Source organism: Babylonia areolata, chromosome 30 (assembly GCF_041734735.1).
Source record: "Babylonia areolata isolate BAREFJ2019XMU chromosome 30, ASM4173473v1, whole genome shotgun sequence".
In the NCBI taxonomy this organism is placed as follows: domain Eukaryota; kingdom Metazoa; phylum Mollusca; class Gastropoda; order Neogastropoda; family Buccinidae; genus Babylonia; species Babylonia areolata.
In genome coordinates, this window is record NC_134905.1 from 11,291,375 (window position 1) to 11,352,322 (window position 60,948).

Consider the following 60,948-nt stretch of genomic DNA (forward strand, 5'->3'; position numbering starts at 1 on the left):
CCATAAGGGTGTCTAGCCACCCGCCTCACCAGTCCCGGAAGGGAGCGGTGGGAGTGCCGGTTTAGTCCCGACCCTGAACAGGTTATACTGGATTACAGGTTACCAGTTTTATCCAGTTTTATACCAGTAGCAGATCTAATGACCTGACCTGACCTAATAACAACTATAACAAATGTCCAATGTGACTACGCAGCAAACCTTCTGCAATAACAAATAACATTGGAATTGTTAATAACACATTCAAAAGAACATTTGGTGAAGTCTGGCAAAAAACATTTTAGATTCTGACATTTGAATATTACATGATTGCTAGAAATATGTTCTCCACATATGCATCTGACATCTTTGCTGAACTTAGTTATAAAAGCGTTCAGTTTTATCCTGTTTGATAATGTATGAATCTACCTTAATCTTATTGAATTACTGTATGTATTTGACTGATTGATAGTTCCCGGTTGTTGAACATTAATTACACTAAGGTTTAAAGCTTTGCCGTTTTCCTGGTATAATTCTCTGACTTTGTTCCACGATGTTTTTTCTAGTATTCGATAACCCTCTTGTACAGACAGAGGCACATAAAGTTCTATGGTTCCCTGTTCGTTTTTTGCACCTTTTCTTGCAGCCCTGTCAGCCCATTCATTGTACAGAATACCGAGATGTGAAGGAACCCAGCAAAACGTAATGTCTGTTCCTTTCAAGCTTAAAAGATGTAAAATGTGGCTGATTTCTATTATGATTTTAGATTTGTTCTTACAATTTGATGAGTTTAAAGCACATAATACAGATTTGGAATTAACGCAAAACAAGACTTGTAGAAGGCAAATTGGAAGATCAAGAATATGATTTAGAGCCATAAGAACAGCAATAAGTTCAGCAGTGAATATTGAACGATTTTTACCAATATAATAAGATCTTTCCGTTTTCAGTTCTGGTATAACGAAAGCTGAACCTGCTTGGCCATCTGTGTAGATCTGCAAATGATCACAGTATCTATTTTGAAGGTGTACTCGGACTTCCGTTGCCATGATATTCGGATTTTCATTCTTTTTAATGTCAGTATGATTAACATCAAAATGTGCTTTATTCATCTCCCAGATGGGGTATGGACTTATGGTCTTCTGTGTGTCTACGTCATCTGAATTAATTTCAGACTTTTCGAACAGGTTTGACACAAACGTGCCAATGGATGTTAAATAAGATAGGTTTTCAGCTCTTTTGGGGAAGTTGTTTTCAGATGTAATTTTTACTTCCTCTGATGTATAATTTTCAGTTGTTCAGCTTCTCAATACATATTTAGCACATGCGAGGTTTCGGTATTCATCTAAAGGTAGTACTCCTATTTCTTTGTATGTTCCGAGGGTCTATGCATGGAAAGGTACACCAAGGGCAAGTCTATATGCTTTACAGTCTATGCTTTGAAGTTTCTTTAGCAAATATTTTGGAGCATTGAAAAAGACTTCTTGTCCATAGGATAGTTTGGATTGAATAAGTGATGATGATAAATGTTTCAAAATCGTTTATCTTATCCCCAGTACTGCTTACTCACAATTTTGAGTAAATTTAAAGATTTTCTTGCTTTTTGACTCACTTGTGTAAACAAAGTGAGTCTATGTTTTAACCCGGTGTTCGGTTGTCTGTGTGTGTGTGTGTGTGTCTGTGTGTCCGTGGTAAACTTTAACATTGACATTTTCTCTGCAACTACTTTGTCAGTTGACACCAAATTTGGCATAAAAATAGGAAAAATTCAGTTCTTTCCGGTCATCTTGTTTAAAACAATATTGCGCTTCTGGGATGGGCACAAAAAAAAAAGAATGAAGCCTAATTATATGCAAACTGCATTTACTGTTATATTTATATTTTTTGTATTCTCTAAACTTGGCACTTTGATCTGATATTCTGACCCAACAGGAACTTCTTTTGCTGAGCATGGAAGTTTTGTTTATTTTGCAAACGTTTTGGTTGAGATAGAAAAAAAAGGGAAATTACTCTGTAATGCTAGTGGAGTTAATTTGCTTTAAACTGATCTTTCTCATCTTAAACATTACATTTTGAAACAAGAGAGGCAAGGCCTTCAAGACTCACTTGTGATGCACTTTTTAAAAATCCAAGCTTTTTATGTATTGAGTATAATTTCAAAATGTAATGTTTAAGATGAGAAAGATCAGTTTAAAGCAAACTAAGTTCCCCAGCAGAGTAATTTCCCTTGTTTTACTGCCTACACCAAAACGTTTGCAATAAATAAAACTTCCATGCTTAGCAAAAGAAGTTCCTGTTTGAACAAAAAATGATAATAATGACAGATCTTTTGTTGGGTCGAATATCAGATCAAAGTGCCAAGTTTAGAGAATACAAAAAATATAAATATAACAGTAAATGCATTATACTCAATACATAAAAAGCTTGGATTTTTTAAAAAGTGTATCAAAAGTGAGTCTTGAAGGCCTTGCCTTTCTTGTGTTATTATATATTCAATATGTCTATTCCAAGTAAGTTTTGAAGTAAGTATCAATCCTAAAAACTTAACAGTATCTTTATACTGAATTGTCTCATTTTCAATCTTAAATGTTGGTAACTCTTCTGGGTTTGTACCATTGTTAAAAAGCATAATGTGTGTTTTTTCTGATGATAATGTAACACCAGTATCAGCAGTATATCTATTTATCTATTTCTTTTTGGTATATTTTCTTGATATAGTTTAAAGCCCTTTTGGATGTATTCCGTTTCATTGTTAAATTCATCCACATGCATATATCATCTGCGTATTGCACTAGGATCACATCTTTTGATAAGTGTTTATGTAAGTCATTCAACAAGATATTAAATAGAACAGGGGCAATACCAGAACCTTGGGGCAATCCCATGTGAAGAGTTTTAGGATTTGAGTACGTATTCCCGACCCGTACCTGTATACTTCTTTCACTCAGGAAATCTTTGATATAATCACAGAGATGTCCTGAAAAGCCAACAGATTTCAGTTTAAAAAGTAACTTTGCATGCCAAACTTGATCATAGGCTTTCTTCACATCAAAAAAAGTTGCAAGAACGTTTTTCCTTCTAGCGAATTGTTGTTTTACATGTGTTGTAAGTTTTACCAAATTATCAATTGCAGATCTACCTCTCAGAAATCCCGCTTGGTTAACTGGGATAATCTTATTTTTATGATAATAGTACATCAGCCTTCTCAAAATTATTCTTTCCATTAGTTTACCAGTATGTGATGTTAGTGCAATTGGCCTGTAGCTGCTCTTATCTGTTTTGCATTTTCCTTGTTTATGAACTGGAATCACAATAGACTGTTTCCATTGTGCTGGCATTAAACCATCAATCCAGCACTTTTGAAAAATCTCAAACAATAAAATAACAAAATTTTCTGGTAAATTTCTCAGCATCTCATTTGAGACTGCATCAAGTCCTACAGATGTTTTTTTTTTAGGGAGGGATACTAATGCTTCTTTAACCTCGTTGAGTGTGAGTGGAGCATTGATGTACTGACTATTATCAGGACTTGGATCTGTATAATCACTTTTGCTCTCTTCCTCGGTTCTGTGTTTTCTGTTTTTAAGTGAGAGACCTTCCAATCGCATAGACTCCGAGAACATTTCTACAAATATTTCTGCCTTCTCTACATTGGACGGAAAAGCTTTGTCTTTTATCTTAATACGACAAGATGGCAAATGTATACCTTCTTTCATTTCATTAAATTTTTTCCATACCTTTTTAGTGCCTTTATGATCAGAAATCTCCCTATTACAGAAGGAAGACCAATATTGTCTTTTTGCCTGTGCAATGACCATGTTGCTATGATGGTTTGCCTTTTTCTTTTCAATTAGATTCTCTGGTGACTTGTTATTCAGATAAGTTATAAATTTAGATTTTTTATTATCTACTGCTGCTTCACAGGCTGGTGTCCACCAAATATTTCCTGAATGCTTGCTTGATTTAAGTGAATTGTATTTTGGAATTGATATGTTGGCAGCTTGTAAAATGGTGTCAATAAAGAAGGAATATAATGGATCTATATCCGCGGTGTTTATGAACTCTGCAAGCATACTTTCGAATTTCTCCCAGTTAGCATCTTTATAGTTATATCTTGGAACTTTGTCTTTTGGAAATTCTGAAGATCTTTGAGTTTCATTAAAAGTCATGATGATCGGTAAGTGATCACTTCCCAGTGTATCTTTATATGTCGTCCATTTACATTCTGGATACAAGGCAGGAGATATGAAAGACAGATCTATAGCAGATGCCCTGTGAGTGACAATATCAGGGATTCTGGTAACGCTGCCATCATTTAAAAGGCTCAAGGAGGAATCAACAACATTTTCTACAAAGCGGTTACAAGTAACTGATACACAATCTTTGTCCCAAAAAGGTGAATGGGCGTTAAAATCTCCCCCTATCAACCATTTTTCATTAACTTGAACATTATGTAACCATTCCGTATTAAGTTCGTTTGGTCCTCTTGGTAAGTATACAGAGACGACACGAAGAGTAAGGTGATCACTGAATCTAACGCGTGCCGCGCATGAATGAAAATAGGAGTAGAATTAGGTGCTGGTGGAGAGCATACACTGTACTCAGTCCCTTCTTGGATATATATAGCTGCACTAATTTTTGTGACAGTATCAACCTGCTGGTGCACAGGTGGATAATAATAACCTGGAAGCTTGGGTAAGTTATTCTTCTTCACATTTAGGGATTGTAATATAAGCGTTTGATAATTATTGTTTGCCAAATGTTGGATGAGATATGAAATTTGTGGAAATAGATCTAGCATTCCACTGCATGATCTGAATTGCACGTTTGCGAATGGGGGGCATTGTGAAGGAGGGTGTATTATATGTATTGGGGGGGGGAATGAAATAAAAATTATAATATTATCTTATGGCACAAGCAAAACAACAACAACAACAACAGCCACAATAAAAGTAATGAAGTCAACAACTTTTTCGATTGTTCACATTTATAAACCGAATTTCAAACAAGAATTATTGTCACGAAAAACAGCAGCTGCAAATAAGAGCTGGGTGTGCAGTAGGTCAACGTCTAGTCCCATACCGCAGCTGGTGCAGTTTCATGCTGATGTCTAAAAGTCACCACTTAGAGTTTTCTAACATCCTAAAATCGCTGTGTTGTGGCTGTATTCTCCACCAAGGAAAATCCGATTCCGTGTAAAAAGGTTGTTGAGCATAGCCGCTGGTCGACGCCTGGTATTTGATGACGATGCCTGTTGCCGAATCGACGTCTTCTTCTTGGTTGTTCCCAGAACATGGAGTGCAGGTGTCTTCCGATGTTTCTTGCCAGAATGCGTGATCCTTGGACATTTGGATGCAGGTGATCTTTGAAGTTATGATATTGGGATTGGGTATTCAGGTTTTCATGTGATATGAATGATACATTAGGTTCATCGTATAATTTGGAGAAAGTCATTGCATTGAAAATTTCCCGTTTTGCCTGGATGTTAGCGTCTCTCACGGGAGCAATTTTGCTTACAATAACTTTGGTGTTGGGGAATGAGGCCAAGACAAGTTTTATGTTTTCCACCATTGTCTTGCTGGCTTGTTCCGGGTCAGTATCTTTTATATCGTTGACCCCGCAGTGAACAACCACGGAATCTACTTTATCAAGGTTTGGAATTGCATTCAGTGACTTTGGAATGTCAGTGACTCTGTGTGCTTTTCGTTTTTGTACATTGAATCCATACGACAGGCCTAAGCGGGTGTTGTTAAGGCCGTTCAGAACCGAGTCCTATAGAAACACTACAGTGGGAAGGTTCGATTTCTTTTCTTTTGAGTGGGCTAGGCTATGGGTTTGACGTCAGATGTTGGTGGGTGTTTTTGCGTCACACCGACGTTCCGAGTTTCTTCTTCTTCTTCTGTTGTGTAGCCACAATCAACACGTTTTGCCACATTTTGGGGGGGGTGTTTCCGCAGACCAGTTGCTTGGAAAAAAAAAAATTACTCCAGTCACTGAGCTGGAGTATTCTAACAATGGTCTTACAAAGGTTAGATACGCTTTTTCTCTCAGCTCGTTGGAGGCAACTTTCAGGTTTCGTCTCAAGAATCCAAGGACTTTGCTTGCTTTCTTTGTAATGTTGTGATGTGTTCCTCCCACTCCAGATCTTTCTCAGTTCAAGGTGACTCCCAGGTACGGCGTTGATTGTACTATTGATAGCTCGTGTCCGTGCATTTGGTACTTGTCGCTGATTGTACTTTTGCAGCGAGTGATTCTGAGCGTAGCACATTTGCCCGGGTTGAAGGCCATCTCCCATTTCCGTTCCCAGTTTCTTGTTTAGATCCTTTTTTTTTTTTTTTAGTGATGTGTCTGACTGACCTTACGTCTGTTAGTTTTGCTGCAGTCACAGAGGTTGGAGCAGCCCGGTGATGTTTGGCAGCCTCACCGTACGTAGTGGGCGGAGGGGAGGCAGTGGGAGCGGGCGAAGATAGTGTCTGGGTCGCTGTCGTTACCAGTCGCTTGGATGGAGGATCTTGCTGGTGAATCGAATTTTGCTGACAAAGCTGTCAGCACTCGTCCCTGGTCACTCACGATCTTTTAAAGGTTGTTAATTTTTTCACAAAGTGACAGTATGACTGCTTTAAGATCGTCTGCACTGTTGTTTTTCAGATGGCATTGTGCATCGTTACCAGGGTTGCTACTGGCAACAAGGCTCTGAGTCATGGAGGACTTCTCCTTACAATTCTCACCACTCGATTCTCCCTTTCCACTCTCTGGAGAGACCGCACTGGGCGTCGAGACTGCGTTAGGGCAGCATGATGTTGACTGCGTACGTCTTGTTTTGGTCATTCTTTTTTCATCAAACTTGTAATTGCACACAGGGCTCAAGTTCAGTTGCTGCTAACAAGCGCCATGTTGATGACGTGTGTGTGCGTGTGTGTGCATGTTTATCTTCAGTTTAACGTCTATTCACTATAAGTGTTTTTAGACGGAAAGGAGTAAAGAAGTGGATAAAGGAAAGGGAATGCATGTGAATATTAGTGTAAAAAAATATTCATGTTATGTATCAGAGGAAATGTATATTTTGCGTGCATGTGTACACTCGTGTATTTAGTGCGTGATACTGGTCCCCTCTTGTATTTACAAAACTTTGTATTGTTCCAAGAGCTTCAAACTGGAGAATTCTCCCTCATTACCAACTCATTCATGCAGAAGTTTCTAGTTCCTCAGTGTCTCCTCCCCAAGACAGAGATCAACAGAGAGAAACAGAGTAACATAGAGACACAGTAGGAGAGCTTTCAGTTCTTCAGCTGTACACTCCTTGAATTCACTGCCTTTTAAACAAAACAGAAACACTTTCTTTTTCAAGTAGTCTCTACATAATTAACCTTCACTGGCTGTCGCTTTCGACTACACACAGAAGCTCATGTGGGTCGCGGACGACCCATACCGCTGTCGCTTATGACTACACACGGAAGCTCATGTGGGTCGTCCATGACCCATACCTTTAAAGAAATAAAAACCTGTATATTCCTCCAAAGCTTATAACAAAATATAGAAAAGGAAAACATATCATAACTGAAATACTCGTATGATACAGTATTTATGATAGAATGGACACAACCCAGAGCGTGTGGATCTTTCTTGTTTATTCTCTAGATCTTCCCACACAAAGCCGCCCAACCATTGACATGGTTTCGTATGACATAGTTTCGTACAATGTATAACATCCCCCTTCTTTCAACAGAAGATCCAATTTTAATAACATTGAAACAATCTACTCAAAATTAAATTGTTCTGTTCTTGAACACGGAAATTGTCATTAAACTAGCACATAACTTGTGCATGCAAGAAATAACGAAAACGAAAAGTAAAACAGTTTCCTTGTTTCAGTACTGCGGTGTGTGTGTGTGTGTGTGTGTGTGTGTGAACAGTCTGTTAGTGTCACTCTTCCCTGTATCCCAGGGGCTTTCTCACTTCCCTGCCAGAGCGCGTGGTGTTGCGTGGGGGAGGGCTCCCTGCCGTGAGTATCTGAGTGTCCGGGGGAACGGGGGAGCTCTGGCTGCCTGCCAACATCGACTTGTCTGTAGCCGGTATCTCCTTTGGTCCAATGGTCTGCTGCTGTGTCGGTGCATCTCTTGACTCAGACGTGCCGGTACTTTTCTCTCCTCTGACGCGTTCACGCAGGGCGATCCTTTTCCGGCGGAGTGTGCTGCCCGTGTACGTTCTGACGTTGTATGACCTAGGAGTGGAGGCTTTGTTCACCACCTGCCCTGGTTCCCATCTTTTGGTCTCCTGGTTCCAGATACGAATGCCCTGTCCTGGGTAGAGTGGGGGGGGAGGTCACTGGAGGCAGATTTGTCATAATTGGCTTTCAAAGTCTGTCGCCTCTCGTCCAGCTGTAGCTTGTACTGTTGATACTCAGTGAGCGGCACTACCCGCAAGGGTAGGAGGGTGGCTAGGGGACGACAGAAGAGCATTTGGGCAGGGGATGGGAGCTTGGAGTCCACAGGAGTGGCTCGGAGGTTGAGCATGGCGAGCTGGAAACCTTTTCCTTCCCTGTCACATTTCTTGATGGACTTCTTGACCGTCTGCACCTGGCGTTCTATGAAGCCGTTTGATTGGGGGTATCTTGGGGATGAGGTAATGTGCTCGATGCCGTACTTGTCCATGAGTGCTCTGAAAGGCTGGCCTTGGTACTGTGGCCTGTTGTCGCTGATAATCTGGTCGGGCCGTCCGAACATGGCGATGACCTTCTCCACTTCATCCGCTATGGCTTGGCTGGACGTGGTTTTCATCTTGGTCACGATGGGGTATTTTGAGAAATAGTCTGCAATCAGGAGGAAGTTGCGGCCTTCAATTTCAAACAGGTCTGTTCCTAATTTTCTCCAAGGGTTGTTGGGAATGTCGTGGGGAAGAAGGGGCTCACGTTGGTTTGCACTCGCGAATTCTTGGCAGGTTGCACATGATCTGACTACTTGCTCAATGTCTCTGGAGATGTTTGGCCAGTACGCACATTCTTTGGCCAGGAGTCGTGTCTTCTCTAGGCCTTGGTGAGATTGATGGAGTTGTTTCAGTACATCCTGCTGGAGAACCTTGGGTATGATTACCTCCTGTCCTTTGAAGATGATCCCATCTTCTATTGCTAGCTCGTCTCTGAATGACCAGTATGGTCTGACATCTGTCGGGAGTGCTTTAATGTTATCTGGCCACCCGTGAACTATGGTCTCCATCAGGCTGTTCAGCACAGGATCGGTCTTGGTGGTTTCACGCAGCTGGTATAGCTTCTTGGGTGTGAAGCTTATGAAGTCGTTCTGACAGAAACCAATCTCGTCCTCGGAGAGGTCTAGGCCGTCCACACGGAGGTCGAGATCAATGGATGTCTTGTCCGCCTGGGATGGAAGTCGTGACAGCGTGTCTGCGAGGGTCATGGATTTCCCGCTGCGGTACTCCACCTCGTAGTCGTATCCCTGGATCTTTTGTAGCATGCGCTGGAGACGTGGTGGGGCTTTGAGCAGTGGCTTCTGTACTATCATCTCGAGCGGTTTGTGATCCGAGATCACCTTGAAAGGCCTCCCTTAGAGGTATGTATGGAACCATGTGATTCCAAAGACCACCGCGAGCATCTCACGGTCGATGTTTGGGTAGTTGCTTTGTGTGGAGTCAAGTGACTTGGATGCGAAGGCAACCGGATACCCATCCTGAATGATGGCTGCACCCAGGCCCTTCATGGAACTGTCGACCTCCAGCACAGTCGGTTTCTTTGGGTCATAGAACTTGAGGCATGTGGTTGATGACACCAGTTTCTTGAGGTTGTTGAAGCAGTGGATGAGGTCTTCTGACATGATGAATGGCACGTCTTTTTTCAACAGCTCCCTCAGCGGCTGTGACTCCTTGCTGAAATTTGGGATGAACGTCGACAGATACGTCATCATGCCGAGGAATCTCTGTAAGTCTTCTTTGTTTTCAGGGATTGGCATGCTCTGAATGCCCTGGATTTTGGCCGGATCTGGGTGAATCCCGTCCTTGGAGTATATATTCCCAAAGAAGGAGATCTCTTCCTTGCGTATGTCGTACTTTTCTGAATTGAAAACGAGCCCACACTGTTTGGCTCTTTTCATCAAGCGCCTGAGGTTGTCGTCGTGCTCCTGCACATTCTTGCCATGCACGCACACATCGTCTGTGATGCCGGTCACGCCTGGAAGGTCTTCCAGGATCTCGTCCATTCTTGCTTGAAAAATGTCTTGCGATACACGCAGTCCAAAGGGGAGTCGTTTCCAACAATAACGACCAAAGGGCGTTCGGAACGTGGTCAACAATTGGCTTGGTTCGTCGAGGTGGACTGACCAGTACCCTGCCTTGGCGTCCATCTTGCTGAATTCTGACGATCCAGTGAATTTGGGATTGATCTCTTCTAGCGTAGGGATTTTGTGGGGACATCGCTTCAATGCTGCGTTGAGCTTCTGGGGATAAATACAGATACGGAGAGAGCCATCTTTTTTCACTGAGTAGGCTAGGCCGGAGCACCAGTCTGTGTGCTCTTTGACCTTACGGATGACTCCCTGCTTAACCATTTTCTCCAGCTCTGCTTTTAGCTGTTCTTCAAGGTGCACAGAACATTTTCTTGGGGGATCGATGGAGGGTTCTGCTCCTGGTTTGGTGTATAGCTGGGCTGGGTTTTGGAAGTCCCCAAGAGTGTCAAACTGGCCTGGGTAAGCCTGCTTTAGGCTTTCAATTGATGAAACGTCTGTTGTGCTGATTTCGCTGCAGTTGATAGTCACCAACCTCAACTTCTCACAGGTAGGCAGACCGATGATGCATGGGCCTTCTACGTCTACCACGTAGAACGTGGCTTTAGTGAGCTTGCCCTTGTGACTGAGCTCAAGCTCGAGGCTACCATGGCAAGGAATCTTCTGCCCGTTGTACGCCGTCAGCTTTGTGTTCTTGACAGGTGTGATAATTTTGGATGGATCACGTTTTCCATACAGCTTCCTGTATGTCTGTAGAGTTAGAGTGTTACCAGATGCCCCAGTGTCAATTTTCAGCTTAACCTTCGCCGCACAGAGTGGGTCTGTCAGACCCACAGCCACATAAAAGTCCACATATCTCCGGAACTATTAAAGCTACAGTTATGAAATTTCCTGACTTTTCGTGACTCGTAAGTCCCTTTCCGGTGACAAAATTTGGAATTGTTACATCATAAAAGAAAGGAGTAATTAATGATGTAATTTCATTATCCTGATTCATCCCAAGGTGGGCCTTTCAGATCCACATATGAGAAAGAGGAGCAAAGGCCAATACCCTTATTCGTCCAATGGTGGGCCTCTCAGACCCACATATGAAATAGAGAGGAGCTATCCTTCTTCCCTGTCATCTTTCTGTGCCATCTGTTCTTCTCTGCTATCCGTTCTTCTCTGTCATGTTCTGTGCCATCTGTTCTTCTCTGCTATCCGTTCTTCTCTGTTATGTTCTGTGCCATCTGTTCTTCTCTGCTATCCGTTCTTCTCTGTCATGTTCTGTGCCATCTGTTCTTCTCTGATATCCGTTCTTCTCTGTCATCTTTCTGTGCCATCTGTTCTTCTCTGCTATCCGTTCTTCCCTGTCATCTTCTGTGCCATCTGTTCTTCTCTGCTATCCGTTCTTCTCTGTCATCTTTCTGTGTCATCTGTTCTTCTCTGCTGTCCGTTCTTCCCTGTCATCTTCTGTGCCATCTGTTCTTCTCTGCTATCCGTTCTTCCCTGTCATCTTTCTGTGCCATCTGTTCTTCTCTGCTATCCGTTCTTCCTTGTCATCTTTCTGTGCCATCTGTTCTTCTTTGATATCCGTTCTTCCCTGTCATCTTCTGTGCCATCTGTTCTTCTCTGCTGTCCGTTCTTCTCTGTCATGTTCTGTGCCATCTGTTCTTCTCTGCTATCCGTTCTTCTCTGTCATGTTCTTTGCCATCTGTTCTTCTCTGCTATCCGTTCTTCTCTGTCATCTTTCTGTGCCATCTGTTCTTCTCTGCTATCCGTTCTTCCCTGTCATCTTCTGTGCCATCTGTTCTTCTCTGCTATTCGTTCTTCTCTGTCATCTTTCTGTGCCATCTGTTCTTCTCTGCTGTCCGTTCTTCCCTGTCATCTTCTGTGCCATCTGTTCTTCTCTGCTATCCGTTCTTCCCTGTCATCTTCTGTGCCATCTGTTCTTCTCTGCTGTCCGTTCTTCTATGTCATCTTCTGTGCCATCTGTTCTTCTCTGCTGTCTGTTCTTCCCTGTCATGTTCTGTGCCATCTGTTCTTCTCTGCTGTCTGTTCTTCCCTGTCATCTTCTGTGCCATCTGTTCTTCTCTGCTGTCCTTCTCTGCTGTCATTTCTTCTTGAGATTTTATACTCTGCTGCCAGTCGTTCTCTGTCAGTTTTATTATTTGCTTTCTATCCTTCTCTGCTTGGCAAATCAATATGGTCTTTGATAATGCCTTCCAGAAATACCTGGAATCAACCACTAAACGTGGGGGTTGCAACCCATTGGAGGTAGGGCGTCACTTGCAGAGGGCTATAATGAAGGCCAGGGGCAGGGAACATGCACGGCTGTGCCACTTCACCACCACCAGCGCCCACCCAAATACACATATAAACACATTTCCACCCCAAACACACACACAATCAATCATACATATCTTAGCTCCCACAACACACATGCAGAGCAATCTGTGCACTTGAGCTCACATGATACGTACATCATATGTAAACATATAACAATAGATGCAAAAGTGTCATTTTTAAAAACTAATCCCCCAAAAGCGTTTTTGTTGGAAAAGGCTTTTTTTGAAAGGGGATCCAAATTTACTGTAAACGTGGCACCATCGCTTGCCTGCAGACAACCAGCTTCACAATGCGTATTGTTAGGGCGCAAATAGTTTAGATTCAATTTCGATAAGTTGCTGCAGCCATTGCTAGCCATAGACACAATGGATATTCATAAACTAGTCCCCTATAACACACAGAGCGTAATAGAGCGCTAGATCTATGTGTGTTGCTATGCTGCCTCCTGAAACTCGGCAGCAGTTCATGCAACTAACTTCACAACACGAAAAGTATTTAAAAAACGGGCAGGATTTCTTAAATGTTTCAAAAGTGTACACAAATAAATAATAACAAGGATGCAACATGGGCGATCGAATTACTTACCCCAATACACCCAAAGCAGCGTGAAGTTCTCACTCTGCTTCTTCCACCATGGATGCTTGTGATGCCATGCTTGTTTCAAGATGCACCGGTGACGGCTGAAATTCAGCCCTAGGCCCTATCGCTCGCTTGCCTGCTTTGCAACCCTGTGGGTCTGACAGGCCCACACTGGGATTATTAAGGGGTAAACCGCCCATTGCTTCTTTGGCGGTATGTGGGTCTGAGAGGCCCACCTTGGGACGAATCTTCGAGTCAGAAGCTCAGTGCGGCGAAGGTTAATTGGTATCTTGCCTGTCTTTCCTGGGGCTACGACATCCATCGTTGTGAAAGCTTCACTACGGACGCTGGAAATGTTGATTGTGCCATGTTGAATGTCATCATCATCACTTGTGTCTTCAGTCTCCGACGCCATGTCGTGAATTTTCTTTCTGCCTTTGGTTTTCGTTTTGCTGTCACTGTTTGGTATGCTGGCCAGGTCTTCTCTCTTTCTCTGTCTGCATGCTCGTCGCCAATGTCCTTTCTTTCCACAATGGTGACAGGTGCTGTCGAACACTGGGCATTTCCGTGGATCATGGGAAGTATTACAATTCCCACTTGACCTGGTTTTCCGTACCTGCTTGTTGCTAAGTAGGTCAAGCTTGTGTTCCCCTATGCTAGGGTTGAGTTGCTGAAGCTTGCTGCATCCGGCAACTATGGCTTGGTATCGTCTGCCTTCAGCAAGAGCGTCGGCCAGCTTGTACCCTTTTGCTTTTCCCAGCAGGTCGCGTTGGAAGTCCTCAAGTAGAGTGGATGCTATAATCAGTTCTATCAGTCTCTCTTCCATCTCTGTTTGGTCAAACTCGCACTTCATGGCCAGAGTTTCATCCTCGCGTTGCCGACACTCCATCAGATGTAAGCGGTGGACTCTGAAGTTGATCTTGGGCTTGAGTTGGGATTCGAACTCCCACAGCTTGTCTGGTTTGCGTTTGTCCTCTTCTAACAGGCCGGACACTTGCAGTCGTCTGGTGCCCTCGTCACCTATGCCGCGCAAGATCTTGAGCGCTTTTTTTGTTACCATTCTCGATCTCTTCGTCTTCACAGTATACGGAGATATTGCTTTTGAACAATTGTAAAGCTTCCTCGTGATTGTCAGTCGCCCACTTCATCTGAGGTATGCGTGCAGCAGCCATGATTGTGTAATGTGTATGACTGCAAGAGAGATATTTACGTCTGTTTGATGTGTCACCAGTCTGTCTCGTATCGTGTGGGTTACTCTTTGGCGATAAAAGACGTCAAAGCAGCGCCGTTTTGCGTCATCGTTATGTTGCGTCGAGATATCGCAGCTATACAAACTGTTCTTGTATTGTACATTGATCTAAACAATGGCGATTTAGCGTCTTTTTCGTTTTCTTCAAACGTTTATGTTTACTTGCGGTTAGAAGTGTTGAACTGCCAGTATCCCACCGCTGCCCCCATGAAATACTCGTATGATACAGTATTTATGATAGAATGGACACAACCCAGAGCATGTGGATCTTTCTTGTTTATTCTCTAGATCTTCCCACACAAAGCCGCCCAACCATTGACATGGTTTCGTATGACATAGTTTCGTACAATGTATAACAGTAACAACTGATTACACACACATGCACTCGCACACGCACACACAGACTCACACAAACACATACACTCAGAAGAAACACATGCTCATGCATTCACACACACGCACATACACACACACGCACACACAACTGATCACACACACAAACGCATAACACCACATGCACATACATACAAACCCTACTTATTCACACAGAGATAGATATATATAGAGAGAGAGACTGAGACAGAGAGACAGACAGACAGCGAGAGAGAGAGAGACAGAAAGAGATGACTCATAACATCCTATACACGCACAATCAAAGATATTCAGTCACACAGGTACATGCTGTTAGAGAAAAGGATGTAATGGGGTTATAGCTGAAGACAGGCGAAAGGGGCGAAAGGGACGGGGCGGCCCCGGGAAGGAGGGGGGCGGTAGTGGGAGAGTAGTGGGGTAGTGAGGCTATTGAAAGTAAAACTTCTTTATTTTCCTTCACTAATTGCAAATTAAACCTTCTGAAATCACTATTAAAAAGGTATGGGTCGTGCATGACCCACACGAGCTTTCGAGGGGTGACCACGTTTTTTCCTCTTTAAAAAGCATGTGTCATACACAACCCACACAAGCGTCCGTGTGTAGTTAAAACGCCACCTTTAATTACTCATTAACTAATTAATGAATTTGTTGGGCAAAAGTTGGCCTTTTAGGTGTAGGAAGCAAATCTGAAATTTCGTAGAAAAATATTAAGAATTGGCTGAGATATTTGCGTTTTTCTACCCTTCTGGGTCGTGTACGACCCACGATAGCTACACACGGAAGCTCATATATGGGTCATCCACGACCCATACCGCTGTCGCTTATGACTACACACGGAAGCTCATGTGGCTGGTCCACGACCCATACCTTTAAAGAGACAAAAACCTGTATATTCCACCAAAGCTTGTGTGCACGACCCATACTTTGTAAAGAGACAAAAACCTGTATATTCCTCCAAATCTTATAACAAAATATAGAAAACATATCCTAACAACTGATTACACACACATGCGCTCGCACACGCACACACAGACTCACACAAACACATACACTCCGCAAAAGAAACACATGCTCACGCATTCACACACACACACATACTCACAACTGATGACACACACAAACGCACAACACCACATGCACATACATACAAACCCTACTTATGCACACAGAGATAGATAGATATATACAGAGAGAGACTGAGACACAGAGAGAGAGAGACTGAGACACAGAGAGAAAGAGACAGACAGACAGACAGCAAGACAGAGAGAGAGAGAGATGACTAACATCCTATACACGCACAATCAAAGATATTCAGTCACACAGGTACATGCTGTTCGAGAAAGGGATGTAAGGGGGTTATAGCTGAAGACAGGCGAGAGGGACGGGGCGGGGAGAGGGAGGTAGTGGGTGAGTAGTGGGATAGTGAGGCTATTGAAAGTAAAACTTTATTTTCCTTCACTAATTGCAAATTAAACCTTCTGAAATCACTATTAAAAAGGTATGGGTCGTGCATGACCCACACGAGCTTTCGAGGGGTGACCACGTTTTTTCCTCTTTAAAAAGCATGGGTCATACATGACCCACACAAGCGTCCGTGTGTAGTTATAACGCCACCTTTAACTACTAACTAATTAATGAATTTTTTTTTCATTTTTTGGCAAAAGTTGGCCATTTAGGTGTAGGAAGCATTTATGAAATTTTGTAGAAAAATATTAAGAATTGGCTGAGATATTTGCGTTTTTGTACCCTTTTGGGTCGTGTACGACCCACGATAGCCAGCGAAGGTTAAAGCACTCTATTCCAAATGAATATTCTGTAAATCCATATCTATTTCTTTCATGTGTGTTTGTGTGTCTATGCATGTGTGCAAGCCTGTGCATGTGTGTCTGCATGTGTGTCTCTGTGTGTATGTGTTCTGTTTGCTTTAATATCATTGTGTCTGATGCGTATATTGTGAGGGGTTTTGAGAGGTTTGAAAGCATAATTTTATCATTATTATTATTATTATTATCATCAAAAATATTATTGTTACAGACATAGGAGAACATTAATAAAGCAAAACGACACCAGCAATGTTGTTGAAAAACCTTTATTTACTGGCACAGGAGCCAACAGTCTACAATAATTCTAACCAAGGCTGAATTACACAATAGGATGGACTAACACACTGTATAGTACATGAACAACATTCCATTTCACCACAGCAAAATCGTTACTGTTTCACAACCAACCCATCAAAACAAACTGCTTCGTTGTGTAACATTTAGCACTTCCAACAATGTTTTTTTTCTTCACATAAAATCACATACCACGGGATAATATTACTGAAATAAAACAAGTAGCAGTAAAACCCATTGTTCCCCTTTTCCAAGAAAACATGGAGCACATGTTTTTTTTATGTTCCTTTTGACACTGACATTGTAACAGCTCTGAAGTTAACGTATATTCAGGTTTAAAAGTCGACTCATCTCAGGTGAAGATGTCAAAGAAAATGTCAAATGTCAAAGATTCAAAGAAATTTGGTCCATTTGCCCCTTGTGCGGTGTTGGGAATTCAATAATAATGCATACAGACTGAATCACAACTTCAGTCCTCACCTCACTCACCTCAGGCCCATAACTACTGAGTAGTCGTTGGGGTAAACCTAAGGACCGCAGACGCAGCCTCCCTTCTCCATCTGTCTCTGTCAGCAGCTCACGTGTATGGAGTCCAGTCCATTCTTTGATGTTCTCATGCCAGTTCTTCCGCTGTCTTCCTCTTCTTCTCCCACCCTCGATGGTGCCTTACATGATTGTTTTGGACAGACTGGTGTGTGGAGTGTTGTGCCCAAACCATGTCAGCTTGTGTCTCTTCACAGTTGAAAGGAGAGGTTCCTGAGGTCCAGCAAGGTTCTTAATTCTGTTCCGTGCACATTCATTGTTCCTGTGTTCGATCCAGGAAATCTGAAGGAGCTTCCTCAGGCATTTGTTCTCGAAAGCCTGGATCCTCCTTTCAGTTTCGGCCGTCAGTCCATGCCTCGCAACCATACAGTACAATGGAGACCACCAGGGCTTTGTAGAGTTTGAATTTTGTGGAGAATCGGATGTTACTTTTCCACACTCTGTTCAGTTTGGACATGGCTGCAGTGGCTGTCCCAATACAAATTCTTATTCTGTTTGCAGCTTCCATCCTTTGTCAGGGTTGCTCCTAGATATTTGAAGTTTCTAACATCTTCCAGTTGTTCTCCGTTCATGAAAATAGTGGCATGGTCCATGTTCACGCTGTTTACCATGGTTTTGGATTTCTCTGTGCTGACCTCCATTCTGTAAGCACCCGCTCTGTCAACAAGTCTGTTGGTAAGTTCCTGCAGTTCTTCGTTTGTTCCCCCCATCAGATCTTTATCATCAGCATATTCGTCTGCCACCAGTGGAGATAGAAGTCTCATGGTTTTCCAGTGCATCCTGCATTATCCTTTCCAAGAATAGATTAAACAACACAGGAGAGAGGATACAGCCTTGTCTGACACTGACGGTCGTTCTGAAAAACTCCCCTAATTGGTTGTTGAGGAGCACTGCACTGTTGGAGTTCTTGTACAGGGCCTCAATCACACTCACTATTCCTTCAATGTCAAATGAAACAAGCATAAACACACACACATACAAACACATTGACAAACAAAATCAAAATTCAGCATATTGACATGTATGTTCTGGATGTAAGGACAAGTTACACATCCTTCCCAGTTTTTATGAATTTGGCTTTCTTCCCAACACAAAAATAAATTGCTTAAAACAAACATTGATGAATGTGATCAATATGAGGAGTTCGTATTATACTCCCAGTTTGGTAAATTGTACTTACCACGTCAAACTGATGCAAACCTGGCCTATCTGTTTGCTCTTCTCGGCCAAAATTTATCGCGACAACTCAGTGATACGACATCTCACCGTCTGCTAGCCAATGAAATGCTGTTTCCGGCACAAGGTAAACAATCATTCAAATGGCCAGTAAAGAAAAACGCACGTCAAGAACCGTGGGGATGGACGGGTGGGTATTTGGGTTTGACATGGTAAGTATATTTAACCAAACTGGGAGTTTAGTATGAACTCCTCATTTTGGTGTCATATACTGTACCATGTCAAACTGATGCAGAATTCAAAGCAAACGGAGGAGGGCATCGCCTTCTGGTTCACATTGGGAGCCCTTGAAACCATGACAGCTGAGTTAGCTGCGACAAAGGAAACCCCTAAGGACCATACGCCATGAGTATACAGACTTTCTTGAAGAGGAAATCGATGAAGGATATGTATGAACGGCAGAAGGCCACCTGCAAATCCTGGCAAAAATGCGCAGAGTACAGAAAGGTGGCTGAAGTGGCAACAGCGCAAGCCTCCAGAGCTATCAGAATTCTGCATTAGCGGAACTGAAAATGCCTAAGGTTCTGATGTGTAGGCGTTCCGACTAGGGTGGGAACGGGAAGTAAGGAAAGGCATAAGCAGTCAGCTTGCTCCAGTCCAGAGAAAGAACATTCGTTGCCCAAGCTTTCATGTCTGAAACCAGTGTGAAAGGAATCAGGGGTCCTCAACAGACCAATGGTAAAGGGAACCCCCATCTGTGGAGACCATAACGACACACCCCTTACAGGGTGTCCTTGTGTAGGGTCCACCAAGTGGAGGACGCTCTTGAACCTGCTACGAGTGCCTACCTAGGTTGGTACTACTCCTATGTGTCTTGCTGAAAGCTCAATGCCTAGTAGCACCAGCAACGGAGAGCCTTGGACCACCACATAAGGATATCCAAGGCCCCCCTCCCTCCCCCTCTTTTTGTGTCCATGTACACGACAGTAGTGTTGTCCACGAACGCATGAATATTCTGGATGGCTTCCTCTGATGTGGAGTGGAGGCAAGCCCAGCAAACTGCTGCAAGTTCCAGAAGAGTGAAGTTTCACTTGGCTCCCATGATGACCCAATCACGGCTGCAAGGAGTGAGCCAGAGTGGGCTCCCCATTACTCACGAGGATGCATCATGAAGAGTGCCACTTGAAGTAGAAGGGAAGGGGGGTGGGGTGGGGGGGGTAGATAAGTTATTGCTGATGTATTTCCAGGAACCAATCTCCCAGATGTGCATGACCCTGGACTACACCCTCTGAGACCAGCCTTGTCTATGTGCACCGTGAACTGAACACTGAAACCCCTGACCGACTGTTATGGACCGTATGGCAATGTTGTCCCTAAGAAGTCAGAGGACTGGCTTAGGGCGAGAGCGTAATGTCCCTTTTGTTGTGACACTCCCTGATGTGTGCACAGCTCCAGAAATCTGAATGTGTGAATTGTACACAGGGCCTGTGACTGTGCCAAGTGGAGTCAGGTGAGTACGTACCTACCTAGAGGAAGTGAACTCTGAAATGAACCTGGAAACCCATGCCAGCCCCACTGTCAGTAGAGGATGGGGTGCAATGGAATGACCAAAGGGGAGGGCAGAGAACTGGGTTACCCTGTCTCTCCACATGAACCTCAAGTACCAGTAGGATGCCGGATGAATGAGGATCTGGACACGCACAACCTGCAGGTTTAAAGCAGTAGTACATTGCACTGCTGAACTGTCTCTCAAATGCGTGCCTGAGAGTCCATAAGAATGTGGCCCTGTTGAGGGGGACAAATCTAGGATTGGTTGCCACCCTCTCAGGACCTTTGGAATCACAAGCAGGTGTCTCTAAAACCCTGGGGCCCCAGTTTGGGGTCTGATGTCTGAGGTCTCTACACAAGATTCAGTGCTATATAAATACCATTATTATCATTATTATTATTGATGTCACGCCTTCAAGAAGCCGTGAGACATCTCCGTCATCAAAATGCTGTCATGCTCCTCGAACTTGGGTACATAAGAAAGAAGATTGGGTCACAGAGGAGGGGGGAATCTTCTGCCCGAAACAGCATGCACCCCAATTCTAGCACCAACGTAACCCAGTCATCGAGTCCCACTTCACGCAACTGTTGTGCATTGGAGAGAAGCCCTACTTGCCGGGGCTGAGCGACTAGAGGGTCTGAAATGTGTCCGTGTCATCGGGGGTGTAAATAGGCCCCCTATCTGTGCAGGGGACAAAGACCCAAGAGGGAGTGCTGCTGGCTGGGAATTGACCATGAGGCAACATTTTCTTCTCCTGGGTTGTTAGAGAGATAGATGACAGCACCCCTTCTGGCAAGTATAGAGTTGATGTGCTGGCTGGTAGTAGTGTCTGCCTTAACTGTCAGGCACGCAGCCACTCTGTCACCCAAAGTAGTCAGCCGTAGATGGCTGAAGAGTTAATGAGGTTCAGGAGAAGATAACTCCAAACCTCGCAGGAGTCCACGCTCATACCACACATGACTGGCCCTGTAAGGGAAAGCGGCCAAGGCATAACACCGAGGAAACATACAGCAGGCACTGACCAGCCTATTTGTCCCCCTCAGCCAGCTGTCATGTAAGAAAGGATGGCCAAGGTAGGGGAGGGCAGGCGTTGTGGGACAAGCCCACTGTCCCACCAAAGTGGGCATCACACTATAGTGGCTGTGTGAACGGGGATGAACAAGGACCCAACCGCGCCCATGGAAGAGTCCTCTTCATTTGTCTTGTCTTCTCTGTCTAACGAGGTACTTCCCCAGGGGGACAGACCCCAAGGACAGACAAGGACTCCCTACTGGGCAGGGGTAGAGAAAAATTACCCCTGTCATTGAGGGCAGGTTTAATGAGCCACTCTAGTGCCATCTGTGGGAACTTATGGCAAGCAGTCCTGGGAGTGGTGCTGTGGTGCCAAAGAAGGGTTAATGGTGACAGTGTGATGTGAAGGGCAGTTTCAGAAGGCTGATGGCAGAGTGACCCATGTGGGCAGGGTCAGCCCCAGTACTGTCAGGAAGGAATTGGGTTCAGCCTGATCAGAAGGTAAACATGGACTTGACCTGTCATCCAGGGGAGGGTAAGAAGAATCATCACCTCCCACTCTTCAGAACATTGGTTCAAAATGGACCACCCAGACCATCTTGGGCAGGGTATTATTTTTCGTTATTTCAGAAATAAAATGAAATCCATGCCTAACAATTCCCATATTACATTCCTTACAAATTATGTTTTCTGTCTTCACTTTCTCTTTTCCTATTTCAATCTACAATTTAGGATTACTGCAATGACACATTATTAATGGATTTATGTATGTATCTTAAAGTACCAATATTTTCGTATTCATTAGACATAATATCTCATAATCTGTCCACCTGACAGTCTATAACTATCTATATAGATATGAATGTTCATTTTGTTAATATCATCTTGTAGTGCATAAGATTCAGAGCCTCACACCCCACTTTTGATTTTACACTGAAAGAAATTCTGCAGACAACAAACAGAAACATAAATTATTTTCTTCTCTCTTTTTTATTTTTATTTTTTACCAGCTGCAGACAAACTTTGATATTTTAACAATCAACTGTACTGAACAAATTGAAATTATACATGCACATTTGTGAAGTTTGTATTGGAAGAGGCACCACACAATCGTAAAACAAACTCATAGGTAAAAAAAATGAACATCCTTGCTGCAATAAAATTTAAAAGCAATATGGCAAAATCTATGTGAAACAAAAGTATTGATAATGGCAATGAGTAGTATGACCTTGATATATATATCTTTCTCTTCCACAAACAAGCACCAACATGAAATATAAAACCTCAACTCCGTCATTGTTCAGTCAGCTGGTACATTATCAACCTATAGTGCCCTATGCCAGCCAAAAGTACAAATATTCATTTTCAATGAGACAATGTTACACATGTGTTTAACATTATCTACCACCAATATTGTGTAATAAGTATTATAATGTATTTGTCATGTGTGTGTGTGTGTGTGTGTGTGTGCATGGAAAAGCATTTGCATAAATGACAAAATGGTTGCAACAGCGCAATGGCCGAGTGGTTAAAGCTGCTAACTTTCAATCTGAGGGTCCCAGGTCTGAATCGCAGAAAAAGCGCCTGGTGGTTAAAAGGTAGAGATTTTTCCAATCTCCCAGGTCAAAATATTTGCAGACCTGCAAGTGCCTGAAGACCCTTCATGTTTATACGCATGCAGAAGATCAAATATACATGTTAAAGATCCTGTAATCCATGTCAGCATTCAGTGAGTTATGGAAACAAGAACATATCAAGCATGCACATCCCCCAAATGGCGTATGACTGCCTACATGGTGGGGTAGATAAGCATAACAGTCATACATATAAAATGATACATGTCTGTATCAGTGTATGTGCATGTGCCAGTGTGTGTGACTGAAACCTGATTGAATGACACAGAAAACAACTGATTAGCGCCCAATGGCAGCTGTCAGCCGGCTGTACCCAGGTAGGCAGTTTGTAAAGTGCTTAGAGCTTGGTCTCTGACCAAGAATAGGCGCCGTATATGTATCTGTACCATGATCATCAAAACAACAATGAAATATGGTATTGGTAAGAGAATGATTTAATTTCCCCTGTTAGTCTGCTGGAAAAGAGCTGTTATTCACTCTCAAATCTCACTTTTCCTTACTTCTCTCTCTTTTTCTTTCTCATAACCCATTCGACAAACATATTCAACCCATGTAGAAAACTTAAAAAATGAATAATCTGTTCACTCGTTTCTTTCAAAAGAAAGTAACATTCAGCTTTGAATCTTTAAAACCAAACTCTCTAACCATGGCACAGTTACTGTTGTTCAAGTAAAGCAAAAATAAATAATCTATGCTCAATGTCATTTTCCAGCATTTCTAAAAAGAAAACCCCCAACACATTACCATAATCTTAATCTGTTTACTTTTTTTTTTTAAATCCACTTGTAAAACAACTTAAACATAATTCAAGGAATGTACCTAACATTTTCATTGCAGTCTGAACTTCAAAGCAAACAAATGCCCTATAAGGAGGGGGCAATATGACTTCAAATAAAATCAAAACATATTTAGATGAAGATGAATGATAATGGGTGTGATGAAGATGCTGCTATGGGGGTCCATACAGGTTGAGACTTCTTGATACAGATTTCTCTCATATCCTGGTATCAGGCTGAAAAATATACACACCAACAGTAATGGTCAGGAAATTGGAGCAACACACCCTAAGACACATCCGTGAAATGGATGACCCTTGACTTTGTGGTCCTGTTCTTCCCATTTGAGTTTGTAGCTCACTCAGCTCTGGGCTCCTGTTCTTCTCATTTGAGTTTGTAGCTCACTCAGCTCTGGGCTGGGTCGGAGCCAGTCACAGGCTCAAAAAACACACATGCATTTCTTGTCATTAATCTGTAACGCTATCCACTTCATGACAGTGGCTTGTCGACTTACTGCTTACTGCCGCCATGACCCTCCAGGGTTGTAGGGGCACTACTGGAATCTTCTGAATCTTTCTTCTCTTGTTGTCTGCAATTCCCACATTTCTTGTACAGATTTAAGTGTGGGTTTTTACATGTATGACCATTCGCACCCTGTCATACTCCATTTCTGGGGATGAACATGTTGGGTATATTCTAGTTTACATAATCAACTGAACACTGACAGGGATCACAGGGTCTTCAACATACATATTTCATCTTCTGCATGTGCATTAACACAAAGGGAATTAAGGCACCAACAGTTCTGCACACAAAATGACATGGTGAATTAGAAAAATCTCAGACCATCCTAAACCCCAGCATGCGCCAATACTGGGATTGAACCACAACCTTCAGATTGAAAGTCCTACACAATCCACAAGGTTCCAGCACCCATGGATCCGGAATGAAAAAGTCTGGCTTGTTGAGGAACACATCAAACGTTAGAGATTTATCAACACCTCCTGCACCAGCAGAAGCAAAGATGATTAAATAAATCCTGCATGTCTTGAAATTTTCACTACAGTTGATATCCATTTACACACAATCTGATGGCTGCATGAATTTCAACATTGTCTACCTTTAATTGTAAGCTAAACATATCTGCCAGCTAGTTGTATATTGTTTTGCACTTCTGCATTCTTTCACATAAATATTTCACTTTCACTCCTCAGTTTTAAGTGTCTGAAAAGACTCTGAAACAGAATGGGAGCATGCAGACTGATCCATATACGTTACACCACATGTGCATTACCAAAAAAAACACACAACAACACAAAAACAAAAAAAACAAATAAGAAAAATTGCAGATGCCTGAACTGCGCATAAACTCAACACACTGGTCACGCCTTGACAGCATACCTTAGTTTGTGTAAATAAAATACTTGAGCAAAATAACAAATACATATAAAATGCATAAAAGTACAATGAAATGAAAGATACACAGAAGGCAATAATGTGAGAGGTTGAAATAAATGACAATGACTGAACAACATTATAATTAGATGAACAATAATGACCACAAATCATTCATAATTTCATTTAACTGGTTTTTTGTTGTTTTTTAACAGCTTTCACACACACACACACGCACACCTGAATGTACACACAGAGACACAATGTTGATGAAAGTGAATAAAAAAGATCAGCAACAACAAATAATAAGAATGCCCTACAACATTATGATCTCAGCAATCTTATTTAACAGATCTTTCCAGATATAAAAGTTATAGTAAGATTTTGGTACAGTATCATATCATTTTTGCATGTAACATAAAACACAAAAATAAGTTAATTGAACATACAATCAAATCAGAATTATGACAGGACATTGTCAATTTGATCTCTTGATATGTAGATATATATATATATATATATATATATACACAAATATATGGTATTAACCCCACTCCATTCAGCACTTCAAAGATGATTTGAGGCCTATTCCTTGTAGCAGATGTAAAATCAATTTTCAGAAGTTTTACATTTGTGCATGCGCAAGATGCATTCTACTCTAGTCCTTAAAACAGAGGTCTTATACTCGTAACAGAAGTAAAATCAAATTTCAGAAGTTTTACACTTGAGCACACAAAAAATACATTACACATAAAATCATGGCAAGGATCTAGTTATCGTGGCGATGGTATTTCTTTCTTTCTTTTTTCTTTATTATTTTTAAGCATCTGATATGGTGGAAATATGGTTCAGATGTGATAAATTAAATATAGGGTTAAAAAAGAAAAAGAAAAAAAGCTCTAGGCCACTTATGAACATACAGCACAGTTTTCTTCTGGGGGGCATGGTGAACTGATGTTGAATTTCCTTCAAACGTTGGTGTATGCCACCAGTGTAATGAGCACCATTCTCAACCAGAGGTGCTTTCTTCCACATGCATTCAATTTTTTTTTTTACAATGAAAGTCCTCGAGCTATCATTAAAATACTGATAATAATAACAATTACCAATGTTTGACTCAAACAATGATTTTTTTTAAACACATGTGTTCCTGCCTGAAAAAAAGCTGTTTGTGGTGGACTACATGCAGCCTGCATATTCTAAATCATCTATCGTTTTGATCATTTTATGAAAACACCTGCTTTTATGAAGTGGTCCTAAACTTTTTTGTGAGCTCTGTATTTTCATCCAGTTGAGTGCTATGCCATGCTATTGAAGAGCACATCTTTACACTGCCTTCTACCACACTACAATACTGTAACACACAATAGTGCTGAGAACTGCCCAATTAAGGACTGTACAGTAAAGCACAGTAAGATAGTGTAGCGACTCTCGGAACTTAGTCATTCGAGTTTCTTTTTATAGTTATCTTCCTTGTCTGTTGTTAGGGTTAGGAGTTCCTTCCCTTGTTGTTGTCTTGAGTAACGTTTCGTTACTTCGTCGATCTTTTCTGAGATATATTAAATCTCACAAACTTATGAAGTCTGTGTCTACAAATTATTGTCTTCCTAAAATAGACAGCACAGCACAGTAGAGTGCTGTGCAGTACACTTAATAACAGTACAGTCAAATTCAGCACAGTGCAATTAATTAATACAGTCCAGTTCTATCCAATCCAGTCCAATACAGCATGCTTAATTAGCACATCTTCTAGTCCAATACAGCATGCTTTATTGGCACATCTTCTAGTCCAATACAGCATGCTTAATTAGTACATCCAATCCAGTCCAATACAGCATGCTTAATTAGTACATCCAATCCAGTCCAATACAGCATGCTTAATTAGTACATCCAATCCAGCTAATAAATCAAGCTTAATTAGTACATTCAAATCTAGTCGAATTCAAAACAGATTGTTTAATGAGTACATCCAATCCAGTCCAATACAGCATGCTTACTTAGTCCAATCTAGTCCAATGCAGCATGCTTCATTAGCGCACTCCAACAGTGCAGTTAATCAGCAGATGCCAGTCTAGTCCAATGCAGCATGCTTCATTAGCCCACTCCAACAGTGCAGTTAATCAGCAGATGCCAGTCTAGTCCAATGCAGCATGCTTAATTAGCCCACTCCAACAGTGCAGTTAATCAGCAGATGCCAGTCCAGTCCAATGCAGCATGCTTAATTAGTACATCCAATATAGGGAAGTGCAGTTAATTAGCACAGTCCATTCTAGTCCAGTACAGCATGCTTTATTAGTAAAGTCCAATACATCGCAATGCATTACAGTACATTCCAGTGCAGTACAGTATGCCTAAAGGGGATAAGAAGTGATCTGAATTGATGACATACATAAATAGATTTTTGACTCACTTGTGTAAACAAAGTGAGTCTATGTTTTAACCCGGTGTTCAGTTGTCTCTGTGTGTGTGTGTGTGTGTCTGTGTGTGTGTGTCCGTGGTAAACTTTAACATTGACATTTTCTCTGCAAATACTTTGTCAGTTGACACCAAATTAGTCATCTTGTTTAAAACAATATTGCACCTCTGGGATGGGCACAAAAAAATTAAAAAAGAAGCCAAATTATATGCAAACTGCATTTACTGTTATATTTATATTTTTTGTATTCTCTAAACTTGGCACTTGGAATTCTTATTCTGACACAACAACAAGAGCAGTCATTACTATCATTTTTTGTTCAAACAGGAACTTCTTTTGCTAAGCATGGAATTTTTATTTATTTTGCAAACGTTTTGGTGCAGATAGTAAAAAAGGGAAATTACTCTGTAATTAATGCTAGGGGACTTAATTTATCACAAGTGAGTCTTGAAGGCCTTGCCTCTCTTGTTTTTTTTATAGTTATGGCTTGACCTTTAAAACAAATCAGAACGTATCTTGAGAAAAAACTTTATTTCAACATGATGCTTCAAGTAGACATGGAGGCCACCATTCTGTATAAGGTTTTGACATCACAAGTTCAAAGACTAACTTTTGCTTTTGGCTGGCTGGCAAAGCAGATCAAAATGAATTTACTAGTATTAAACCCAAGTTTATGGAAGAACAGTTAAAACAAACCACTGAAACATCAATAACATACACAGATCAAAGCTGTGAGTGCCAATGTGGAAACTACATGTTTGCCAACTCTGTTGTGCATGAAGATAGCATATGTTGCAGAGACAGTATGAGTATCAGTAGCTCAAGGAGGCGTCACTGCGTTCGGTCCAATCCATATATGTTACACCACATCTGCCAAGCAGATGCCTGACCAGCAGTGTAACCCAACGCGCTTAGTCAGGCCTTGAGAGAAAAAAAATAAAATAAAATAAAATAAAATAATGATTTGACTGTTGTTGCTTTTGAAAATGATGAATGTGATGGGCCTGCAGTTTAAAACACAGAATGTCGTCACTTCCCAAAGCTGTCCTTAACCAAGCAATCCTGGAAGTTTGCTATGTGTAATCGATGAACTGACCTCTTTCTGTTTCCTTTGAAGAGGAAGGTGGCAGAATGGTTAAGACGCTCAGCTGCGAATATAGAGAGTCCGGAAAGGTGTGGGTTTCAATCCCGCTTTTGCCCTTTCTCCCAAGTTTGACAGGAAAATCAAACAGAGCGTCTAGTCATTCGGATGAGACAATATACCAAGGTCCCGTGTGCAGCATGCACTTAGTGCACTGAAAAAGAACCCATGGCAATGAGAGTGTTGTCCTTTATCAAAATTCTGGCGAAGAAATCCACTCTGATAGGTACACATACATGCATGCACTCATGCCTGATTAAGCATGTTGGGTTATGCTGAGGTCAGGCATCTTTCTAGCAGATGTGTTGTAGCATATATGGATTTGTCTGAACCCAATGTCATCTCCTTGAGAGACTGAAACTGTTTCCTTTCTAGAAAGCCAAGCCCAGACTGATAGTATAAATCAATGTAATTGCTTTAATGTGCATGCATGATGAGTTCAGTGCATGGTTCTGTAATCATCGACCCATCTGCCAGGTTTTTAGAGCATTATGCAACTTCACTTCATGTCCCCTTTAATTAGTACAGTCCAATATAGGGCAGTGCATTGAAGTACAGTTAATTAGTTCAGTGGTACAGTACACTACAGTACAGTGTAAAGCACTTCAGTACAGTGCTCTGTGGAGTAAAAGTAAAGCATGATACACTGAAGTAAACTGCATTATGCTATGGTACAGCACATCACAGTGGTACACAGTGTAACACCAAACACAGGAACGCTAAACTATAGTGTTCATTTCAGTACATCATGATTCAATACAGTACATCTGAATACAGTATATCACAGTATCATGCAGCAAGCTACAGTAGATAATAGTACAGTACAGTGCACTAAACAGTACATCAGGTTACTGTGCATTTCATTACATTATATAATGGTACCTTGCAGCATGCCATAGTATAGAACAATACAGAACAGTACACCACAGTACAGAATAGTACAATATAGTACACTATACAGTACATCAGGATACAATATAGTTCAGTTCAATAATACAATACAATAAGAACAATACATTACAATAAAGAACAGTACAGCATAGTTCAGAAAGTATCAAACACAACAAATACAGAACAGCACAGTACAGCAGAACACAAGATTTCATACACTGCACAATTTACTATACGATACATACATAACAGCACAATACAGAACAGCATAATACATTACAGTAAAGAACAGTACAGTACAATACAATACACAGCAGCACTGTTCAATACATAACAGCACAGTAGTACAGGACAGAACCACAATACAGAACAACACATTACAGTATAGGACAGGACAGAACAGCACATTATACAGTACAATACAGAACAGTACAGTATAATATAGAAAACACATCATACAGTACAATATAGAACAGTACAGTATAATACAAAACAGCACAATACACAACAGCACAGTACATTGCAGAACAGCACTAACAGTACAATACAGAAGTGCAGAACAGTATTCATATGCTGCACAGCACAAAACATAAATATAGTGCAGCATGGTACAGGACCTCATCTTCTACCAGTTTGTGGTAATTTCTGCACACAAGCCTGCAGATCTTCAATGCGAATGTCTTTAAGATGCACGAGATGCTCAAGCCGTTTGATCTTTGCCTGCAGAATCTTAATGGTTTCGTCCTTCGCCAACACTTCCTGTTCCTTTTCCTCCAGCAGAATCAGCGGCACCCAGTCATCCTGTGGACGTCTGGCACCGCCCTTGTGCATCTGTGTCATTCCTGAAGCAAACTTGACACCGCCGCCCCCAAACAATGTTGTGTTGACATTCCTCTGTGAACAGATTCTGCTGGTGGAGTACTGATCAACATCTGGGTGTTTGCTTTGCAGTGTCTCCTTTCTCTGCTGAACTTTGATATCCCACTGAACGCACGAAAGGCGAGTCTTCAGCATGAAGAGGACGTGCTCAATGACCCCAGGCTTCGAGGCAACAATCTGCTGTATGACATCTTCGGACAGTTTGAACTGCAGTTTTCTCAAAACTTTTCTGTTGAGGGTGTCCCAGTTCTCCATCTTCCCTAGGGTTTTGTTGGTTGGGGGGTAGTTGTGGATGTGCACCAGCTTGGGAAACACGTGTTTAATCACTTCTGCAACCAGGACTCCATCTGCAAATTTAACAATGAATACCTGCATACATCAGTCAGACTCAAAGCTCTACTGATTCTAAGTTCAAACATTTGTTTGTATATTCATCCATGTAGAAACAAGCACTGCTGCTTTATATATATGTGCTAAGAGACAGACAGGGAGGATGGGTGTATATGTACATGTATGTATGTCTGTGCATTCATATGCATAAGATACATGTATACATATGTGATGTTGTGGTTGTGTGCGAGTGCAAGCATGTGTGTGTGTGTGTGTGTGTGTGTGTGTTCGCGCGTGTGTGTGTGTGTGTGTGTGTGTGTGTGTGTGTGTGTCTGTGTTATTGTAATGTATTGTATTATATTTCACCCACTATAGATTTCTCTATGTGAAATCTGAGCTGTTCTTTCTGGGAAAGTGTGTCATCATAACCTGGTGTCATGCTTTTCTATCATCAGATATGTACACAATAAACATTTCATACTGTGTGGATCTACTACATACTGAATTCTTCATGTTATGTGTGTCTACCCTTACAATGTGAAATGAAATTTATTCTTTCTTCTTCTTTTTTTTTAATGTGATTTTACTGTACAAATATTGGGGGGAAAACTCTTTCCAAGTGTGCCAAAAAAAAATAAAGCAAAATGAGGGTGAGATGAAAGGAAGGTGAGCACATAAATAATAATAGCAATAACGATAACAAGATCAATTAAGAACAAAAACAACAACAATAATAAATGACTGCTGGAATTAAAAACCTTTGCAGCTTCTTTAAAACTGACTTGGATGCGGAAAACTGGAACAACTCATCATAAATGGAAAAATGTTGCGCTGTCCAGTTTTCCAGCACTTATATTGACTTACGGGCCAGAAATAACATTGTTGTTCTCTAAATTGAATGTATTTTGGACAGAGGTATTTAATGCATCCAAGCAGTTTTTCTATAAACTGAATTGTAAAAACTCTGTTGAACTTCTTGCAGAACCCGTGTTTTATAATAAAAGAATACAGATAGGGAAAACATTTATTAGGGGTAAAACATGGATCAACAAAGGAATATATTGTATTGCACATGTTTTGCTTGAAAATGGTAACTTTATTTCTTATGAGGAATTTAAATGTAACCTAATGTTGATATGAATTTTATTACATTTACTAGTTATAAATCAGCATTAAAAAGAAACATTCTTGAAACAAATATATCTATATATAGTGATAAATGGCTGAATACATCCATATCATTCAAGAAATTGATGTCTATATCTAAAGGTTAAAAACAGTATTAAGACATACTCATAAATGACGATATATATCCACAATGTTTTTCAAAATGGGATGAAACATTTAACTTGGTAAATGATTGGTAGGCATGTTTTCTGTACATTTGTAAGATCCTTGATGTAAAAATAAAATGGTTCTAATTAAGAATCATACACAGATGCCTCGGAACAAACATTATATTAAAAGAGATGGGGGTTCTTAACAGTGACCTGTGTAGTTTTTGTAACACAATGAAAGACAGCATCAGACATATGTTCTGGCAGTGCATGACCATCCAATGATTCTGGCAAGCTTTAGTGGATGCAATGAATGAAAGATGCCCAAATACTCAAAATCTGAGAATAACTGGACATAACAAAAATATTGCTATTGATCCTAATTTTTTAATTTTTTTAATTTTGTTATTTGCGAAACAATATGTGTACCAGTGCAAGTTAAGACAAAAGCGTACCTGATCTACAATGTTTTAGTAACAGATTGAAAAACAGATATACATTTGAAGAGTACATTGGTAGGACAAATTTTGTTTATAATGACTGTTGCCAGATGGTATACATATAAATCCCTGATTATGAATACAAACTTAATATAGTAATAAGTTTTCTATGCAGTTTGCAATTATGATATTGCTATAACTATACGATATATATTGCATCTCAGTGCACAGCTGCGCCTTATTGTATGACAAGCAACTGTGACCTACCACACTTTCAGAATTGTGTCCAATGTTTATATGTATATCAGTTTTCATATGACCAGCTTCCTTCTTTTTTTTTTGGTGTGTGTGTGTGTGTGTGTGTGTTACTGTATAATTTGCGTGTGTTTGCTTAATTCTGTGTGTATATATATGTGTGTATCAATATGTGTGTATATTTAGTTTTTTTCTCTCTTTTTTTTCTTATGTATGTATACATGTATGAATGAAAATGTAACGTAAAATATGAATAAAAAGAAGTTAAAAAAACAACATAAAAACAAAAATTCAGTCAGTTCAGTTACTCAAGGAGGCATCACTGTGTTTGGACAAATCCATACATGCAACGCTACATCTGCTAAGCAGATGCCTGACCAGCAGCATTACCCAATGTAATCATCATCATCATCATCATACTCAAATAGATAATGAAGGAGATTTAAGCACCACAACCTCTGTGAGCTTGAAGGAGCACTAAGAGCTTTAGAACAGTAAACACAAACACAATACATACATAAAAACAACATGCAATCGACTATCTACTCACATTCATGCAATAGGTGACTTAGCTTCTCTCTTTCTAACCATCTCCACTCACTCTCTTGAGTCGCGCGCGCGCACGCACACGCACACGCACACACACACCTCATCATGTTGTTAATCATTCACGTCTGTCTGGTTGCTATCCGTCTAATTTTGAACATGCTATTGTATGTCCACTTATGAAGCAGCCTTCCTCAGACCAGAACAATATAAATAATTACAGACCTGTCTAAAATTTGTCCTTCCTTTCCAAACTTCTTTAACACCTAAAGCAGAATGATCTTTTTGACCACCATCAGTCTGATTACTGACAAGGTCATAGTATGAAACAGCATTTTGACCAAGACAAAATTTTGATTCTTGCTCTTTTAGATCTCACTGCAGCATTGATACAATTGATCATTCACTTCTCCTTGAAAGATTCAAGCAGTCTTTTGGTATCCATGATCATACTCTTTCCTGGTTTCAGTCCTACTTATTGAATCAAACCCAGACTGTCCGTGTAAATGGAAAATATTCTAGTGAAATTCTGCTATTATATGGTGTCCTAATGGTATTGGCCAAATCTGTTTTATGTGCTACCCAACTGTCTGTAAAAAAACAACCAACCTGTCACTGTCTCTCACATAAGAGCTTCACTGACAACACTCATCTTTATCAGTTGGCTCCTGAAACTGATGAACTGATGATGTACATGCAAGAGTGTATAACACCAACAGACTTTAAGTCATTGATGAGCTTCAAAAAACTACAGGTAAATTACTGCTTGCGTTCCCCAAGAAAATTTTGAACCATCCATCTCTTCCTCATTCTCTTATGGTAAACAACACTTTCCCTCCTGTCTCCCAGTCAGTGCAGAGCCTTGGTGTCAGTCTTAACCACAACCTGTCCTTTCAGCAACACATTTCTAACATTTGCAGATCAACTTAAGGTAAGTTGTGATGAATTACTTCCATTCGCAATTACCCATCTATTGAAGCAGCCAAAACATTAGACTGTGCTTTTGCTTTGTCAAGGATTGTTCTTGTCAGCATTCTATTGTCACTTCACTAACTGCAAAGAGTTAAGAACAATGCTGCTTGGCTTATTTTCAGGTCCTCTAAATTTGAACATGTTACTCCTCTCTTTCACTCTCTTCACTGTTTACCTGTTTAAAAAATAATTGAATACAAGCCTTTTGCTCTGATGTTGTCTGCCCTCTCAAGCTCTGGCCCTATTCACCTCTCTGACCTCCTTGAAGTGCACATTCCAAATCATCACCTTTGTTCTGCTTCTGATACCATTAAAAATCTCTGTTGTAAAGAAGAATCAGCAGGGTCAGAGATCTTACTCTTTTCAGGCCCCAGCATTGTGGAACAAACTGCTAGAAAAACTGCAACATTCTGTTTCGCTAAATTCTTTTAAATCACTCTGGACAAAGCGTCCTGATTGGGACCCTACAGTTAACAGCCGTTTCAGACAAAGGGCCCCAATCAGGGCATAGATAGTTTTGAATTTTTGGAATGGCACCTGTTTCCATAATGACTTTTTGAGCTACGAATATCTTAACTGACCTTTCCACTCTCCACTCAACCAATAAATGCAGTACGTGTGTTGCTGTGCTCGTGAGCAGGAGACTTATTTTCGAGGCGACTGGTTCATGTGAACAGTGCGTGTCGACAATGGTGTCTGACCCAGTTTCATCTCAGTTACAAGGCAAACAACAGAATTAGACAAAGAGGCCGTATTGTGAACATATAACGTTCTGAATGTAATCTGTTTCAAACTCTTTGTGCTCTCCTGATTCATTTACAAGTCATCAGTGTGTGCAAATTTCAAACAAAAATATGGATACTTTCATCATCTCACTGAATGATAGCATAAGAAGGGAGGAAGTTTTATATTTTGTCCCCAACTAACTTGTTAGATTACTGATCAGTTTTGAAGTTTTCTGTCATAAATTCTAACTTTTTTTTTTTTTTTTCAATTCTATTTCTTACCCATACAAATGGGTCATCTATGGGAAAATTCAGGGCAGCTAACTGGCAGTACTAAGTGAGTTGAGCCTGCTTTGAAAGCACATCTTGTCCAACAAAAGCAATTTCCCAGTGCTGGTGTAGGTATGATCTGGTTCCAAATAATGTTTTATTGTGTGAAAGCTGTTTGCCATTTGTGTGTGGCAGGGCCAGGGCTTGTAAGTGTCTGCATTTGTGCATATCTGCATGTTGCAGGGATGTCTTCTGGAGGGCATCGTGGGTGGGTGGTTGTTCGATGGATTTATTGTGCATTTGTGTATTCTGGCATGTGTTTCTCTGTGTGTATGGAGGGAATGAGGATACTGAAGGGAGAGAGGGGAGGTGGGAGGGAACTAAATGTAAAGTGCTTTGAGTAACATTTCTGGAAAAATGTGCTATATAAATGTCCAAGATGATTATCATTATTATTATCATTAGTATTATTATTATTACATACACACACATACAAATCGTACTGTCCCACTAAGCCTACTGTATGCATTCTGAACCTTTAAATTAGTGGGTCACATTCAAAATGGGTCAGGAAAAACAGACCCTTATTCATGCCCCCAGCACTCATGTGTGTGCGTGTGTGTGTGTGTGTGTGTGTGTGTGTGTGTGTAAACTATGTGCTGATGTTTACTGAATACAGAAAATACATAGTCATTCACAAACTTTATTCTCCAAAGCTGAAAAACTTATTTATCCTGACTGTTCCGGGTATTACTATGATTATGGTCCAGTCTATACAAAGGAAAAAGTAAAAGCAAAACCAAAGCAGCACAGCTGAAAGACATCCCATCTAAGGTGTAACTGTCACTTGCATTTGTCTGATATCTTTAAAAATAAAAAAAATTAGGAAAGCACTTTCCTCTGCTTTGTGGAAATCCAAATCTTCACAACTGCAAAATTGAAATATCTCTTAAATTTCCTGCAGTACCATGCCAGCATAATGCGCAGACCTGTTTAATTCCGTTTTTATAAACGCAAAGGAAGAATATTAAATGCACTTTAATGATAATGTTATTGTCAATACACATAAGTAGTAGTAGTAGTGAAGGGACTAGCATTTGACTGCCTAGGCCTCACGGCCTTTTTTATGTCCCCTTCAATATCGGTCTCCTTTTATTTGTGGGATACACATATGTTTTCTTTTACATGTTCTGTAAATCACTCATCAAAGTTAGTAAATTTTTCTTTTAAATTGATGTTCATGTCAAGGAGATTTTTTAACACATCAGTATTTTGTGCAAGTTTAGTTTCGATTGGTAGTGCATTCCATATTTGTGCAATTATATTACTTAATGAATTTTTCCTTAGTTGTATTACAGTGCTCTTTACAAATTTTCATCACTGAATTTCTTGTACTCTCATAATCTGACATTCTAAAAATATTATTTACATTGACTTCATTATAGCAATTTAACATTTTTTATGTTTCTGTTAAATCCCCTCTTAGCCTTCTTCCCTTTAATGAATGCAGATTTAAGTATATTACTACATAAGTCTCTGTTGATAGCTCATAGATTTGCATTCTTTTAATATTTTAGTTGCTCTTCTTTGTACCCTTTCTATAGCTACAGATTGTCTCTTGAGGTATGGGTGCCAAACAATATTACCATATTCTACTTGTGATCTAACTAATGCTTTATACAGTTTAAGAAATATATCTTTATCTAAATAGGTAAATGTTCTCTTAATTATTCCTATCATCTGGTTGGGTTTATTTATTATATTCTGTATATGTATGTCAAAAAGGAAATTTTCTATCTAAAATTATGTTTAAATAACATACTTACCGTGACCCAACTAGTGCAGACTCCGGCAGGGGTCTGACATTCCTGTCCTATGCAACTACTATCCGCCTATGCGAAGAAAACGAAAGTAACTACGGACGATAACCTCCCGGAAGTAGGTAACCTCCCCTTTGTCCCGCTGGCTAGCGCCCTCTTTTGACGGCAATATGCCATCACCAGCGCAGCGAGCAGGGAGAACAGGAAGTGGGGAGGATGGGAGGGTCTTAAATTTGGGTCACGGTAAGTATGTTATTTAAACGTAATTTTAGATAGTAAATTTCCTTTTAATTACACATACTTAACCGTGACCCAACCAGTGCAGAATAGCGTGATAAGGTGGAGGGCTCGCCTGTTCTACTGTCTGTGTGCTGCGATGGCCTGTTGTGCTAATGGCAGACATTTGGCAACCACAGAAGCGATGCCTCTTGAGCCATCATCCCGCAGGCGTGCAACGTCTCTCAGTAGAATTCGATGAAAGTAGAGTGTACTGTGTCACCTAAGGATACTGGTGCGGGCAAAGAAGACTGAGGTCCACAGCCGTATTGTGGGAGAGGTCTGTGGACCACAGCTGTGCTGACAAATGTAGCGCAAAGAAAATCGGGTCAGTGTGTTGAATCCACACTTTACTGAGAGCCCTTTGAATAAAAGGAAGGGAAGTTAACACGTACCCTTATAGGGGTGTCTCATTTGAGCGCGGTTGAGCGTCAATGCAAGGAGGTGCACGTGGTTTGATCTGATGAATGCACATCGGTTGTGGGCCGATAGTGGAAGTGATATATGTGTTTGAAGGAAACTGTGGCACGAGACAGAGGTAGGCCACCATGTTGGGCTTGCTTTAGGCGTGACAGCCAGATCTGTAGAGCTCCTCCATGTGAGCTGACAGGCGATGGGCGCTTCCCCCGCCACTTTTTTGTTGTTGCCAAAAAATGACAGCACTGGTATGTTGCCTATGCATAGAATGGCAGGCATTTGGCAACAAAAGACTTGAGGTCCCTGGTGTCTCTGGGACAGGGCTGTGTAACTGCCCAGGTAGGTACCATCACGAAGGGGCATACGGAAGGCTTGGTGGCTTCTCTACCTGAGTGTGGCATGTTGGAGCAACCTGCTGAAAGTTGTCGGCAGTCAATGGCTGGGATGGATCAGGCAGTGGAAGTGCACTTCATGTGCCCACAGGTCACTGAGTCTCATTCTGTGGTGGAATTCCTAATGGAAGAGGGTTTCCATGGGGAAAATTTTTTGCTGAAGGTTCTTTAGTGAGAAAGGGGACCGGATCCATGACAGGCCTCTGGCTGTGTGTGGTGCACACTAATTCTGGGATGGAGCGGGGCGGGGGCAGGGAGGTAAGTGGCTCAAGATGTGTTGTACTGGTCATTTACCTCAAATCACTGATCTGACATGCGTTTTCAGTATGGCCAACAGCAAAGTGAGAGCTGTATTATCAGTGGTTTCTGAACTGCAAAGAGAAATAAATTTGCAGCTTAGTCTTTCATGAAGGACTATGTCTCTCAGACTGGAAGTCAAATTGCACTGGGACTTAGTGCTGTAGCCTTGGGCCGAAGTAGCCTTTGGGATCTGTCCCAATGATGATTCCTAAGGCCCTCTTGATCAAGGGAGTGGGGATGCAACTTGGGCAAAACACTCTCTACTATAAATTGTATAATCGAATTCCAGCCCGAATAGTCGGAACAGCAGTTGCCTCCTCTGCTGTTCTGATGGTGACTGTCGTACACGACTGATTATCATATATTGTTCCTAGGAGGACACCAATCAGCATGGGTAAATCAGGAAACAGCTGCTGTGTGCTTGAGGGATGAAGGTGTCCACCATGCAGGTTATGTTGAAATGTAAGGAAGCCGGAAGGAGTTGACGGGGTCTTGTGGTGCAACCGTGTGTCTGAAAGACATGGTGCTTGCTTCCAAAGTGACAACAAAGTCATCCTCTGACAGGCCCTTGACTGAAGGCTGGGGCTCCATGATGGGATAGCCTGCTTAGGCTAGAAACCCTTGGAAGTGTCTCACTGGAAAGACAGTGCTTGAGAAGGAATGGCCATCTGTAACCACAGCAGTGGTTGTGTGTTGAGGCTGAAAGGATCGGGCAGGGAAGACCAAGTGCAGAAAATACTTTCAAACGCCAATTGTTTGAGACAGGGATGCTGGATCTCTGTTCAAGCAAGGTGATGGGGCGAACTGATGTGCTTGAATGCGGCATCTGCCGTGCTGGTATGAGTGGGCAGTAAGGTACACCCCTGTGGCTAATGGACAGTTCGTTGTGCTCTGTGAGACGCATCCGTCCTTGTCAATATGCCTTTCTCCCAAATGTAGAGGAAAACAATTATGACCCAGGCCTTCTGCTACAAGAGAGGAGTGGAAGAGATGGGCTTAGGGTGACTGTCTTCTGCCCAGTGGGCAGTTTTTGGGTCCGCTAAAATTTGGGAATCAAAGATTGACACCCCTTCATGGGAAGGCTGGCTAGGATGTAGGGCCTGTGTGGAGCTGTTGTCACAATCACAGTGGTGCAAACCAAAGGTTGTTGTAGGCAAGGGGGGGAAAAAGGGATGCCTTACAAACTGGGGAGGAATGAAGGGCATGTGTGTCTGGAGTGGCACCTCTAAGTTGGACTGCCTCATCCCTCCTTGTGCCAAGTTGGGGCATCTCCAGCCCTATGGGTGATTGTTGTAGGCAAGTGAGTTGGGTTGCCTTGTCCCTCCTTGTGCCAAGAGAGGGCATTCTTAGCCCTGTGGGTGGGAAGGGGGTGTGTGGGTCCCTAAGGACCAGCCACTACTAAAATGTGAAGGAGCATACATTCAGGCGTGAATGAGGCAGTTTTGTCTGTGAGTGCAGTCGTCCTCCGAAAGCAAGGTCAGGATGAATTTATGAAAATGAATACATACATGTGCAAAGGGCTTATAAACTTCCATCAACTCAAGTAATGATGTCAGAAATATGCCAATGACAAGGGATCGAAACACAAGAATTAAGCGGCTGTATAAGCATACGTGTAGCATGCACAGATATAGCCAAGTAAATGGGTAAGTGTGCATAATCAGTAATGGAAAGGAATCTGTGTATGCACCTAAATATGAGATGTACATACACATATGAATAAAGTGCAAGTACGTAGGCGCAGAGAGTTCAGGGCATTGTGGACAGAAGGCCGCAAATGCAAGTGTGCCTATATTGCTATGTAGGGAATTTCAATGAATAGATGTCAATGAACAGAGACAGAAATATAAATTTTTATAATTGTACATGTTAATAAGAATGTTGTCTGAACCTATCCCATAAGAGCACACGCATGTGTATTCTGAGGGATAAGTATACATCTATAAGTGAATAAATGTAGCAAGATATCTCATAGATATATATGTATATGTGTGTGTATATATATATATATATATTTTGTGTGTGTGTGTGTGTGTGTGTGTGTATATACATATATATATATATATAGCTATATATATATATATGTATATATATATATATATTTCATGATTGTTGATTGTGATAAAAATCAAAAGGACAGAAGGGGAAATATTGTGATTTATTTCCTGTTATTGTGTATCACAAGAAGAGAATGGTAATAGGACTGGTTGCCTGCAGAGGGCTGTGTGCCTGTGTGGGGGATGAAGAACCCAAAAGTTCAGTCGCCAATAGCCTGAGAAACAGCAAGAAAGGTGCAGTTGCTGTGCAAAGTTGTGTAAAGTCCATGAATGGGCATGAGGACCCAATGAGAATTCGAAGAAACATCGTTGGTGGACAGCACGGGGGGCAGGAGTGACGTGCTGTGTCGGTTACAATGACAAATGACAAATGACAAATGTTTTATTGAGGGTAAAATGGATAAGCTGGAAGCTTCTTTACACCATGCCCTCACACACGCATACACACACATTGTAATAAATGAAATAAGTATGAATAATAAATGACATAGAACAAACCAAAAACCAAATAGATAATAATAGTTACATAAATGGATGTATCAAAGACTACAATTACGGAAACATGAAAATCATACAAAACATTACCACATGAAAATCTTCAAACACACACGTGTGTGCACACACAGGCATCATACACATAATCTCGAACACACAAGTACACAGAGATACACACGCATACTTACACTCGCCGATTTTCCTTGCTTACACACTGTTGGAGAGGCGAGTTGCCTCCCTTGGCGCCGATATTCGGCGAAAAGGATGGTGTCTTTAAAGCACATGTCCCCTGGTGTGACATTTCCTCATTGTAGAGGGAGGAGCGTCATGCTGCGTGTGAGAGTCCGTGGTTCTATGCCACCTTAACCGATAATAATAATGTCCCTTAGTGCCGTGGGCATCCCGACCCGAATCGGTCGCCATCAGACGCGAGACGGTGGGGACATGTGGCATGATGACGCCGTAACCAGACAAGATCGGCCTGAGCACTGCCGAGTGGCAGGATCGAGTTATCAAGAGGCACTCCGACATGGAACTGCCGATATTAGTCTGGGTAACAGTGGAGATATGCAGTGGGGCAGAAAAAACTGGCACTGCCGAAGTTCAATGGGCTGTGCACGCATCTGCTCTGTGCGCAAGGGGTGGAGCAGGCGCTAGGTGTGGCACCAGTGCATAATTGCCGCAGCAAGTTCCCAATGGGTTGCTGGTTGTTTGGTTGAGCAGCTTGCTGAGACGCCATTAGTGGATGGGAAACAGCAGCAACTGGCGGTGTGGCAAATGGGGTCATCACCGCAAAGCTTGAAGGGACCGTGCATGCACCTGCACTGTTGGCGAGGAGCCGTGCCGGTAAAGGGAAGTAACTGCGGCGGTCACCGGCAAGGGTGCCGAAGCAGGAGTTGTCTCCCTTGGGTCGGAAAGTCAGACAAGGGGAGGGTGCACACGCATGGGCAAGCGTGTCCCCTAGTGGTCCACCTTCCTCCCTACCCCTGGGGAGGGCATCCCTAAGCGCCTCAGTCGCTATAGGATCCGAGACGGAAGAGGCATGCCGCGTGGGGGGCGCGTGAGCCAATGTCACGGCCGCCGCCACGGACGCATCGCACATAGGGCCCAGTCTAGCGTGCGGATCCAAAGCCAGTGCATGGTGTTGTTTTCCAAAGGGGTTATGGCACATTCCAAGTATGTGTAATTAAAGGGGTTATGGCACATTCCATTGTTGACATGGGAAAAGTGATAGAGGAGATCGACTCAGGTGTCCTACCGACTGGCAGGGCCGAGAAACACGGATCGCGTCGACTTCGTTCGCAAATTGAAAAGGAAAGCATCAATGGCATCACTGACCTGAGTATGGGGTAACGTACCCCTAGAAGTCGCCGGAGAGGGTGCAGGAGGTGGTGGAGGTCTGGAGTCGACCGGAGGAAGCGAAGGAAGTGGGGGAGGCGTCGGGTTGGCGTTGTTGATAGGGCAAGAAATAGAGGGCCCAGAGTGCCCGCGAATTGATTTCGATCGCGCCTTAATTTTAGCCCGATATCCCAATCGAACCATATAATTATGTGACCTGGTTCGAGACAAAATTTGACAAAAAACAAGAACGCCAGAGAATCAACAGACAGACAGAAAATACGAAAAAACTTAGCCGTATGGAGAGCACAGGACAGGAGTCATAATGGCTGCCGGAAAAAGAGGGCGCTAGCCAGCGGGACAAAGGGGAGGTTACCTACTTCCGGGAGGTTATCGGCCGTAGTTTCATTTTCTCCGCGTAGGCGGATAGTAGTTTGCACAGGCATGAATGTCAGACCCCTGCCAGAGTCTGCACTAGTTGGGTCACGGTTAAGTATGTGTAATTAAACAACCTTTTCATTTGTTGACATTTTTTCTCCAATTACAGCAGAAGAACTGGCATGAGAACATCAAACAATGGACCGGACTCCACACACGTGAGCTGCTGCCGGTGGCTGCCGACAGAGATAGATGGAGAAGGGAGGTTGCGTCTGTGGTCCTCAGGCTTCCCCCAATGACTACTTTGTAGTTATGGGCCTGAGGTGAGGTGAGGTGAGGTTTCTCCAATTCTAACTACCTGTGTTCTTTCTGACAAGAAGTTTTCTGTCCAGTTCAGTATGCTTCCAGTAATACCATATGAAGCTAATTTTAATAAAAGTCTTTGATGTGAGTCAAATGCTTTTCTAAAGTCCAAATAAATTATGTCTACAGGTTTACCCAAATCTATCATTTCTGTAAGATCTTCAGTTACTTCTAAGAGCTGTGTTGTACATGATCTTCTCTGTCTAAAAGCATGTTGACATTCTGCATACAGATTGTTTGTTGTCATGTGTGATACTATAGCATCCCTGAAAAAGGATTCCAAAATATTACACACAATAAAAGTCAAGCTCACTCGTCTGTAGTTTCCTGGTTCATGTTTTGACCCATTTTTATATATAGTTGTTACCTCAGCCATTTTCCAATCTTTTGGTAAGCAAGCAGATTCAAGTGATTTATTATAAATCATACTCAAAGGAAGAGCTAACTCTCTGCTCAATTCCTTTAATATTCTTGAGGGTATTTTGTCTGGTCCTTATACTTTGTAGGGGTCTTAGGCATGCAACTTCTTTTCTACTGCCAATGGGGTGACTCTTAAGTCACAAATATTAACGTTTCCCAACCTGTAGCTTTCTCCAATGTCGGGTAAATTTGTCAAGGTCTCTTTAGTATACACACTTGCAAAGAATTTATTAAGTGCTTCTGCTTTTTCTAGGTCATTTTCTGCTAAGCTTCCATCTTCTTTTTTCAGTACCCCTATTCGTGTACTAAGTTTCATTTTTTCTTGCACTATTTCCAAAATATTTTGGGACTTTGCTTACATTTTTTGGCTAAATTTCTTTCATAATCTTTTTTTTAATTTTTAGCTTCTTTTTAAAAAAATGATTTTGCAGCATTTATTCCTTTCTTTGATGTAGCATAGATAGGAGTGACCTGACTTAGTTCTTAAGAGACGCTTATACAATTTATATTTCTTTCTGATGATTCTCATTATTTTATTGTTCATCCATGAGGGTTTGATTTTTTCTCCTGTCTATTTCACACTTTTGGTATATATATATATATTCATAGTTTTGTGAAGTATAGTCTTCAAGTCATTCCAGCACTGGTTCACGTCTTTTCCATTCCAATCCATTGATGCCCAGTCCACTTTATTTATCATCTCTCTCATTCCATTATAGTTTCCCTTTTTTAAGTCAAAGTTATACTTTTTTCTGCTTTTTCCTTCACCAATGAAATGTGGAACTGAAAAACCAACATATCATGGTCACTATTTCCCAGGGGATCTAGGTGGTTGATATCTGATACTAAATTGTTTTCATTTACTATTACCAGCTCCACAATACTGGGTTTTTGACCTGGTTTAGTTCTTGTTGGTTTTGACACCTTTTGTATCAGGAATGCATCACGTAAGCATTCAATAAATCTATTGTCTGAAGGGCCTGTCCAAGTACCATCCCACTGTATAGCTGGATAATAAAAATCTCCCATAATAGATATTTTATTGAATTTTGTTATTTCTTTGGACTTTAAGAGTTCAGATAATCTTTCTGTGTTTTGTTCTGATGAATGTGGACTTCTGTATATATACACCCCATCAAAACTCTCTCATCATTCGCACTTTCAAATTTGCACCATACACTTTCTTCAAAAGTAAAATTTGTTAATGTAGGACATTCTTGCACTTTTAAAGATTTGTGTACATACAGGGCCACACCTCTCTTTTCACTGTTATTAGTAAATATATAATAATTTGGGATATTACAGTGCATTTTAATATTGAATCTATTGTTCTGTTTTTTTTGGAATTATTTCTGTGAGTCCAATAACATGCGGTTTTATTTCACCTACTCTTATCCTGAGTTCCTCTATCTTATTGGAGAGGCTATCTACATTACTATATAAGAGAACACAATCACAGGAAAACTGAAAGTCTTTAAAATTATTTACAGTCTGTTTTACATTGTCAGGTTGCAGTCACTCCTCATCTGTCTTGGTCTGTTTTTCCTTCACTTTGTCCGACAATGTCTGGTCCTCAACCTTTGTCTTTTTGACTATTTGGCTGTTTCTGATAATTAAATCCTTTTCCCCTTTGGCCATTCTTTCTTTTTTTTCTGTCAGTAGATCCTTGAATTTCTGTCTTTCTATTGGTGTCATATCATTGTTTATCTACGCCCTTTTCTTAGGGTAACTGATTCCGATTTGTCATTGTTGCTTTTTTCATGATTTCTTTTTTTCTACTGTCTATTGTCACAGTCACTTTCAACATTCTATTCTAGGTCTGTTCCCCCCTTGTTTTTCCAACCTGATTGGGTTTGTCACTTCTCTTTTATCCACTGTCACTTGGCATTTTCCCATTATTTTCATTTCATCCATGTCATCTTCTTTCCTTCCTTCTGCACTTGTCTTGTCACTTTCTTTCAGATTGACAATCACAATGTTGTTTTTTCTCTTCTCTTTTTCGTCTCTTTCTGCGAGGGCTTCTGTCAGTTTTCTATCCATAATTTCTTCTATTTTCTTCTCCTGTCTCACCCCCCCTCCCCCCTCCTAATTTCTTTCTCTATTGCTTCCAGTCTTTGGGAAAACAAAGTCATCATTCTATCTATTTTAGTTTCCAGTCTGGTTTGTCCTTCTACTCTGTCCTCTGTACATGGCTCACAGACCCATTGGAGACTTTTATTCTCCAATTGTTTGAATAGGTCACGTTTTACTTTGGCGCAAGTCTGATGGACCCACTGTTTACAATTATAACACTCCACAGACGGAGTTGCCTTATCACTGTCCTCGCATGGATCGTGGCAAATCAAGCATCGCCATGGAGTCAATTGTAAGAGAGATGCTTTCGCTCTTTGTTTTCCTTTAGTACCTCAGCCACTCGTGCTTGATGAGCCCCCCTTGCCTCCACGCTGACTCTATGGTTTCATGATCACACACACATATATATATATATAAAACACAGGAATCTGTTACCTTCACAAGTTGTTATGAAGTTAGGAAGGAGTGCAAACTCACAACAGAAGTTGTGTTATGGAAACACGATCATATATCTACCCCGAAAATGCTCAAGCGACAAACTAATAACTGTCACGCATGTAATGTCACGGTAGCATTTCTGTTTCAGATGAGAACGAAGCCAGTCTATGATTATTAATATTATTACCTGAGAAATCTCGAGTCATGTTTTTTTTAGGTCTCGACAGAGGTATATCGTCAATCCAGTTGTAGAGATCCTCCAGCTCATCTTCATTCATTTGCCCATGATCTTTCAGACTGTTTATGGTCATCATTTTTCTTGTTCTTCGTTGTCGAAATACTGATACAAGATTGAAACTGCAGTTGAAGTGGCGGCAATCTCTCGATTTAGCACCACACCTTTGGCTCAGTTCTCAAATGGTCGGTTTCCGCTTCAGGGTCATTGAACCAGAATGGAGTCCGCTTATACCTATTTAGGACAGACTCATTCCAATTTCGTGCGCAGATTGGACTATTCAGCCATCTGCGCATTCACAGATAGATTCATGAGCATCCCCCCTCTCCCCCCTCCCTTCCCCCATCCCCCAGCTGGATGACAACGATGGTCATCATCGATCTCGATGGACACACACCACCATTCCAATATAGTTTTGTTAACTCTGTCATACCGACATGGATGTCGTACTATGTATATATCAGACATTGACAACTGGTTCACTGTTCAATGCATCTTTTCCTTCTTTGTTGTTTTCTTACAAATACTATTTCCGTAAAATACTACGTAATTATATTTAACAGAAACAGTGGATTGTGTGATGGGTGAGTGAAATTGTACGCCACAGGAATGACTCCATGGATATGAACGTGGCCACGGTGTGTACGTGACGGAAAGAAGACATGATCATATTTTCACGAATGAATGGGGTGTGTGTTACAATATATATACGTGAAAAATAAGTAAGTACATGAACATGGGTGTGTGCCTGGGTCGAGCCGTTCCTTTCGTGCCCCCCAAAAAACCGTGCAAGGTGCCCGATTCCGTCAGTGCAGTATGGCCTACATAATCACGATACATGGACTCCAGTCACGCGTTCACGTGCAAATGCCACTCGATATGTTTGATATGGCCCCACACCGGCTATTACTGGGCCGTCGCATACACACACTGTCAGTGCCACGTTGCGTAAACCCCGTGGAGCCGATGAGCCGGCATGGGCTCCGTCACGGCACGTCCACTGACTCCGCAGTGGCCGCGAAAGTCACTGACGCCCTCCCACGAAAAGAAGAAAGGGAATGCCTGCACGGCTAAGCAGACGGACTTTCCGAAGTCGTCTGTCTCCACTTCGATTGATCTTTCCTTTTTTTAGGCAAGTAAATAATGTTGAAAATATGCTCGTTCAACTGATTCAGAAAAAAAGAAAAGACAAAAAGAATTTCGTCTGCGTCAGTTCAAATCCGGCCAAGAAATGTGGTGCCCGGCAAACTTAAGCAATCCACTGTGACGAACAGAGACACAAAGTTTCCTACATCGGACGTAACAGTGAAAACAACGAATGAATGACTTTATCCACAGGAAAGGCCCGTATTTCGACTGACTGAGTAATTTAATCGTTCGTCAGGTCAGTCACGACGTGTTTTCAAGTTTCAGTCCGTCACCGGTGTCATCACATACTTACATTCTTTCCGTCAAAACACTCACATGTTGGTTAAGTGTTGTATGTATTTCATCACATGCTTCATTGATTTATTCACTGTATATATATTTCAACTTGAACGCGGGGGAAAAAAAACAACATGCGTACCAATGCCAGTTTCCTTTCTACCGTTTCACTCGTCTCATCACTTACACACGTTCTTTACGTCACAGGTTTCATAAGTGTTATACGTATTTAATCACTGACGTGCTAAAGTTTATTTACTGCATATTTCAACGGAAAAAAAACAGACGTACCAATGTCTCCTTTCTACTGTTTCACCACTGAGTCTCATCATATGCGTTCTTTCCGCCAAAACACTCACAGGTTTCATTGAAGTGTTTTATTTCATCATATGTTTAAAGTTATTTACAGTATATTTACACGGAAATAACAGGCATCGTGGCTGACTCAGCATAATCTAACTAACCATCATAGATATTTCTCAGAAAACAAGGCACACGTTGGCCAAAATTTCATGCGCCAGCGGTGCTCTGTGCCGCTAATGCCCATCGCACACGCGGCGTCAAAGCAGCAAGTTCCACGCGACAAGCAGCAAAAACGTGCAGCGCCCCGTGTGCGAGGTATTCAGGCAGCAAGAGTCGCGCTGCCAAGCAGCAAGATCGCTGTTGCCGCGCGTCAAAATCCTCGATAGGACTCAGTGTCCTATTTCCCTGCGAAAAGAGTCTCTGTGGGCTTTTCCAAATACAATAGACTAAGCAACACACTAGACGCCACGTTCTTGGCATCAGAGATCTTTTCCCATCCCTCTTGCGGCCAATCAGTGGCAGCCTCTGTGCGTGTGTGTATGTGTGTGTTTGTGTGTATGTGTGGGTCTGTGTTTTTGAGTGCGTTTGTGCATGTGTGAGAGTGTAAGTGTACACAAGTGTCAGGAGAGTTCTGTGCGTGCGTGTGTGTGTGTGTGTGTGTGTGTGTGTGTGTGTGTGAGGGGGAGGTGAGGGTGCAGGGAGGAGGTGGGGTAGAGGGATGAGGTATGTGAGTGTATGCATGCCTACACTGTGGGAGCAACAGGATATTGGAACGTATATATTATATATATATATCTTTGTATATATGTGTGTGGGGTTGGGGGTGAGAGATATGGGCGTGTGTGTGTGTGCTTGTACAAGTAAGCGTTCATCTGTGTGTGTGTGTGTGTGTGTTTGTGTTTGTGTGTGTGTGTGTGTGTGTGTGTGTGCCGTGGAAGTTGCGATACATAGACTAGAAATGAGTGTGTGGAGGAGGGGGGCAGAGGAGGTGCAGGGTAATGTGTGTGTGTGTGTGTGTGTGTGTGTGTGTGTGTGTTGGAGCTCATGTACGTTTATATGTATTTGACTGTGCTTTCATATCTGTGAAACTGCGTGTTTGGTGCATATCTGTTATGCATGTGTGGGTGTATGTGTGAATGTGTGTCTTCATGTTTTACATTTATTTGCTTATTTATCATCATTGTTGTCTTATTTATTTAATTATTTATTTATTATTATTATTATTATTTTATTATTATTTTCATTACTACTATCTTTTTTATATCATAATTATTATTTATTTATTTATTTATGTAAGCTTATCTATCTATATTTTTTTTTCTCAAGGCCTGACTAAGCGCGTTGGGTTACGCTGCTGGTCAGGCATCTGCCTGGCAGATGTGGTGTAGCGTATATGGATTTGTCCGAACGCAGTGACGCCTCCTTGAGCTACTGAAACTGAAACTGAAACCCTGCGACAGAAGAGCGTGGAATCACGAGATCCGCTCGTTTCACGTGACATAAAATGGCTGACATCGTTTGGACTCGATTCATTCGTTTGACGTTGCTCAATTAATCATGAAAACAAAGTGTTTTGGCAGTAAACGATTAGACTGTTTGGATGAAAAGATTGTCATTACATCTGAACGCATGTCTGTTTAAGAGTGCTTTCTGTGAGTGCCCCCAAAATGTTGACTTTCTACTTTGAACAGCAACTCACACGGTAACGTTTGTAATTCTTGCCTGAGAATATTCTGAGAACGAAAGTATCTTTGAAATTGTAAGGATAAGTGGATTTCCAAATATCTTTTAGAGCTTTACACACTTCTTCTTTATTTCCACACACACACACATCATGTGCAAGTAAACACACACACATACACATACACACACACACCACCACCACCACCACCACACCACCACCACCACACACAAAAATACGACTGAACATTCACACAAACCCTACTGAACACACACACACGCACACATACCACACCACACCACACCACACACAAACACTACTAAACACACACATACACACACCACATCACATACTCACAAAAACAGTACTGAACACACACACACTGTACCACACCACACACAAAAACATGACTGAACTCTCAAACAAACAGTACTGAACACACACACACACACACACACACAATACTGAGCACTCACACAAATACTGCTGAACACACACACACACACACACACACACACACACACAGAGTCATTCCTTCTAAGTTCATTTACTCCTTCATCCACATGCTCACTGTGTAGACACTGAGAGCACAAAAATAACAATAGACATAATAACATGTAAAATCAAATATTTGAGTTCTGCAATTTTGACAGTTCACTGATCCTGAAGTAATGCGCTGGGATAGCCAACAAATCAACTTTTTTTTCTTTTTTTCTTTTTTACACTGGAATGCTATTTTACCAATATTGATTACAAATGTTGGTTGCAACTTAAATTGAATGTTTGTAAACAGTCAGAATACAAACATCATGCTGACAGCAGCTAAGTGTGACTATTTCCCCATGAAATCGCAAATATTAGCATGAAATTATGATCAAATATTGGTGAACTACTGATTTTAGACAGCATGTTAACTTTCTTATCAATCCTAATTATGATTTATTTTGATATTATTCTAACATAGCTTCTTATATCTATATTAGTTAATGGGCATGGCTGACCAGATATTACAATATATCCCCTACAGCAATCAGTTGTTTGTAAGCAGGCATACAGCATATGTTAAAGCTGAGTAAAACAAAATCTGAGATATATACATGTGGTAAACTGACTGCAGGTTAGTGTGATTTTCAATTTATTTTCCTCCAAGTGAAACAAATACTGAATGCAGCATTATTTATTATGTGGAGCTATTTTCTCAATACTATTTACAAATGTTGGCAGCGACCTAAATAAAATGTTTGTAAGCAGACAGAATACAAATATTATGGGATTTATGCTGACTGTAGCTACGCGTGACTATTTTCTCATACAAATAACAAATATTAACAGTATGATTAGTGTTTGGTAAATAACTGATTTCAGATAGCATTTTAACTTCACTTCCTGTCATAGTTCTAATTTGATTGTCTTTTGATATAGCTTGTCATCCATCATAGGTCTGAGTGCAATCAAAGACTTACCTGCCTGATTTCATCTTCAGCCCCCAACCTTCACCTGAAGTAAACATTAGCCAGCAGATTGTTCTTACAGTGTTTGCCACCTTCACCTGAAATAAACATTAGCCAGCAGTTTGTTCTTACAGTGTTTGCCACCTTCACCTGAAATAAACATTTCCCAGCAGTTTGTTCTTACAGTGTTTGCCACCTTCACCTGAAATAAACATTTCCCAGCAGTTTGTTCTTACAGTGTTTGCCAAATGACTTGTCATTATGTGTATCAGTGGGTGTTTTTTTTTATAACACTGTTTGATAACTTACACACCGTTGATTAGTATCAAGGTGTTTTGAAGTTTTCAGTTTAGTTGTAACTTGTGTTACTTCATATTGGAGAACTGTTAGTTCAACACAAATATATGCTTACATAATTGATTTCTCCTTCATGGTCTGAATGCAGTTCTAATTTCTTTTCTTCCTTTTCAAATCATAGTTCGGAACTGAAAAATGTTGGAATCTGATTGCATCTGCAGTTATATCAGGCACAGTTTATTGGTATGAAGCTGTGCCACTGATGTGGAGAAGAAAAGAACTGTCACAATTGCATGTACAGGATTCTCACACATCAACACGAATGTAAATGAAAGATGCAACAACCTGAAATTGTAAGGATGACTGGATTTCCAAATATCTTTTAGAGCAATACACACTTCTACTTTATTTTCACCCACACATTATGTGCAAGCACACACACACACACACACACACACACACACCACACCACACCACACCACACCCAAAAATACTACTGAACACTCACACAAACACTACTGAACACACACACACACACACACACACACACACACACACATACACACACTACTGAACACACACACACACACACCACACAAAAATACTACTGAACACTCACAGTCACAGTCACACTACTGAACACACACACACACGCACACACACACACACACACACACACACACACAAACAAAAAAAACCCACACTACCCACTCACACACACACACACAAATAAAAATTTTTAAAAATCACACACACATACACACCACACCACACCACATCACACACAAAACCACTACTGAACACTCACACAAACACTACTGAACATACACTACTGAACACTGACACACACACTACTGAAAACACACACACACACACACACACACACACACACACACAAAACACAGAGTCATTCCTTCATGTTCTCCTTCATCCACATGCTCACTGTATACAGATATCATGGGATTAATGCAGACTGCAGCTAAGTGTGACTATTTTCTCATCCAACTCACAAATATTAACAGTATGATTGGTGTTTGGAAAGCAACTGATTTCAGATAGCATTTTAACTTCCCTACCTATCATACTTATCTGTCTTATTTCAGCTGAAGCTGAAATAAACATTTCCCAGCAGTTTGTTCTTACAGAGTTTGCTAAATGACTTGTAATTATGTATATCAGTGTTTTGATAACACTGTTTGCTAACTTACACACCATTGTATAATATCAGTGTGTTTAACACAAATACATGCTTCCATAATTGATTTATCCTTCATGGTCTGATTGCAATTGTAATTTCTTATCTTTCTTTTCAAACCATTTTGTTTGGAACTGTAAACTGTTGGAATCTGATTGTATCTGCAGTTATGACAGGCACAGTTTATTTTATGAAGCTGTGCAACTGATATGGAGAAGAAAAGAATTGTCACAATTGCATGTACAGGATTCTCACACATAAACACTAATGTAAATGAAAGATGCAACAACCAGGTTTGGTTCCAATATAAAATTCTTCTTAAATAAATTTTTACATTTTCTTATACATAGTATATATACACTTTTTGTATCTGATTGTAAACATCAACACATAGAGCACACACACACACACACATATATATATATTTTATATATATATATATATATATATATATACTCACACATATTCTCTCTCACACTCTCCAGTCAAAAGATCACGCACACGGGGCGTTGAAGCAGCAAGTTTAACGTGACAAGCAGCAAAAACGTGCAGCGCCCCGTGTGCAAGGTATTCAGGCAGCAAGAGTCGCGCTGCCAAGCAGCAAGATCGCCGTTGCCTCGCGTCAAAATCCTGGATAGAACTTGTCCTATTTCCCCGCGACAAAAGAGACGGACGTGCGTGGAACAACCAATCACAAGATCCGCTCGTTTCACGTGACACAAAATGGCTGACATCGTTTGGACTCACGTTCTCCACGTGCACAGTTCACTGTCCAGCGAGAACATTTAACATTCACTGAGTCTCTGTATGGCGCCTGTGTGTGTGTGTGTGTGTGTGTGCAGTGTGCCAGTGTTTGTGTGTGTGTGTGTGTCTGTGTGCGCGCGCGCGTGCACGTGTGCCGTGTGTGTGCAGGGGTGGCAGGGTCAGCTGCACGAAGTCGTCTTGGGCAGATGGCAAGACAAGACAAGACAAGACAAATTCTTTATTTCAAGGATAGATAAGCTGGTGTGCTTTTTTACATCCAGTCCCCGCCCTGAATAGGATCAACACAACACAATACTAAATAAAACAAGAGAGGCAAGGCCTTCAAGACTCACTTGTGATGAATTAAGTCCCCTAGCATTAATTACAGAGTAATTTCCCTTTTTTACTATCTGCACCAAAACGTTTGCAAAATAAATAAAAATTCCATGCTTAGCAAAAGAAGTTCCTGTTTGAACAAAAAATGATAATAATGACTGCTCTTGTTGTTGTGTCAGAATAAGAGGTCAAAGTGCCAAGTTTAGAGAATACAAAAAATATAAATATAACAGTAAATTCAGTTTGCATATAATTAGGCTTCTTTTTAAAAAAATTTTTTGTGCCCATCCCACAGGTGCAATATTGTTTTAAACAAGATAACTGGAAAGAACTGAATTTTTCCTATTTTTATGCCAAATTTGGTGTCAACTGACAAAGTATTTGCAGAGAAAATGTCAATGTTAAAGTTTACCACAGACACACAGACACACGGACACACACACACACACACACACACACACAGACAACCGAACACCGGGTTGAAACCGGGTTGAAGTGAGTCAATGAAAGCATGGTGGTTTTTTTTTGGTTTTTTTTTTTTTTTAGTGGGGCCTCCAACCTCCTCTTTTTTTCCCACTTTTTTTTTCTTTTTTTTATGGGGCCTCCATCCTCCTCTTTTTTTCCCACACCTTTCTTTTTCTTCTTTCACAAACCCATATTTACCTTTCATGCACCACTTTCCCCCACACACCTTAACTAATCACTTTCATTCTTTCCCCTATCGTCTGGCGCAGCAATTGCCCCAGGGTGTCTTGAGGCATGTATTTTAAGAATATTCGATGTCAGTGTACATTTGCCAGGGTTTTTTGATGTTCTAATGTTCTGATGTGTTAAAAGGGTGGTGGTAGGGGTGAAGGGGGAAGAAAGAAGAGAAGAAGGGGTACAGTAGGATAACAGGCAGAGGATAGGTGCACAATCCACTCTCTCCTCGTACCACAGCAGGGTCTTTTAGAAAGATGAATTGAGGTGTTTATTTCTCTCACTTTAAACAACACACCTGGAACACACACAATATTAAAACCCAGGTTAAATCAATACCAAAACATATGCTAGACATAATTGCACTGATGTAACAGAAACATCATTATGTTGTCTGGACAAGTAAACAATTCCACAGATAATCTTTCTCCATCCTGACACTCAATGTCTAGCCATACACTCTTTTCTCAAAGAGATCTACGTAAAGATGTAAAACAAGCTTCATATAGCTTACCATCAATAATCAGTGGCACATACGTTAATGTGCACCAAATATATGACTAACAAATACTAACTCCCAGTGTTTAACTCCTGTCAAACCACCATAGAATAATAGCTGTCGCACCAAGTATGTGGCAGACAATTACAAACTCCCAGTGTTTAACTCCAGTTAAATCACCATACAGTAATAGCTGTTTCCATTAAGACTGAACAAATCTGTACTTTGTCTCTGCAAAGTATCTCATTGGTAAATTTTTACATGGGAATCATATAGTTACCAAGTAATTCGGTAAATATATAGCAACCTGTGTGCACCAACGTAGGACTGCCTGTCAGTGGTCTCAAATCTTATTGAACACATACAGCTATGTGTTACCCCACTGGCATATAACACATGACTACAGCACATGGTAATCACAACTACCAAGTCACACATGTTCCCCATGTTGCATTATCACTCATGCGCACACACATGGAAACACATGAACATACGGTTAGCCTGTAGATTTGTTCACCTTGAATATGTAGCCGGGTTGGCTACGATCTTCGTTGGGCCAGCTTAGCAGACGATTTTTGTGACTCGCCGAAGGTTACCAAGGAAGTTGTAAATCGGTCACAAGTTATCTCCCTTTACAGGGAACTGTATGATGATTTTCATCAATTTGTTAAATTATAAACACTTCCTTATAGATGAGATTATAGTTTTGTGTTATGGAACTTCAGAACGATCATACTTCTCAACTGTAATGATATCATTTGGCCAGAAAGCCTATAACTTTTTTAAACTAATATTTATGTGAATGAGTTTTGGCGCGATCTTCGAAATCCACTCAGTTGAAACATATAAAATACCTTCGTTTTCTATAAATCGATATAGTTGCCGTGGAATTTAGAATTTGCATTAAAATGTAAATGATTAAGCCTTCTTCTCGTGTACTGCTTTCCGTGTACACCTAAGTTGTAGGCATGCGATGGTACGAAATGTCTGACGGCATTTCGGCGCCACAAAACTATCTCTTCTTCAAGCCATTGGAATTCGTCAGTGCCGATTTGAGCAAAATACGTTTTTACAATACCTACACATTTTTATATCGTGTCTTGCAGATGTTTGCATTTCTGTTATCAATCTGATTAGTATCGTGCATGTATAATTGTGTTGTAGTTGGTTTAAACGAAGTATTTCATTGTCGATCACAAGTGCCAAAAGCACCGCCAAGCGGTGCCGACACGGGAGCTGTCCGCTGAGTTTTCTCTTGAATTTTTACATAAAAAATCTTTACTCTAGAAGCAGATTTTATAGATGATTTTTATATAGTTGGAAATTCAGAATGTTCAGTTACTTAATTGTTGCAATTATATTACATATCGCGACGTATTAATTGTTGTAATGTACAAAAATGATACATGAACTCGTTAAAAGCTCGTTCATTCAGTGACTCTTTTTGTTTACAGTTTTTAACTACATTATTTTTGTAGAAAATGGTTTAGCTTAAGAAAATGCTCGTTTCTTGTAGTTTTGTGTGATATATAATATGTCTATGTTAGTTCCCCGAGCCGAAAGTCAGAAGCCGCTAAATTTGGTCAAACAAACACAAGCTTGGCCCGTCAAGGCTCGCGGAGGGCCGGTTTCGTGAGTCGCTTCGCGGCGCTGGCTTTGCGGTTCGGCGGAACAGAATATAAGGAGTGAGCGAGTGCCAGACAATTAGAGAACTCTCCTGGCCTGGAAGAATGAAAGAATAAATGAAGAAAACCAGCGCACTGCCTTCCCGAGTCTACCTTGCCTGGCTGCAGCTCTCTTCTGCTAACACCTTCTACCTGTCTTCACCTTCTCCAACACCACCTTACCACCCCGTCACAAATATAACCATCACCACCTAACACACAAAATAGGTATGTCATACCTCAAAATAACTCCAACTGTTGCAACCAAAACATTCTACACAGATGCAACACACACATAATCTGTGTTTCTTTGTGACTGAATGCTTACATTGTTCCCACAGTATGTCAACAATTGACACACCACTGACATGTTACTGAACATTATCATTTAGGCAAGCCAAGATGCACAACATGTAAACCCAAACATGATGTCCAAGCATCATACCATAATATCAACCTGTAGGAAACAGGAAAGGGGGAGGGGGGGCGCGGGGGGGGGGGGGGGATACCCAAGTACCCTAAACCGGTACTCCATTAATTTTAGTCATGTATTGACTACATTGTGTATTTTAACCACTTTTCCTTCAGTCACTAGTCTCAAATACAATTAAGCCATACTCATGCTGGCTATGCTCTCTCACAAGTTATGGTATCTGCATCAACACATTCCAGTTACATTAACTGTGAAATACCACATCAGCTAAAAAGAATTTCTCAACACTCTTGTGACACAACATCACAATTCTACAAACTCCAAACTGTTTCCAAAAACCATGAAGTAAATTGTCAACAAAGCAAATTACCAGTACAAGCATTACTCACAACCCCAAACGTTTCAAGCTTCACTTTATATTCATGTAGCAGAACACAATCCCACTGAGTGATTACATCTGTCTGGGTTTATTGTTGCCCTAGTGTGAGTTGTTTGTTTGATATTGAAGCTTTTCTGTCATCCATCCTCTCTCTCTTCCTCCTCTATCTTAACCTAATACATAAAAAATAAATAAATAAATGAATAAAAGATCTGTCATCTGTATCATAACAATGGACAGACCCTATCTTCCCTTTTAATGTTTACATTTGTTTACATGCCAGTGGTTTTGGTAACCTAGTGCATGTATGTAACAGTGTATGCGGAGTTGGAAGTGGTTGGGCACATCCTTTCCATTGAGCATCTCTCCCAGAAGGCGCCGTCCCTTGTTCAGTCGAAAGGTAAAGCAAAAGCGAACAAGGGATAGCTAGGAAGAGTGGTCATAGGAAAGGTTCAAAGTGGCAAGAAATTCACTCCCTTCCCAGCAAGGGAAGAAAAGCCAATACTTGCCAGGATATGCGCGTATGTGTGCGTGCATTAAAAGACCCTGCTATGGTATGAGGAGAGAGTGGATTGTGTGCCTATCCTCTGCCTGTTATCCTACCTACCCCTTCTTCCTTCTCCCTACACCCCTACCACCACCTTTTATACACACACACACACACACACACACACACATATATATACACACACACACACACATATATATACACACACACACACACACACACACATATATATATATATATTATTTTGACAATGTACAGTAGTGCCTATGGCCGTTGTCGAAATCCAGATTTCTTGAGCCGACTACTGTTCGGAAATTTGAATCCCCATTCGGAATACCATTTCAGGATTCTGACTTGGCTAATTTCAGGAAGTGAACCATTTGAGAATAGGTTGTGCAAAATCGAGAGAAAATGACAAGTCTCTTCTTGTTTACAGTGTTGTCGTCGAAACCCCCCACCCCCACCCCCAAATCCTTGTATTTCCGGAAGTCGCATCGAGTCTGCAAAATGACTAAGAAGTCCAGGGAAGATACAAAAATGGTCCAAATGTGAGCAACAAAACCGTTCTTCAGTTTTACGATGAAATAGAATAAATCATACCGATTACACTGATATAAAGTTTACCGTCGTTTTGGAGAGGGGGGGGTGGGGGGGGGGACATAATCCTATTTTGATTTTGAATAATTATTTTTTTACACAGTTCTGGCCGTAAGATAGCGCCTTACAAAGAGTCACAAGGAAAGAGCACGCGATGGTTACGCAAACACGAGGTTCAGGTCCCCAGAGGACAACGTTTAGCGCGGTACAGTACATGTAACTGACTGCTGCCGCGCTCAGTGATGCTATCCTACACCTCTGTGAGCCGCTGAACACTGTACTGGGAATTCCAGTGTCTATGACTGCAGCAGAGGACATTTACTGTACAGAAAGTAAGAGAACTCTTTGAGGTCAAAAGGAAACAAACTAAAATGGTAGAAGACGCAAATTTGCTTTTTTGATTTTTTCCAATTCCTTACCAATCATGACATTTCATAAAGAATGAAAACAGTATTATACTGACTGCAAAGGTGGATTTACGAAGGCAACACGGGATTATTTAGTTCGTGAGCACAATTTTGTTGACATTTATCGCAATGCACAAGAAATCATGCTCTGCTTATCAACGTGTTGAATATAAATATATAAATACGTGTTAACCATCTGATAGTCATGAAGAGCAAAGACTGCCTGGAAGATGAAAATGTGTCAGTCTCCAGAACTTTGTTGGAAATGGGAGTCTCCCAGTCTGACCGTGATTCAGTATAGAATGTGTTTACAATGATTATTCATATGTTTCGCACTAGTGTCATCGGGATTGCAACTGAATAAAACAAATATCTCAGTGCAACAATTCTGTGATAATCCCGGCTGTTTTGATCTTGTGTCTTAAATGTGTTGAAAGTTATTAAAAACATCCAAAATTTCGGCGCGGCCATTTTGTGACATGGCAATGTGTCTGAACATGAACTGGTCAGAAACAAATAAGTACAAAACCTCACTGAGTATCAAAATCCAGTCCATGTAGACATGATCTATATTCATTTGTTGTTCTAATAAAATATCATCGATCATCAACAACAACAAAAAATAAAAAAAATAATAAAAAAAAATAAAAAGGAAAAAAAGACATTAAGTTTGAAATTTTACGCAAAAAACCCGCGTGACAGACGGACGTAAACAACCCGTTCTAATTGACATGTTTTTCATTCATTCAAAAGCAAGCATATTCACGAATACACTACACGTTCTTTACTTGCAACAGGTGGTCAACACAGCTATCTTCGACAGCACATACACTCATTTTCTGGTACTGTAAAAATATCTATTCAACTATTTAAATGCAATCAACGTCGCCGCTTTTATTAATTTTCGGTTCCGCTTTTCCCGCTGTGTTTACTTCTGTACATGTAAACGTCACAATAAGAATATATATGTAAAAAAAACCAAATTATTTTCACAAATCATGCGGATTCATTGCGGGAAAGCCACGGTAAATCGGTTTGACAAACACCCTTCAATCGTGTGTGTTTGGATACAGATTCAGAGAATGTGGTGTTTCCAACAGCGTGTAAAATGTACACGTTATACGGAAATCTCCGATATATTCATTCGCACCCAATGGTTGATATAATTTGAAAATAAGCTCTGTGTGTTAATTTTGTTGTTGTTATGGTTTGTTTGTCAGTTCTTCTGTCATTCTATTAATCACTGTTTCTGACACATGGCGAGATGCGGTGACTATGATATTCGGATGCTGGCATTAGATTTCGAAACAAGTCAGCTGCTTTCAGTTGAAGACTTATTGCAACAAACGTTCCAAACAACAAAGTTCAAAGTAGAAAATCACCCCCTTTAATTACCTTGATTCTGGCTTACGCTGGTGAAGGTTTATCACGACATGATGTAGTTTATCAGTTTACGTGACATACGAAGAGTGGAATAAAAATTTTAAAAAATCGTATCCGAAACACGTCAGTCCCTACGTGCTTATCGTTTTGCAGAATTTGATTAGAACAGCCACGTTTTATATCACACAAGTTTTGAAAAACTAAACTATGCATTCAGTGTGATTATTTTATTTTATTTTTATTTTTATTTTATTTCATTTTTTTCAAATTATGTTTGAAGCATTTCATGTTCAGAAGTGCTTGATGAAGTCAATTAAGTGTTACGCTCGGACACGAACACATGTTCTTCCGTTCTGCGTTACGCAGATAACAAAATTTCTTATTCTTAGTTGTTGTTTTGTTGTTGTTGTTATTTTGTTTCTGTTTTGTTTTGTTTTTTCTCATAGTTATACTTTTATTACATTTTGTTTTTCTGTAATCCTACAGATTTGTTCACTGTGAGGATAAAGCTAATTAGTTTTCGTTGATTGATCGAATAATTAGATACAAAGAATCTGGTGTTTTTATCACAATTTTTCAGATAAAGAGGATAACTTTTGTCTAGTGATATAAATTATACTATTCCCATTTCATGATGAGATGAACAGTAGTACTTTAAACAGCTAAACATTCGAGAGAATTAATGTGAAAATGGAGTGCCTGCAATGTTTCTGAAAAAAATAAAATCATCCAGGTTGGGGATGTTAGTTTAGGTATTTCAGAATCGAGCTACCCGTATCATCACAGGAGCCATGAGGTCTACGCCAATTCAGGAGCTTGAAACCATCACAGAGCTCCAGCCCCTTGAGGACCGCAGAGACGCCAAACTC

At 40.9% G+C, this 60,948-nt stretch overlaps 1 protein-coding gene across 1 annotated transcript; it reads right to left on the reverse strand.

Annotated features, from left to right (window-relative positions):
- Positions 1-16,812: 16,812 nt before the first annotated feature.
- LOC143275669 (sperm flagellar protein 1-like) lies at positions 16,813-46,247 on the reverse strand. Its single transcript, XM_076579949.1, has 2 exons — positions 46,031-46,247; positions 16,813-30,608 (listed from the first exon to the last, which is right to left on the reverse strand). Exons 1-2 carry the CDS (start codon positions 46,155-46,157, stop codon positions 30,001-30,003), a joined length of 735 nt encoding a protein of 244 aa, XP_076436064.1. The 5' UTR covers positions 46,158-46,247; the 3' UTR covers positions 16,813-30,000.
- Between the last annotated feature and the right edge of the window lie 14,701 nt (positions 46,248-60,948).

Coding starts and splice junctions, on each gene's coding strand:
- LOC143275669 (XM_076579949.1), bottom strand. CDS start 46,157: ATGATGACCATAAACAGTCTGAAAGATCATGGGCAAATGAATGAAGAT. Junction 30,609..46,030: donor CATGACTCGAGATTTCTCAG/GTAATAATATTA, acceptor TTAAATTTGCAG/ATGGAGTCCTGGTTGCAGAA.